A 72,089-nucleotide genomic window follows, 5' to 3' on the forward strand; every position below is an offset into this window, starting at 1 on the left:
CTTCTTCCTCATGTGCGCATTCAACTCACAGAGTTGAACCTGCCGTTTCACAGAGCAGTTTGGAAAGACTCTATTGGTGTAAACTGCAATTCGATATTTGGAGCTATTTGAGGCCTATGCAAGGAAAAGGAAATATCTTCTGATAAAAACTAGACTGAATCATTCTCAGAACCTTCTGTGTGATGAGAGCATTCAACTCACAGACTTGAACCTTCCTTCTGATAGAGCACTTTTGAGACCCACTTTCATTGCCATCTGAAGATGGATGTTTGGAGCGCTTTTTGGCCAATGCTGCAATACGAAATATCATCACATAAAAACTAGACAGAAGCATTCTCAGAAACCTCTTTGCGATGAGTGCCTTCCACTCACAGAGTTGAACGTTCCTTTTGATAGAACAGTTTTGAAACACTGTTTTGGTAGTATCTGGAAGTGTTGATTCGGAGCGCTTTGAGGCCTGTGTAGGAAAAGGAAATATCTTCACGTAAAAAGTAGACAGAAGCATTCTCAGAAACTTCTTTGTGAGGAGGGCATTCAACTCACAGAGTTGAACCTTCCTATTGATAGAGAAGTTTTGAAACACCCTTTTTGTAGAATTTGCAGGTGAATATTTGGAGCGATTGGAGACCTATGCTTGAAATGGAAACATCTTCACATGAAAACTGGACAGAAGAATTCTCAGAAACCTCTTCGTAATGAGTGCTTTCAACTCACAGAGTTGAAGCTTCCTTTCCAAAGAGCAGTTTTGAAACACTTTTCTGTAGAATCTGGAAGTGGATATTTGGAGCGCTTTGAGGCCTATGCTGGGAAGTGAAATATCTTCACCTAAACACTAGACTGAAGCATTCTCAGAAACTTCTTCACGATCTGTGTATTCAACTCACAGCTTTGAACCTTTCTTTTCGTAGAGCAGTTTTGAAACCCACTTTTTGTAGAATCTGCAACGGCATATTTGGAGCGCTTTGAGGCGTGTGCTTGAAAAGGAAATATTTTCACATAAACGCTAGACAGAAGCATTCTCAGAAACTTCTTTCTGATGTGTGCATTCGACTCACAGAGTTGAACCTGTCTTTTGATAGAGGAGTTTGGAAACTCCCTTTTTGTAAAATCTGCAAGTTGATATTTGGAGCTATTTGAGGCCTGTGCTGTAAAAGAAAATATTTTCACATAAACACTAGACACAAGCCTTCTAAGAAACTTCTGTGTGATGAGTGCATTCAGCTCACAGACTTGAACGCTGGTTTTGATAGAACAGTTTGGAAACACCCCTCTTGTAGGATCTGCAGGTGTTTATTTGGAGCGCATTGAGGCCTAGGTTGGAAAAGGAAATATCTTCACATAAACAGTAGACAGAAGCATTCTCGGAAACTTCCTTGTGATGAGTGCATTGTACTCACAGAGTTGAAAGTTCCTTTTGATAGAAGAGTTTTGAAACACTCTTTTTATAGACTCTACAAGTGGCTATTTGGAGCGCTTTGAAGCCCAGGCGGGAAAACGAAATATCTTCACATAAGAACTAGACAGTAGCGTTCTCAGAAACATTTTGCGATGTGCGCATTCAACTCACCGAGTGAAACCTGGCTTTTGGTAGAGCAGTTTTGAAACACTCTTTTTCTAGGATCTGCAAGTGGATATTTGGAGTGCTAAGAGGTCAACGCTGGAAAAGGAAATATCTTCACATGAGAACTAGACGGAAGCATTGTCAGAAACTTCCGTGTGCTTCATGCATTCAACTCACATAGTGGAATCTTCCTTTTGATAGCACAGTTTTGACACACTCCTTTCGTAGAATTTGCTCGTGGATGTTTGGAGCGATTTGAGGCCTATGCTGGAAAAGAAAATATCTTCCCATCAAAACTAGACAGAAGAATTCTCAGAAATCTTTTCCGATGCGTGCATTCAACTCACCGAGTGGAACCTGCGTTTTGATAGAGCAGTTTTGAAACACTCTTTTTGTAGAATCTGAAAGTGGATATTTGGAGTGCTAAAGGGCCAACACTGGAAAAGTAAATATCTTCACCTGAGAACTAGACGGAAGGATTCTCAGAAACTTCCGTGTGCTTTATGCGTTCAACTCATATAGTGGAATCTTCCTTTGGATAGCACAGGTTTGAAACACTCCTTTTGTAGAATTTGCTACTGGATGTTTGGAGCGATTTGAGGCCTGTGCTGGAAAAGGAAATACCTTCACCTAAAAAGTACACACAAGCATTCTCAGAAACTGTTTCACCATACGTGCCTTCAACTCACAGAGTTGAAACTGCCTTTCGATAGGGCAGTTTGGAAACACTCTCTTTGTAATATCTGCAAGGGGATATTTGGAGCGATTTGAGGCCTATGCAAGGAAAAGGAAATATCTTCGCCTAAAAACGAGACAGAAGCATTCTCAGAAGCTTCTGTGGATGAGTGCATTCAACTCACAGACTTGAACCTTCCTTTTGATAGTTCAGTTTTGAAACACTCTTTCAGTCCCATCTGAAGGTGGATATTTGGAGCACCTTTAGGCCAATGCTGGAAAATGAAATATCATCACATAAAAACTAAACAGAAGAATTCTCAGAAACCTCTTTGTGATGAGTGCATTCAACTCACAGACGTGAAAGTTCCTGTAGATGGAAGAGCTTTGAAACACTCTTTTGGTGGGATCTACAAGTGTTTATTCGGAGCACTTTGAGGCCTATGATGGAAAAGGAAATATCTTCACGTAGAAATTAGACAAAAGCATTCTCAGCAAGTTCCCTGTGTTTTGGGCATTCGACACACAGAGTTCAACCTGCCTTTTGATAGAGAAGTTTTGCAACACTCTTTTTGTACAATCGGCAAGTGGATATTCAGAGCGCTTTGAGGCCTATGTTGGAAAAGGAACTATCTTCACGTGGAAACTAGACAAAAGCATTCTCAGAAAGTTCCCTGTGTTTTGGGCATTCAACACACAGAGTTCAACCTGCCTTTTGATAGAGAAGTTTTGCAACACTCTTTTTGTGGAATCTGCAAGTGGATATTTGGAGAGCTTTAAGTCCTATGCTGCAAAAGGAAATCTCATTGCATACAAGATTGACAGAAGCATTCTCAGAAACTTCTTTGTGATGAGTGCCTTCAACTCACAGAGTTGAACGTTCCTTTTGATAGAACAGTTTTGAAACACTGTTTTTGTAGTATCTGGAAGTGTTGATTCGGAGCGCACTGAGGCCTGTGTTGGAAAAGGAAATATCTTCGCGTAAAACATAGATAGAAACATTCTCAGAAACTTCTCTGTAAGGAGTGCATTCAACTCACAGAGTTGAACCTTCCTATTGATAGAGAAGTTTTGAAACACCCTTTTTGTAGAATTTGCAGGTGAATATTTGGAGCGATTAGAGACCTATGCTTGAAATGGAAACATCTTTACATGAAAACTAGACGGAAGAACTCCCAGAAACCTCTTCGCAATGAGTGCTTTAAACTCACAGAGTTGAAGCTTCCTTTCCAAAGAGCAGTTTTGAAACACTTTTCTGTAGAATCTGGAAGTGGATATTTGGAGCGCTTTGAGGCCTATGCTGGGAAGTGAAATATCTTCACCTAAACACTAGATTGAAGCATTCTCAGGAACTTCTTCACGATCTGTGTATTCAACTCACAGCTTTGAACCTTTCTTTTCGTAGAGCAGTTTTGAAACACACTTTTTGTAGAGTCTACAACGGCATATTTGGAGCGCTTTGAGGCGTATGCTTGAAAAGGAAATATTTTCACATAAAGGCTAGACAGAAGCATTCTCAGAAACTTCTTTCTGATGTGTGCATTAAACACACAGAGTTGAACCTGCCTTTTGATGGAGGAGTTTGGAAACACCCTTTTTGTAAAATCTGCAAGTTGATATTTGGAGCTATTTGAGGCCTATGCTGTAAAAGAGAATATTTCCACATAAACACTAGACAGAAGACGTCTAAGAAACTTCTGTGTGGTGAGTGCATTCAGCTCACAGGCTTGAACGTTGGTTTTGATAGAACATTTTGGAAAGACCCCTTTTGTAGAATCTGCAGGTGTTTATTTGGAGCGCTTTGAGGCCTATGTTGGAAAAGGAAATTTCTTCACATAAAAACTAGACAGAAGCATTCTCAGAAACTTCCTTGTGATGAGTGCATTCTACTCACAGAGTTGAACGTTCCTTTCGATAGAACAGTTTTGAAACACTCTTTTTATAGACTCTGCAAGTGGCTATTTAGAGCGCTTTGAGTACTGTGCTGGAAAACGAAATATCTTCACATAAAAACTAAACCGAAGCACTCTCAGAAACTTTTTGCGAGGTGCGCATTCAACTCACCGAGTTGAACCTTCCTTTTGGTAGAGCAGTTTTGAAACACTCTTTCTAGGATCTGCAAGTGGTTATTTGGAGTGCTAAGAGGCCAACACTGGAAAAGGAAATAACTTCACATGAGAACTAGACGGAAGCACTGTCAGAAACTTCCGTGTGCTTTATGCCTTCAACTCAAATAGTGGAATCTTCCTTTTGATAGCACAGTTTTGAAACACTCCTTTTGTAGAATTTGCTAGTGGATGTTTGGAGCGATTTGAGGCCTATGCTGGAAAAGGAAATATCTTCTCATAAAAACTAGAGAGAAGCATTCTCAGAAACTTCTTTTTGATGAGTGCATTCAACTCACAGACTTGAACCTTCCTTTTGGAAGAGCAGTTTTGAAACACTCTTCTTGTAGAATCTGCAAGTGGATATTTAGAGCGCTTTGAAGCCTTTGCTGGGAAATGAAATATCTTCACCTAAAACTTAGACAGTAGCATTCTCAGAAGCTTCTTCACGATGCGTGCATTTGACTCACAGAGTTGAACCTGCCTTTTGATAGAGCAGTTTGGAAACACTCTTTTTGTAAAATCTGCAAGTGGATGTTAGGAGGGCTTCGGGGCCAATGTTGGAAAAGGAAATATCTTCACGTGAAAACTAGGCAGAAGCATTCTCAGAAAATTCTTTGCGATGAGTGCATTCAACTCACAGACTTGGACCTTCCTTTTCAAAGAGCAGTTTAGAAACAAAGTTTTTGTAGAATCTGCAAGTGGATATTTGGAGCGCTTTGAGACGATGCTGGGAAATGAAATATCTTCAACTAAAAACTAGACAGAAGCATTCTCAGAGACTTCTTCATGATGTGTTCATTCAACTCACAGAGTTGATCCTGCCGTTTGACAGAGCAGTTTGGAAATACTCTATTCGTATAATCTGCAAGTCGATATTTGGAGCGATTTCAGGCCTATGCAAGGAAATGGAAATATCTTCTGATAAAAACTAGACTGAAGTATTCTCAGAACCTTCTGTGTGATGAGAGCATTCAACTCACAGACTTGAACCTTCCTTCTGATAGAGCATTTTTGAGACCCTCTTTCAGTGCCATCTGAAGGCGGATATTTGGAGCGCTTTTTGGCCAATGTTGGAATAAGAAATATCATCCCATAAAAACTAGACAGAAGCATTCTCAGAAACCTCTTTGTGATGAGTGCCTTCAACTCACAGAGTTGAACGTTCCTTTTGATAGAACAGTTTTGAAAAACTGTTTTTTTAGAATCTGCAAGTGTTTTTTGGAGCGCTTTGAGGCCTATGTTGGAAAAGGAAATGTCTTCACATACAAAGTAGACAGAAGCAATCTCGGAATCTTCTTTGTGGTGAGTGCATTCAATTTACAGAGTTGAACCTTCCAATTGATAGAGAAGATTTGAAACAGCCTTTTTGTAGAATGTGCAAGTGAATATTTGGAGGTATTTGAGGCCTAGATTTTAAATGGAAGCATCTTCACATGAAAACTAGACAGGAGAATTCTCAGAAACGTCTTTGTGATGAGTGCATTCAACTCACAGACTTGAAGCTTCCTTTTGAAAGAGCAGTGTTGATACACGCTTTGCTAGAATGTGCAAGTGGATATATGGAGCGCTTTGAGGCCTATGCTGGAAAAGGATATCTCTTCACGTAAAAGCTGGAAAGAAGCATTCTCAGAAACTTCTTTGTGATGTGTGCCTTGAACTCACAAAGTTCAACCTTTCTTTTGGTAGAGAAGTTTTGAAACACTCTTTTAGTAGAATTTTCAAGTGGATGGATGGAGTGCTTGGAGGCCAATGCTGGAAAAGAAAATATGTTCACGTAGAAACTACATAAAAGCATTCTCAGAAGGTTCCCTGTGCTTTGGGCATTGAACTCACAGAGTTCAACCTACCTTTTGATAGAGCAGTTTTGAGACACTCTTCGTAGAATCTGCCAGTGGACATTAAGAGCGCTTTGAAGCCTTTGCTGCAAAAGGAAATATCATTGCGTAAAAGCTAGATGGAAGCATTCTGTGAACCTTCTGTGTGATGAGTGCATTGAACTCACAGAGTTGTACCTTCCTTTTGGTAGAAAAGTATTGCAACACTGTTTTTGTAGAATTCGCAAGTGGATATTTGGAGCTCTTTGAGGCTTATGCTGGAAAAGGAAATATCTTCATATAGAAGCTAGACAGAAACATTATCAGAAACTTCTATGTCTTGAGGGGATTGAACTGAGAGAGTTGAAGATTCCTTTTCCTGGAGCAGTCCTGCAACACTCTTTTTGTGGAAACTGCAGGTGGAAATTTGGTGCGATTGCGGCATCTAGTGGAAAAGGAAATACTTGCAGATGAAAACTAGACAGAACCATTATCAGAAACTTCTTTCTGATGAGTGCATTCAACTCACAGACTTGAACCTTCCTTTTGAAAGAGCAGTTTTGAAACACTCTTTTTGTAGAATCTGCAAGTGCATATTTGGAGCGCTTTGAGGCCTATGCTGGGAAATGAAATATCTTCACCTAAAAACTAGACAGAAGCATTCTCAGAAACTTCTTCACGATATGTGCATTCAACTCACAGAGTTGAAACTTTCTTTTCATAGAACACTTTTGAAACACACTTTTTGTAGAGTCTGCAACTGCATATCTGGAGCGCTTTGAGGCCTATGCTTGAAAAGGAAATATCTTCACATGAACACTAGACAGAAGCATTCTCAGAAACTTCTTTGTGATGTGAGCATTCAACTCACAGAGTTGAACCTTCCTTTTGATAGAACAGTTTGGAAACACCCTTTTTAGAAAATCTGCAAGTGGATATTTCGAGCTTTTGGAGGCCTATGCTGGAAAAGAAAATATCTTCACATAAACCCTAGACAGAACCATTCTCAGAAACTTCAGTTTGACGTGTGCATTTAACTCACAGTCTTCAACGTTCATTTTGATAGAACATTTTGGAAACACTCCTTTTGTGGAGTGTGCCAGGGCTTATTGTGAGCGCTTTGAGACCTATGTTAGAAAAGGAAATGTCTTCTTATAGAAACTAGACAGCAGCATTCTCAGAAACTTCCTCGTGATGAGTGAATTCTACTCACAGAGCTGAACATTCCTTTGGATAGAACAGTTTTGAAACACTGTTTTTGTATAGTCTGCAAGTGGATAATTGGAGCGCTTTGAGGCCTGTGCTGGAAAACGAAATATCTTCACATAAAAACCAGACAGAAGCATTCTCAGAAACTTTTTCTCATGTGCATATTCAACTCACCGTGTTGAACCTGCCTTTTGATAGAGCAGTTTTGAAACACTCTTTTTCTAGAATCTGCAAGTGTATATTGGAGTGCTAAGAGGCCAACAATGGGAAAGGAAATATCTTCCCATGAGAACTAGACGGAAGCATTCTCAGAAACTTCCGTGTGCTTTATGCGTTTAACTCACATAGTGCAATCTTCCTTTAGATAGCGCTTTTTTGAAACACTCTTTTTGTAGAATTTGCTAGTGGATGTTTGGGGCTATTTGAGGCGTGTGCTGCAAAAGGAAATATCTTCACATAAAAAGTAGACAGAAGCATTCTCAGAAACTTCTTTGTCACGACTTCATTCAACTCACAGACTTGAAACTTCCTTTTGAAAGAGGAGTTTTGAAACACTCTTTTTGTAGAATCTGCAAGTGGATATTTGGAGCGCTTTGAGGCCTATGCTGGGAAGTGATATATCTTCACCTAAAAACTGGACAGAAGCATTCTCAGAAACTTCTTTGTGAGGAGTGCATTCAACTCACAGAGTCGAACCTTCCTATTGATAGAGAAGTTTGGAAACACCCTTTTTGTAGAATTTGCAGGTGAATATTTGGAGCGATTTGAGAAATATGCTTGAAATGGAAACATCTTCACATGAAAACTAGACGGAAGAACTCTCAGAAACCTCTTCGTAATGAGTGCTTTCAACTCACAGAGTTGAAGCTTCTTTTCCAAAAAGCAGTTTTGAAACACTTTTCTTTAGAATCTGGAAGTGGATATTTGGAGCGCTTTGAGGCCTATTCTGGGAAGTGAAATATCTTCACCTAAACACTAGACTGAAGCTTTCTCAGAAACTTCTTCACGATATGTGTATTCACCTCACAGCTTTGAACCTTTCTTTTCATAGAGCAGTTTTGAAACACACTTTTTGTAGAATCTGCAACGGCATATTTGGAGCGCTTTGAGGCGTATGCTTGAAAAGGAAATATTTTCACATAAACGCTAGACAGAAGCATTCTCAGAAACTTCTTTCTGATGTGTGCATTCAACACACAGAGTTGAACCTGCCTTTTGATAGAGGAGTTTGGAAACACCCTTTTTGTAAAATCTGCAAGTTGATATTTGGAGCTATTTGAGGCCTATGCTGTAAAAGAAAATATTTTCACATAAACACTAGACAGAAGACGTCTAAGAAACTTCTGTGTGGTGAGTGCATTCAGCTCATAGGTTTGAACGTTGGTTTTGATAGAACATTTTGGAAAGACCCCTTTTGTAGAATCTGCAGATGTTTATTTGGAGGGCTTTGAGGCCTATGTTGGAAAAGGAAATTTCTTCACATAAAAACTAGACAGAAGCATTCTCAGAAACTTCCTTGTGATGAGAGCATTCTACTCACAGAGTTGAACGTTCCTTTTGATAGAACAGTTTTGAAACACTCTTTTTAGAGACTCTGTAAGTGGCTACTTGGAGCGCTTTGAGTCCTATGCTGGAAAACGAAATATCTTCACATAAAAACAACAGCGAAGCACTCTCAGAAACATTTTGCGAGGTGCGCATTCAACTCACCGAGTTGAAGCTTCCTTTTGGTAGAGCAGTTTTGAAAAACTCTTTTTCTAGGATCTGCAAGTGGATATTTGGAGTGCTAAGAGGCCAGCACTGGAAAAGGAAATAACTTCACATGAGAACTAGACGGAAGCATTGTCAGAAACTTCCGTGTGCTTTATGCCTTCAACTCAAATAGTGGAATCTTCCTTTTGATAGCACAGTTTTGAAACACTCCTTTTGTAGAATTTGCTAGTGGATGTTTGGAGCGATTTGAGGCCTATGCTGGAAAAGGAAATATCTTCACATAAAAACTAGAGAGAAGCGTTCTCAGAAACTTCTTTATGATGAGTGCATTGAACTCACAGCCTTGAACCTTCCTTTTGGAAGAGCAGTTTTGAAACACTCCTTTTGTAGAATCTGCAAGTGGATATTTAGAGCGCTTTGAAGCCTATGCTGGGAAATGAAATATCTTCACCTAAAACGTAGACCGTAGCATTCTCTGAAGCTTCTTCACGATGCGTGCATTCAACTCACAGAGTTGAATCTCATTTTGATAGAGCAGTTTGGAAACACTCTTTTTGTAAAATCTGCAAGTGGATATTACGAGGGCTTCGGGTCAATGTTGGAAAAGGAAATATCTTCACATGAAAACTAGACAGAAGCATTCTCAGAAACTTCTTGGTGATGAGTGCATTCAACTCACAGACTTGAACCTTCCTTTACAAAGAGCAGTTTAGAAACACAGTTTTTGTAGAATCTGAAAGTGGATATTTGGAGCGCTTTGAGGCGAGGCTGGGAAATGAAATATCTTCACCTAAAAACTAGACAGAAGCATTCTCAGAGACTTCTTCCTCATGTGCGCATTCAACTCACAGAGTTGAACCTGCCGTTTCACAGAGCAGTTTGGAAAGACTCTATTGGTGTAAACTGCAATTCGATATTTGGAGCGATTTGAGGCCTATGCAAGGAAAAGGAAATATCTTCTGATAAAAACTAGACTGAATCATTCTCAGAACCTTCTGTGTGATGAGAGCATTCAACTCACAGACTTGAACCTTCCTTCTGATAGAGCACTTTTGAGACCCACTTTCATTGCCATCTGAAGATGGATGTTTGGAGCGCTTTTTGGCCAATGCTGCAATACGAAATATCATCACATAAAAACTAGACAGAAGCATTCTCAGAAACCTCTTTGCGATGAGTGCCTTCCACTCACAGAGTTGAACGTTCCTTTTGATAGAACAGTTTTGAAACACTGTTTTGGTAGTATCTGGAAGTGTTGATTCGGAGCGCTTTGAGGCCTGTGTAGGAAAAGGAAATATCTTCACGTAAAAAGTAGACAGAAGCATTCTCAGAAACTTCTTTGTGAGGAGGGCATTCAACTCACAGAGTTGAACCTTCCTATTGATAGAGAAGTTTTGAAACACCCTTTTTGTAGAATTTGCAGGTGAATATTTGGAGCGATTGGAGACCTATGCTTGAAATGGAAACATCTTCACATGAAAACTGGACAGAAGAATTCTCAGAAACCTCTTCGTAATGAGTGCTTTCAACTCACAGAGTTGAAGCTTCCTTTCCAAAGAGCAGTTTTGAAACACTTTTCTGTAGAATCTGGAAGTGGATATTTGGAGCGCTTTGAGGCCTATGCTGGGAAGTGAAATATCTTCACCTAAACACTAGACTGAAGCATTCTCAGAAACTTCTTCACGATCTGTGTATTCAACTCACAGCTTTGAACCTTTCTTTTCGTAGAGCAGTTTTGAAACCCACTTTTTGTAGAATCTGCAACGGCATATTTGGAGCGCTTTGAGGCGTGTGCTTGAAAAGGAAATATTTTCACATAAAAGCTAGACAGAAGCATTCTCAGAAACTTCTTTCTGATGTGTGCATTCGACTCACAGAGTTGAACCTGTCTTTTGATAGAGGAGTTTGGAAACTCCCTTTTTGTAAAATCTGCAAGTTGATATTTGGAGCTATTTGAGGCCTGTGCTGTAAAAGAAAATATTTTCACATAAACACTAGACACAAGCCTTCTAAGAAACTTCTGTGTGATGAGTGCATTCAGCTCACAGACTTGAACGCTGGTTTTGATAGAACAGTTTGGAAACACCCCTCTTGTAGGATCGGCAGGTGTTTATTTGGAGCGCATTGAGGCCTAGGTTGGAAAAGGAAATATCTTCACATAAACAGTAGACAGAAGCATTCTCGGAAACTTCCTTGTGATGAGTGCATTGTACTCACAGAGTTGAAAGTTCCTTTTGATAGAAGAGTTTTGAAACACTCTTTTTATAGACTCTACAAGTGGCTATTTGGAGCGCTTTGAAGCCCAGGCGGGAAAACGAAATATCTTCACATAAGAACTAGACAGTAGCGTTCTCAGAAACATTTTGCGATGTGCGCATTCAACTCACCGAGTGAAACCTGGCTTTTGGTAGAGCAGTTTTGAAACACTCTTTTTCTAGGATCTGCAAGTGGATATTTGGAGTGCTAAGAGGTCAACGCTGGAAAAGGAAATATCTTCACATGAGAACTAGACGGAAGCATTGTCAGAAACTTCCGTGTGCTTCATGCATTCAACTCACATAGTGGAATCTTCCTTTTGATAGCACAGTTTTGACACACTCCTTTCGTAGAATTTGCTCGTGGATGTTTGGAGCGATTTGAGGCCTATGCTGGAAAAGAAAATATCTTCCCATCAAAACTAGACAGAAGAATTCTCAGAAATCTTTTCCGATGCGTGCATTCAACTCACCGAGTGGAACCTGCGTTTTGATAGAGCAGTTTTGAAACACTCTTTTTGTAGAATCTGAAAGTGGATATTTGGAGTGCTAAAGGGCCAACACTGGAAAAGTAAATATCTTCACCTGAGAACTAGACGGAAGGATTCTCAGAAACTTCCGTGTGCTTTATGCGTTCAACTCATATAGTGGAATCTTCCTTTGGATAGCACAGGTTTGAAACACTCCTTTTGTAGAATTTGCTACTGGATGTTTGGAGCGATTTGAGGCCTGTGCTGGAAAAGGAAATACCTTCACCTAAAAAGTACACACAAGCATTCTCAGAAACTGTTTCACCATACGTGCCTTCAACTCACAGAGTTGAAACTGCCTTTCGATAGGGCAGTTTGGAAACACTCTCTTTGTAATATCTGCAAGGGGATATTTGGAGCGATTTGAGGCCTATGCAAGGAAAAGGAAATATCTTCGCCTAAAAACGAGACAGAAGCATTCTCAGAAGCTTCTGTGGGTGAGTGCATTCAACTCACAGACTTGAACCTTCCTTTTGATAGTTCAGTTTTGAAACACTCTTTCAGTCCCATCTGAAGGTGGATATTTGGAGCACCTTTAGGCCAATGCTGGAAAATGAAATATCATCACATAAAAACTAAACAGAAGAATTCTCAGAAACCTCTTTGTGATGAGTGCATTCAACTCACAGACGTGAAAGTTCCTGTAGATGGAAGAGCTTTGAAACACTCTTTTGGTGGGATCTACAAGTGTTTATTCGGAGCACTTTGAGGCCTATGATGGAAAAGGAAATATCTTCACGTAGAAATTAGACAAAAGCATTCTCAGCAAGTTCCCTGTGTTTTGGGCATTCGACACACAGAGTTCAACCTGCCTTTTGATAGAGAAGTTTTGCAACACTCTTTTTGTACAATCGGCAAGTGGATATTCAGAGCGCTTTGAGGCCTATGTTGGAAAAGGAACTATCTTCACGTGGAAACTAGACAAAAGCATTCTCAGAAAGTTCCCTGTGTTTTGGGCATTCAACACACAGAGTTCAACCTGCCTTTTGATAGAGAAGTTTTGCAACACTCTTTTTGTGGAATCTGCAAGTGGATATTTGGAGAGCTTTAAGTCCTATGCTGCAAAAGGAAATCTCATTGCATACAAGATTGACAGAAGCATTCTCAGAAACTTCTTTGTGATGAGTGCCTTCAACTCACAGAGTTGAACGTTCCTTTTGATAGAACAGTTTTGAAACACTGTTTTTGTAGTATCTGGAAGTGTTGATTCGGAGCGCACTGAGGCCTGTGTTGGAAAAGGAAATATCTTCGCGTAAAACATAGATAGAAACATTCTCAGAAACTTCTCTGTAAGGAGTGCATTCAACTCACAGAGTTGAACCTTCCTATTGATAGAGAAGTTTTGAAACACCCTTTTTGTAGAATTTGCAGGTGAATATTTGGAGCGATTAGAGACCTATGCTTGAAATGGAAACATCTTTACATGAAAACTAGACGGAAGAACTCCCAGAAACCTCTTCGCAATGAGTGCTTTAAACTCACAGAGTTGAAGCTTCCTTTCCAAAGAGCAGTTTTGAAACACTTTTCTGTAGAATCTGGAAGTGGATATTTGGAGCGCTTTGAGGCCTATGCTGGGAAGTGAAATATCTTCACCTAAACACTAGATTGAAGCATTCTCAGGAACTTCTTCACGATCTGTGTATTCAACTCACAGCTTTGAACCTTTCTTTTCGTAGAGCAGTTTTGAAACACACTTTTTGTAGAGTCTACAACGGCATATTTGGAGCGCTTTGAGGCGTATGCTTGAAAAGGAAATATTTTCACATAAAGGCTAGACAGAAGCATTCTCAGAAACTTCTTTCTGATGTGTGCATTAAACACACAGAGTTGAACCTGCCTTTTGATGGAGGAGTTTGGAAACACCCTTTTTGTAAAATCTGCAAGTTGATATTTGGAGCTATTTGAGGCCTATGCTGTAAAAGAGAATATTTCCACATAAACACTAGACAGAAGACGTCTAAGAAACTTCTGTGTGGTGAGTGCATTCAGCTCACAGGCTTGAACGTTGATTTTGATAGAACATTTTGGAAAGACCCCTTTTGTAGAATCTGCAGGTGTTTATTTGGAGCGCTTTGAGGCCTATGTTGGAAAAGGAAATTTCTTCACATAAAAACTAGACAGAAGCATTCTCAGAAACTTCCTTGTGATGAGTGCATTCTACTCACAGAGTTGAACGTTCCTTTCGATAGAACAGTTTTGAAACACTCTTTTTATAGACTCTGCAAGTGGCTATTTAGAGCGCTTTGAGTACTGTGCTGGAAAACGAAATATCTTCACATAAAAACTAAACCGAAGCACTCTCAGAAACTTTTTGCGAGGTGCGCATTCAACTCACCGAGTTGAACCTTCCTTTTGGTAGAGCAGTTTTGAAACACTCTTTCTAGGATCTGCAAGTGGTTATTTGGAGTGCTAAGAGGCCAACACTGGAAAAGGAAATAACTTCACATGAGAACTAGACGGAAGCACTGTCAGAAACTTCCGTGTGCTTTATGCCTTCAACTCAAATAGTGGAATCTTCCTTTTGATAGCACAGTTTTGAAACACTCCTTTTGTAGAATTTGCTAGTGGATGTTTGGAGCGATTTGAGGCCTATGCTGGAAAAGGAAATATCTTCTCATAAAAACTAGAGAGAAGCATTCTCAGAAACTTCTTTTTGATGAGTGCATTCAACTCACAGACTTGAACCTTCCTTTTGGAAGAGCAGTTTTGAAACACTCTTCTTGTAGAATCTGCAAGTGGATATTTAGAGCGCTTTGAAGCCTTTGCTGGGAAATGAAATATCTTCACCTAAAACTTAGACAGTAGCATTCTCAGAAGCTTCTTCACGATGCGTGCATTTGACTCACAGAGTTGAACCTGCCTTTTGATAGAGCAGTTTGGAAACACTCTTTTTGTAAAATCTGCAAGTGGATGTTAGGAGGGCTTCAGGGCCAATGTTGGAAAAGGAAATATCTTCACGTGAAAACTAGGCAGAAGCATTCTCAGAAAATTCTTTGCGATGAGTGCATTCAACTCACAGACTTGGACCTTCCTTTTCAAAGAGCAGTTTAGAAACAAAGTTTTTGTAGAATCTGCAAGTGGATATTTGGAGCGCTTTGAGACGATGCTGGGAAATGAAATATCTTCAACTAAAAACTAGACAGAAGCATTCTCAGAGACTTCTTCATGATGTGTTCATTCAACTCACAGAGTTGATCCTGCCGTTTGACAGAGCAGTTTGGAAATACTCTATTCGTATAATCTGCAAGTCGATATTTGGAGCGATTTCAGGCCTATGCAAGGAAATGGAAATATCTTCTGATAAAAACTAGACTGAAGTATTCTCAGAACCTTCTGTGTGATGAGAGCATTCAACTCACAGACTTGAACCTTCCTTCTGATAGAGCATTTTTGAGACCCTCTTTCAGTGCCATCTGAAGGCGGATATTTGGAGCGCTTTTTGGCCAATGTTGGAATAAGAAATATCATCCCATAAAAACTAGACAGAAGCATTCTCAGAAACCTCTTTGTGATGAGTGCCTTCAACTCACAGAGTTGAACGTTCCTTTTGATAGAACAGTTTTGAAAAACTGTTTTTTTAGAATCTGCAAGTGTTTTTTGGAGCGCTTTGAGGCCTATGTTGGAAAAGGAAATGTCTTCACATACAAAGTAGACAGAAGCAATCTCGGAATCTTCTTTGTGGTGAGTGCATTCAATTTACAGAGTTGAACCTTCCAATTGATAGAGAAGATTTGAAACAGCCTTTTTGTAGAATGTGCAAGTGAATATTTGGAGGTATTTGAGGCCTAGATTTTAAATGGAAGCATCTTCACATGAAAACTAGACAGGAGAATTCTCAGAAACGTCTTTGTGATGAGTGCATTCAACTCACAGACTTGAAGCTTCCTTTTGAAAGAGCAGTGTTGATACACGCTTTGCTAGAATGTGCAAGTGGATATATGGAGCGCTTTGAGGCCTATGCTGGAAAAGGATATCTCTTCACGTAAAAGCTGGAAAGAAGCATTCTCAGAAACTTCTTTGTGATGTGTGCCTTGAACTCACAAAGTTCAACCTTTCTTTTGGTAGAGAAGTTTTGAAACACTCTTTTAGTAGAATTTTCAAGTGGATGGATGGAGTGCTTGGAGGCCAATGCTGGAAAAGAAAATATGTTCACGTAGAAACTACATAAAAGCATTCTCAGAAGGTTCCCTGTGCTTTGGGCATTGAACTCACAGAGTTCAACCTACCTTTTGATAGAGCAGTTTTGAGACACTCTTCGTAGAATCTGCCAGTGGACATTAAGAGCGCTTTGAAGCCTTTGCTGCAAAAGGAAATATCATTGCGTAAAAGCTAGATGGAAGCATTCTGTGAACCTTCTGTGTGATGAGTGCATTGAACTCACAGAGTTGTACCTTCCTTTTGGTAGAAAAGTATTGCAACACTGTTTTTGTAGAATTCGCAAGTGGATATTTGGAGCTCTTTGAGGCTTATGCTGGAAAAGGAAATATCTTCATATAGAAGCTAGACAGAAACATTATCAGAAACTTCTATGTCTTGAGGGGATTGAACTGAGAGAGTTGAAGATTCCTTTTCCTGGAGCAGTCCTGCAACACTCTTTTTGTGGAAACTGCAGGTGGAAATTTGGTGCGATTGCGGCATCTAGTGGAAAAGGAAATACTTGCAGATGAAAACTAGACAGAACCATTATCAGAAACTTCTTTCTGATGAGTGCATTCAACTCACAGACTTGAACCTTCCTTTTGAAAGAGCAGTTTTGAAACACTCTTTTTGTAGAATCTGCAAGTGCATATTTGGAGCGCTTTGAGGCCTATGCTGGGAAATGAAATATCTTCACCTAAAAACTAGACAGAAGCATTCTCAGAAACTTCTTCACGATATGTGCATTCAACTCACAGAGTTGAAACTTTCTTTTCATAGAACACTTTTGAAACACACTTTTTGTAGAGTCTGCAACTGCATATCTGGAGCGCTTTGAGGCCTATGCTTGAAAAGGAAATATCTTCACATGAACACTAGACAGAAGCATTCTCAGAAACTTCTTTGTGATGTGAGCATTCAACTCACAGAGTTGAACCTTCCTTTTGATAGAACAGTTTGGAAACACCCTTTTTAGAAAATCTGCAAGTGGATATTTCGAGCTTTTGGAGGCCTATGCTGGAAAAGAAAATATCTTCACATAAACCCTAGACAGAACCATTCTCAGAAACTTCAGTTTGACGTGTGCATTTAACTCACAGTCTTCAACGTTCATTTTGATAGAACATTTTGGAAACACTCCTTTTGTGGAGTGTGCCAGGGCTTATTGTGAGCGCTTTGAGACCTATGTTAGAAAAGGAAATGTCTTCTTATAGAAACTAGACAGCAGCATTCTCAGAAACTTCCTCGTGATGAGTGAATTCTACTCACAGAGCTGAACATTCCTTTGGATAGAACAGTTTTGAAACACTGTTTTTGTATAGTCTGCAAGTGGATAATTGGAGCGCTTTGAGGCCTGTGCTGGAAAACGAAATATCTTCACATAAAAACCAGACAGAAGCATTCTCAGAAACTTTTTCTCATGTGCATATTCAACTCACCGTGTTGAACCTGCCTTTTGATAGAGCAGTTTTGAAACACTCTTTTTCTAGAATCTGCAAGTGTATATTGGAGTGCTAAGAGGCCAACAATGGGAAAGGAAATATCTTCCCATGAGAACTAGACGGAAGCATTCTCAGAAACTTCCGTGTGCTTTATGCGTTTAACTCACATAGTGCAATCTTCCTTTAGATAGCGCTTTTTTGAAACACTCTTTTTGTAGAATTTGCTAGTGGATGTTTGGGGCTATTTGAGGCGTGTGCTGCAAAAGGAAATATCTTCACATAAAAAGTAGACAGAAGCATTCTCAGAAACTTCTTTGTCACGACTTCATTCAACTCACAGACTTGAAACTTCCTTTTGAAAGAGGAGTTTTGAAACACTCTTTTTGTAGAATCTGCAAGTGGATATTTGGAGCGCTTTGAGGCCTATGCTGGGAAATGATATATCTTCACCTAAAAACTGGACAGAAGCATTCTCAGAAACTTCTTTGTGAGGAGTGCATTCAACTCACAGAGTCGAACCTTCCTATTGATAGAGAAGTTTGGAAACACCCTTTTTGTAGAATTTGCAGGTGAATATTTGGAGCGATTTGAGAAATATGCTTGAAATGGAAACATCTTCACATGAAAACTAGACGGAAGAACTCTCAGAAACCTCTTCGTAATGAGTGCTTTCAACTCACAGAGTTGAAGCTTCTTTTCCAAAAAGCAGTTTTGAAACACTTTTCTTTAGAATCTGGAAGTGGATATTTGGAGCGCTTTGAGGCCTATTCTGGGAAGTGAAATATCTTCACCTAAACACTAGACTGAAGCTTTCTCAGAAACTTCTTCACGATATGTGTATTCACCTCACAGCTTTGAACCTTTCTTTTCATAGAGCAGTTTTGAAACACACTTTTTGTAGAATCTGCAACGGCATATTTGGAGCGCTTTGAGGCGTATGCTTGAAAAGGAAATATTTTCACATAAACGCTAGACAGAAGCATTCTCAGAAACTTCTTTCTGATGTGTGCATTCAACACACAGAGTTGAACCTGCCTTTTGATAGAGGAGTTTGGAAACACCCTTTTTGTAAAATCTGCAAGTTGATATTTGGAGCTATTTGAGGCCTATGCTGTAAAAGAAAATATTTTCACATAAACACTAGACAGAAGACGTCTAAGAAACTTCTGTGTGGTGAGTGCATTCAGCTCATAGGTTTGAACGTTGGTTTTGATAGAACATTTTGGAAAGACCCCTTTTGTAGAATCTGCAGATGTTTATTTGGAGGGCTTTGAGGCCTATGTTGGAAAAGGAAATTTCTTCACATAAAAACTAGACAGAAGCATTCTCAGAAACTTCCTTGTGATGAGAGCATTCTACTCACAGAGTTGAACGTTCCTTTTGATAGAACAGTTTTGAAACACTCTTTTTAGAGACTCTGTAAGTGGCTACTTGGAGCGCTTTGAGTCCTATGCTGGAAAACGAAATATCTTCACATAAAAACAACAGCGAAGCACTCTCAGAAACATTTTGCGAGGTGCGCATTCAACTCACCGAGTTGAAGCTTCCTTTTGGTAGAGCAGTTTTGAAAAACTCTTTTTCTAGGATCTGCAAGTGGATATTTGGAGTGCTAAGAGGCCAGCACTGGAAAAGGAAATAACTTCACATGAGAACTAGACGGAAGCATTGTCAGAAACTTCCGTGTGCTTTATGCCTTCAACTCAAATAGTGGAATCTTCCTTTTGATAGCACAGTTTTGAAACACTCCTTTTGTAGAATTTGCTAGTGGATGTTTGGAGCGATTTGAGGCCTATGCTGGAAAAGGAAATATCTTCACATAAAAACTAGAGAGAAGCGTTCTCAGAAACTTCTTTATGATGAGTGCATTGAACTCACAGCCTTGAACCTTCCTTTTGGAAGAGCAGTTTTGAAACACTCTTTTTGTAGAATCTGCAAGTGGATATTTAGAGCGCTTTGAAGCCTATGCTGGGAAATGAAATATCTTCACCTAAAACGTAGACCGTAGCATTCTCTGAAGCTTCTTCACGATGCGTGCATTCAACTCACAGAGTTGAATCTCATTTTGATAGAGCAGTTTGGAAACACTCTTTTTGTAAAATCTGCAAGTGGATATTACGAGGGCTTCGGGTCAATGTTGGAAAAGGAAATATCTTCACATGAAAACTAGACAGAAGCATTCTCAGAAACTTCTTGGTGATGAGTGCATTCAACTCACAGACTTGAACCTTCCTTTACAAAGAGCAGTTTAGAAACACAGTTTTTGTAGAATCTGAAAGTGGATATTTGGAGCGCTTTGAGGCGAGGCTGGGAAATGAAATATCTTCACCTAAAAACTAGACAGAAGCATTCTCAGAGACTTCTTCCTCATGTGCGCATTCAACTCACAGAGTTGAACCTGCCGTTTCACAGAGCAGTTTGGAAAGACTCTATTGGTGTAAACTGCAATTCGATATTTGGAGCTATTTGAGGCCTATGCAAGGAAAAGGAAATATCTTCTGATAAAAACTAGACTGAATCATTCTCAGAACCTTCTGTGTGATGAGAGCATTCAACTCACAGACTTGAACCTTCCTTCTGATAGAGCACTTTTGAGACCCACTTTCATTGCCATCTGAAGATGGATGTTTGGAGCGCTTTTTGGCCAATGCTGCAATACGAAATATCATCACATAAAAACTAGACAGAAGCATTCTCAGAAACCTCTTTGCGATGAGTGCCTTCCACTCACAGAGTTGAACGTTCCTTTTGATAGAACAGTTTTGAAACACTGTTTTGGTAGTATCTGGAAGTGTTGATTCGGAGCGCTTTGAGGCCTGTGTAGGAAAAGGAAATATCTTCACGTAAAAAGTAGACAGAAGCATTCTCAGAAACTTCTTTGTGAGGAGGGCATTCAACTCACAGAGTTGAACCTTCCTATTGATAGAGAAGTTTTGAAACACCCTTTTTGTAGAATTTGCAGGTGAATATTTGGAGCGATTGGAGACCTATGCTTGAAATGGAAACATCTTCACATGAAAACTGGACAGAAGAATTCTCAGAAACCTCTTCGTAATGAGTGCTTTCAACTCACAGAGTTGAAGCTTCCTTTCCAAAGAGCAGTTTTGAAACACTTTTCTGTAGAATCTGGAAGTGGATATTTGGAGCGCTTTGAGGCCTATGCTGGGAAGTGAAATATCTTCACCTAAACACTAGACTGAAGCATTCTCAGAAACTTCTTCACGATCTGTGTATTCAACTCACAGCTTTGAACCTTTCTTTTCGTAGAGCAGTTTTGAAACCCACTTTTTGTAGAATCTGCAACGGCATATTTGGAGCGCTTTGAGGCGTGTGCTTGAAAAGGAAATATTTTCACATAAAAGCTAGACAGAAGCATTCTCAGAAACTTCTTTCTGATGTGTGCATTCGACTCACAGAGTTGAACCTGTCTTTTGATAGAGGAGTTTGGAAACTCCCTTTTTGTAAAATCTGCAAGTTGATATTTGGAGCTATTTGAGGCCTGTGCTGTAAAAGAAAATATTTTCACATAAACACTAGACACAAGCCTTCTAAGAAACTTCTGTGTGATGAGTGCATTCAGCTCACAGACTTGAACGCTGGTTTTGATAGAACAGTTTGGAAACACCCCTCTTGTAGGATCTGCAGGTGTTTATTTGGAGCGCATTGAGGCCTAGGTTGGAAAAGGAAATATCTTCACATAAACAGTAGACAGAAGCATTCTCGGAAACTTCCTTGTGATGAGTGCATTGTACTCACAGAGTTGAAAGTTCCTTTTGATAGAAGAGTTTTGAAACACTCTTTTTATAGACTCTACAAGTGGCTATTTGGAGCGCTTTGAAGCCCAGGCGGGAAAACGAAATATCTTCACATAAGAACTAGACAGTAGCGTTCTCAGAAACATTTTGCGATGTGCGCATTCAACTCACCGAGTGAAACCTGGCTTTTGGTAGAGCAGTTTTGAAACACTCTTTTTCTAGGATCTGCAAGTGGATATTTGGAGTGCTAAGAGGTCAACGCTGGAAAAGGAAATATCTTCACATGAGAACTAGACGGAAGCATTGTCAGAAACTTCCGTGTGCTTCATGCATTCAACTCACATAGTGGAATCTTCCTTTTGATAGCACAGTTTTGACACACTCCTTTCGTAGAATTTGCTCGTGGATGTTTGGAGCGATTTGAGGCCTATGCTGGAAAAGAAAATATCTTCCCATCAAAACTAGACAGAAGAATTCTCAGAAATCTTTTCCGATGCGTGCATTCAACTCACCGAGTGGAACCTGCGTTTTGATAGAGCAGTTTTGAAACACTCTTTTTGTAGAATCTGAAAGTGGATATTTGGAGTGCTAAAGGGCCAACACTGGAAAAGTAAATATCTTCACCTGAGAACTAGACGGAAGGATTCTCAGAAACTTCCGTGTGCTTTATGCGTTCAACTCATATAGTGGAATCTTCCTTTGGATAGCACAGGTTTGAAACACTCCTTTTGTAGAATTTGCTACTGGATGTTTGGAGCGATTTGAGGCCTGTGCTGGAAAAGGAAATACCTTCACCTAAAAAGTACACACAAGCATTCTCAGAAACTGTTTCACCATACGTGCCTTCAACTCACAGAGTTGAAACTGCCTTTCGATAGGGCAGTTTGGAAACACTCTCTTTGTAATATCTGCAAGGGGATATTTGGAGCGATTTGAGGCCTATGCAAGGAAAAGGAAATATCTTCGCCTAAAAACGAGACAGAAGCATTCTCAGAAGCTTCTGTGGATGAGTGCATTCAACTCACAGACTTGAACCTTCCTTTTGATAGTTCAGTTTTGAAACACTCTTTCAGTCCCATCTGAAGGTGGATATTTGGAGCACCTTTAGGCCAATGCTGGAAAATGAAATATCATCACATAAAAACTAAACAGAAGAATTCTCAGAAACCTCTTTGTGATGAGTGCATTCAACTCACAGACGTGAAAGTTCCTGTAGATGGAAGAGCTTTGAAACACTCTTTTGGTGGGATCTACAAGTGTTTATTCGGAGCACTTTGAGGCCTATGATGGAAAAGGAAATATCTTCACGTAGAAATTAGACAAAAGCATTCTCAGCAAGTTCCCTGTGTTTTGGGCATTCGACACACAGAGTTCAACCTGCCTTTTGATAGAGAAGTTTTGCAACACTCTTTTTGTACAATCGGCAAGTGGATATTCAGAGCGCTTTGAGGCCTATGTTGGAAAAGGAACTATCTTCACGTGGAAACTAGACAAAAGCATTCTCAGAAAGTTCCCTGTGTTTTGGGCATTCAACACACAGAGTTCAACCTGCCTTTTGATAGAGAAGTTTTGCAACACTCTTTTTGTGGAATCTGCAAGTGGATATTTGGAGAGCTTTAAGTCCTATGCTGCAAAAGGAAATCTCATTGCATACAAGATTGACAGAAGCATTCTCAGAAACTTCTTTGTGATGAGTGCCTTCAACTCACAGAGTTGAACGTTCCTTTTGATAGAACAGTTTTGAAACACTGTTTTTGTAGTATCTGGAAGTGTTGATTCGGAGCGCACTGAGGCCTGTGTTGGAAAAGGAAATATCTTCGCGTAAAACATAGATAGAAACATTCTCAGAAACTTCTCTGTAAGGAGTGCATTCAACTCACAGAGTTGAACCTTCCTATTGATAGAGAAGTTTTGAAACACCCTTTTTGTAGAATTTGCAGGTGAATATTTGGAGCGATTAGAGACCTATGCTTGAAATGGAAACATCTTTACATGAAAACTAGACGGAAGAACTCCCAGAAACCTCTTCGCAATGAGTGCTTTAAACTCACAGAGTTGAAGCTTCCTTTCCAAAGAGCAGTTTTGAAACACTTTTCTGTAGAATCTGGAAGTGGATATTTGGAGCGCTTTGAGGCCTATGCTGGGAAGTGAAATATCTTCACCTAAACACTAGATTGAAGCATTCTCAGGAACTTCTTCACGATCTGTGTATTCAACTCACAGCTTTGAACCTTTCTTTTCGTAGAGCAGTTTTGAAACACACTTTTTGTAGAGTCTACAACGGCATATTTGGAGCGCTTTGAGGCGTATGCTTGAAAAGGAAATATTTTCACATAAAGGCTAGACAGAAGCATTCTCAGAAACTTCTTTCTGATGTGTGCATTAAACACACAGAGTTGAACCTGCCTTTTGATGGAGGAGTTTGGAAACACCCTTTTTGTAAAATCTGCAAGTTGATATTTGGAGCTATTTGAGGCCTATGCTGTAAAAGAGAATATTTCCACATAAACACTAGACAGAAGACGTCTAAGAAACTTCTGTGTGGTGAGTGCATTCAGCTCACAGGCTTGAACGTTGGTTTTGATAGAACATTTTGGAAAGACCCCTTTTGTAGAATCTGCAGGTGTTTATTTGGAGCGCTTTGAGGCCTATGTTGGAAAAGGAAATTTCTTCACATAAAAACTAGACAGAAGCATTCTCAGAAACTTCCTTGTGATGAGTGCATTCTACTCACAGAGTTGAACGTTCCTTTCGATAGAACAGTTTTGAAACACTCTTTTTATAGACTCTGCAAGTGGCTATTTAGAGCGCTTTGAGTACTGTGCTGGAAAACGAAATATCTTCACATAAAAACTAAACCGAAGCACTCTCAGAAACTTTTTGCGAGGTGCGCATTCAACTCACCGAGTTGAACCTTCCTTTTGGTAGAGCAGTTTTGAAACACTCTTTCTAGGATCTGCAAGTGGTTATTTGGAGTGCTAAGAGGCCAACACTGGAAAAGGAAATAACTTCACATGAGAACTAGACGGAAGCACTGTCAGAAACTTCCGTGTGCTTTATGCCTTCAACTCAAATAGTGGAATCTTCCTTTTGATAGCACAGTTTTGAAACACTCCTTTTGTAGAATTTGCTAGTGGATGTTTGGAGCGATTTGAGGCCTATGCTGGAAAAGGAAATATCTTCTCATAAAAACTAGAGAGAAGCATTCTCAGAAACTTCTTTTTGATGAGTGCATTCAACTCACAGACTTGAACCTTCCTTTTGGAAGAGCAGTTTTGAAACACTCTTCTTGTAGAATCTGCAAGTGGATATTTAGAGCGCTTTGAAGCCTTTGCTGGGAAATGAAATATCTTCACCTAAAACTTAGACAGTAGCATTCTCAGAAGCTTCTTCACGATGCGTGCATTTGACTCACAGAGTTGAACCTGCCTTTTGATAGAGCAGTTTGGAAACACTCTTTTTGTAAAATCTGCAAGTGGATGTTAGGAGGGCTTCGGGGCCAATGTTGGAAAAGGAAATATCTTCACGTGAAAACTAGGCAGAAGCATTCTCAGAAAATTCTTTGCGATGAGTGCATTCAACTCACAGACTTGGACCTTCCTTTTCAAAGAGCAGTTTAGAAACAAAGTTTTTGTAGAATCTGCAAGTGGATATTTGGAGCGCTTTGAGACGATGCTGGGAAATGAAATATCTTCAACTAAAAACTAGACAGAAGCATTCTCAGAGACTTCTTCATGATGTGTTCATTCAACTCACAGAGTTGATCCTGCCGTTTGACAGAGCAGTTTGGAAATACTCTATTCGTATAATCTGCAAGTCGATATTTGGAGCGATTTCAGGCCTATGCAAGGAAATGGAAATATCTTCTGATAAAAACTAGACTGAAGTATTCTCAGAACCTTCTGTGTGATGAGAGCATTCAACTCACAGACTTGAACCTTCCTTCTGATAGAGCATTTTTGAGACCCTCTTTCAGTGCCATCTGAAGGCGGATATTTGGAGCGCTTTTTGGCCAATGTTGGAATAAGAAATATCATCCCATAAAAACTAGACAGAAGCATTCTCAGAAACCTCTTTGTGATGAGTGCCTTCAACTCACAGAGTTGAACGTTCCTTTTGATAGAACAGTTTTGAAAAACTGTTTTTTTAGAATCTGCAAGTGTTTTTTGGAGCGCTTTGAGGCCTATGTTGGAAAAGGAAATGTCTTCACATACAAAGTAGACAGAAGCAATCTCGGAATCTTCTTTGTGGTGAGTGCATTCAATTTACAGAGTTGAACCTTCCAATTGATAGAGAAGATTTGAAACAGCCTTTTTGTAGAATGTGCAAGTGAATATTTGGAGGTATTTGAGGCCTAGATTTTAAATGGAAGCATCTTCACATGAAAACTAGACAGGAGAATTCTCAGAAACGTCTTTGTGATGAGTGCATTCAACTCACAGACTTGAAGCTTCCTTTTGAAAGAGCAGTGTTGATACACGCTTTGCTAGAATGTGCAAGTGGATATATGGAGCGCTTTGAGGCCTATGCTGGAAAAGGATATCTCTTCACGTAAAAGCTGGAAAGAAGCATTCTCAGAAACTTCTTTGTGATGTGTGCCTTGAACTCACAAAGTTCAACCTTTCTTTTGGTAGAGAAGTTTTGAAACACTCTTTTAGTAGAATTTTCAAGTGGATGGATGGAGTGCTTGGAGGCCAATGCTGGAAAAGAAAATATGTTCACGTAGAAACTACATAAAAGCATTCTCAGAAGGTTCCCTGTGCTTTGGGCATTGAACTCACAGAGTTCAACCTACCTTTTGATAGAGCAGTTTTGAGACACTCTTCGTAGAATCTGCCAGTGGACATTAAGAGCGCTTTGAAGCCTTTGCTGCAAAAGGAAATATCATTGCGTAAAAGCTAGATGGAAGCATTCTGTGAACCTTCTGTGTGATGAGTGCATTGAACTCACAGAGTTGTACCTTCCTTTTGGTAGAAAAGTATTGCAACACTGTTTTTGTAGAATTCGCAAGTGGATATTTGGAGCTCTTTGAGGCTTATGCTGGAAAAGGAAATATCTTCATATAGAAGCTAGACAGAAACATTATCAGAAACTTCTATGTCTTGAGGGGATTGAACTGAGAGAGTTGAAGATTCCTTTTCCTGGAGCAGTCCTGCAACACTCTTTTTGTGGAAACTGCAGGTGGAAATTTGGTGCGATTGCGGCATCTAGTGGAAAAGGAAATACTTGCAGATGAAAACTAGACAGAACCATTATCAGAAACTTCTTTCTGATGAGTGCATTCAACTCACAGACTTGAACCTTCCTTTTGAAAGAGCAGTTTTGAAACACTCTTTTTGTAGAATCTGCAAGTGCATATTTGGAGCGCTTTGAGGCCTATGCTGGGAAATGAAATATCTTCACCTAAAAACTAGACAGAAGCATTCTCAGAAACTTCTTCACGATATGTGCATTCAACTCACAGAGTTGAAACTTTCTTTTCATAGAACACTTTTGAAACACACTTTTTGTAGAGTCTGCAACTGCATATCTGGAGCGCTTTGAGGCCTATGCTTGAAAAGGAAATATCTTCACATGAACACTAGACAGAAGCATTCTCAGAAACTTCTTTGTGATGTGAGCATTCAACTCACAGAGTTGAACCTTCCTTTTGATAGAACAGTTTGGAAACACCCTTTTTAGAAAATCTGCAAGTGGATATTTCGAGCTTTTGGAGGCCTATGCTGGAAAAGAAAATATCTTCACATAAACCCTAGACAGAACCATTCTCAGAAACTTCAGTTTGACGTGTGCATTTAACTCACAGTCTTCAACGTTCATTTTGATAGAACATTTTGGAAACACTCCTTTTGTGGAGTGTGCCAGGGCTTATTGTGAGCGCTTTGAGACCTATGTTAGAAAAGGAAATGTCTTCTTATAGAAACTAGACAGCAGCATTCTCAGAAACTTCCTCGTGATGAGTGAATTCTACTCACAGAGCTGAACATTCCTTTGGATAGAACAGTTTTGAAACACTGTTTTTGTATAGTCTGCAAGTGGATAATTGGAGCGCTTTGAGGCCTGTGCTGGAAAACGAAATATCTTCACATAAAAACCAGACAGAAGCATTCTCAGAAACTTTTTCTCATGTGCATATTCAACTCACCGTGTTGAACCTGCCTTTTGATAGAGCAGTTTTGAAACACTCTTTTTCTAGAATCTGCAAGTGTATATTGGAGTGCTAAGAGGCCAACAATGGGAAAGGAAATATCTTCCCATGAGAACTAGACGGAAGCATTCTCAGAAACTTCCGTGTGCTTTATGCGTTTAACTCACATAGTGCAATCTTCCTTTAGATAGCGCTTTTTTGAAACACTCTTTTTGTAGAATTTGCTAGTGGATGTTTGGGGCTATTTGAGGCGTGTGCTGCAAAAGGAAATATCTTCACATAAAAAGTAGACAGAAGCATTCTCAGAAACTTCTTTGTCACGACTTCATTCAACTCACAGACTTGAAACTTCCTTTTGAAAGAGGAGTTTTGAAACACTCTTTTTGTAGAATCTGCAAGTGGATATTTGGAGCGCTTTGAGGCCTATGCTGGGAAATGATATATCTTCACCTAAAAACTGGACAGAAGCATTCTCAGAAACTTCTTTGTGAGGAGTGCATTCAACTCACAGAGTCGAACCTTCCTATTGATAGAGAAGTTTGGAAACACCCTTTTTGTAGAATTTGCAGGTGAATATTTGGAGCGATTTGAGAAATATGCTTGAAATGGAAACATCTTCACATGAAAACTAGACGGAAGAACTCTCAGAAACCTCTTCGTAATGAGTGCTTTCAACTCACAGAGTTGAAGCTTCTTTTCCAAAAAGCAGTTTTGAAACACTTTTCTTTAGAATCTGGAAGTGGATATTTGGAGCGCTTTGAGGCCTATTCTGGGAAGTGAAATATCTTCACCTAAACACTAGACTGAAGCTTTCTCAGAAACTTCTTCACGATATGTGTATTCACCTCACAGCTTTGAACCTTTCTTTTCATAGAGCAGTTTTGAAACACACTTTTTGTAGAATCTGCAACGGCATATTTGGAGCGCTTTGAGGCGTATGCTTGAAAAGGAAATATTTTCACATAAACGCTAGACAGAAGCATTCTCAGAAACTTCTTTCTGATGTGTGCATTCAACACACAGAGTTGAACCTGCCTTTTGATAGAGGAGTTTGGAAACACCCTTTTTGTAAAATCTGCAAGTTGATATTTGGAGCTATTTGAGGCCTATGCTGTAAAAGAAAATATTTTCACATAAACACTAGACAGAAGACGTCTAAGAAACTTCTGTGTGGTGAGTGCATTCAGCTCATAGGTTTGAACGTTGGTTTTGATAGAACATTTTGGAAAGACCCCTTTTGTAGAATCTGCAGATGTTTATTTGGAGGGCTTTGAGGCCTATGTTGGAAAAGGAAATTTCTTCACATAAAAACTAGACAGAAGCATTCTCAGAAACTTCCTTGTGATGAGAGCATTCTACTCACAGAGTTGAACGTTCCTTTTGATAGAACAGTTTTGAAACACTCTTTTTAGAGACTCTGTAAGTGGCTACTTGGAGCGCTTTGAGTCCTATGCTGGAAAACGAAATATCTTCACATAAAAACAACAGCGAAGCACTCTCAGAAACATTTTGCGAGGTGCGCATTCAACTCACCGAGTTGAAGCTTCCTTTTGGTAGAGCAGTTTTGAAAAACTCTTTTTCTAGGATCTGCAAGTGGATATTTGGAGTGCTAAGAGGCCAGCACTGGAAAAGGAAATAACTTCACATGAGAACTAGACGGAAGCATTGTCAGAAACTTCCGTGTGCTTTATGCCTTCAACTCAAATAGTGGAATCTTCCTTTTGATAGCACAGTTTTGAAACACTCCTTTTGTAGAATTTGCTAGTGGATGTTTGGAGCGATTTGAGGCCTATGCTGGAAAAGGAAATATCTTCACATAAAAACTAGAGAGAAGCGTTCTCAGAAACTTCTTTATGATGAGTGCATTGAACTCACAGCCTTGAACCTTCCTTTTGGAAGAGCAGTTTTGAAACACTCCTTTTGTAGAATCTGCAAGTGGATATTTAGAGCGCTTTGAAGCCTATGCTGGGAAATGAAATATCTTCACCTAAAACGTAGACCGTAGCATTTTCTGAAGCTTCTTCACGATGCGTGCATTCAACTCACAGAGTTGAATCTCATTTTGATAGAGCAGTTTGGAAACACTCTTTTTGTAAAATCTGCAAGTGGATATTACGAGGGCTTCGGGTCAATGTTGGAAAAGGAAATATCTTCACATGAAAACTAGACAGAAGCATTCTCAGAAACTTCTTGGTGATGAGTGCATTCAACTCACAGACTTGAACCTTCCTTTACAAAGAGCAGTTTAGAAACACAGTTTTTGTAGAATCTGAAAGTGGATATTTGGAGCGCTTTGAGGCGAGGCTGGGAAATGAAATATCTTCACCTAAAAACTAGACAGAAGCATTCTCAGAGACTTCTTCCTCATGTGCGCATTCAACTCACAGAGTTGAACCTGCCGTTTCACAGAGCAGTTTGGAAAGACTCTATTGGTGTAAACTGCAATTCGATATTTGGAGCTATTTGAGGCCTATGCAAGGAAAAGGAAATATCTTCTGATAAAAACTAGACTGAATCATTCTCAGAACCTTCTGTGTGATGAGAGCATTCAACTCACAGACTTGAACCTTCCTTCTGATAGAGCACTTTTGAGACCCACTTTCATTGCCATCTGAAGATGGATGTTTGGAGCGCTTTTTGGCCAATGCTGCAATACGAAATATCATCACATAAAAACTAGACAGAAGCATTCTCAGAAACCTCTTTGCGATGAGTGCCTTCCACTCACAGAGTTGAACGTTCCTTTTGATAGAACAGTTTTGAAACACTGTTTTGGTAGTATCTGGAAGTGTTGATTCGGAGCGCTTTGAGGCCTGTGTAGGAAAAGGAAATATCTTCACGTAAAAAGTAGACAGAAGCATTCTCAGAAACTTCTTTGTGAGGAGGGCATTCAACTCACAGAGTTGAACCTTCCTATTGATAGAGAAGTTTTGAAACACCCTTTTTGTAGAATTTGCAGGTGAATATTTGGAGCGATTGGAGACCTATGCTTGAAATGGAAACATCTTCACATGAAAACTGGACAGAAGAATTCTCAGAAACCTCTTCGTAATGAGTGCTTTCAACTCACAGAGTTGAAGCTTCCTTTCCAAAGAGCAGTTTTGAAACACTTTTCTGTAGAATCTGGAAGTGGATATTTGGAGCGCTTTGAGGCCTATGCTGGGAAGTGAAATATCTTCACCTAAACACTAGACTGAAGCATTCTCAGAAACTTCTTCACGATCTGTGTATTCAACTCACAGCTTTGAACCTTTCTTTTCGTAGAGCAGTTTTGAAACCCACTTTTTGTAGAATCTGCAACGGCATATTTGGAGCGCTTTGAGGCGTGTGCTTGAAAAGGAAATATTTTCACATAAAAGCTAGACAGAAGCATTCTCAGAAACTTCTTTCTGATGTGTGCATTCGACTCACAGAGTTGAACCTGTCTTTTGATAGAGGAGTTTGGAAACTCCCTTTTTGTAAAATCTGCAAGTTGATATTTGGAGCTATTTGAGGCCTGTGCTGTAAAAGAAAATATTTTCACATAAACACTAGACACAAGCCTTCTAAGAAACTTCTGTGTGATGAGTGCATTCAGCTCACAGACTTGAACGCTGGTTTTGATAGAACAGTTTGGAAACACCCCTCTTGTAGGATCTGCAGGTGTTTATTTGGAGCGCATTGAGGCCTAGGTTGGAAAAGGAAATATCTTCACATAAACAGTAGACAGAAGCATTCTCGGAAACTTCCTTGTGATGAGTGCATTGTACTCACAGAGTTGAAAGTTCCTTTTGATAGAAGAGTTTTGAAACACTCTTTTTATAGACTCTACAAGTGGCTATTTGGAGCGCTTTGAAGCCCAGGCGGGAAAACGAAATATCTTCACATAAGAACTAGACAGTAGCGTTCTCAGAAACATTTTGCGATGTGCGCATTCAACTCACCGAGTGAAACCTGGCTTTTGGTAGAGCAGTTTTGAAACACTCTTTTTCTAGGATCTGCAAGTGGATATTTGGAGTGCTAAGAGGTCAACGCTGGAAAAGGAAATATCTTCACATGAGAACTAGACGGAAGCATTGTCAGAAACTTCCGTGTGCTTCATGCATTCAACTCACATAGTGGAATCTTCCTTTTGATAGCACAGTTTTGACACACTCCTTTCGTAGAATTTGCTCGTGGATGTTTGGAGCGATTTGAGGCCTATGCTGGAAAAGAAAATATCTTCCCATCAAAACTAGACAGAAGAATTCTCAGAAATCTTTTCCGATGCGTGCATTCAACTCACCGAGTGGAACCTGCGTTTTGATAGAGCAGTTTTGAAACACTCTTTTTGTAGAATCTGAAAGTGGATATTTGGAGTGCTAAAGGGCCAACACTGGAAAAGTAAATATCTTCACCTGAGAACTAGACGGAAGGATTCTCAGAAACTTCCGTGTGCTTTATGCGTTCAACTCATATAGTGGAATCTTCCTTTGGATAGCACAGGTTTGAAACACTCCTTTTGTAGAATTTGCTACTGGATGTTTGGAGCGATTTGAGGCCTGTGCTGGAAAAGGAAATACCTTCACCTAAAAAGTACACACAAGCATTCTCAGAAACTGTTTCACCATACGTGCCTTCAACTCACAGAGTTGAAACTGCCTTTCGATAGGGCAGTTTGGAAACACTCTCTTTGTAATATCTGCAAGGGGATATTTGGAGCGATTTGAGGCCTATGCAAGGAAAAGGAAATATCTTCGCCTAAAAACGAGACAGAAGCATTCTCAGAAGCTTCTGTGGATGAGTGCATTCAACTCACAGACTTGAACCTTCCTTTTGATAGTTCAGTTTTGAAACACTCTTTCAGTCCCATCTGAAGGTGGATATTTGGAGCACCTTTAGGCCAATGCTGGAAAATGAAATATCATCACATAAAAACTAAACAGAAGAATTCTCAGAAACCTCTTTGTGATGAGTGCATTCAACTCACAGACGTGAAAGTTCCTGTAGATGGAAGAGCTTTGAAACACTCTTTTGGTGGGATCTACAAGTGTTTATTCGGAGCACTTTGAGGCCTATGATGGAAAAGGAAATATCTTCACGTAGAAATTAGACAAAAGCATTCTCAGCAAGTTCCCTGTGTTTTGGGCATTCGACACACAGAGTTCAACCTGCCTTTTGATAGAGAAGTTTTGCAACACTCTTTTTGTACAATCGGCAAGTGGATATTCAGAGCGCTTTGAGGCCTATGTTGGAAAAGGAACTATCTTCACGTGGAAACTAGACAAAAGCATTCTCAGAAAGTTCCCTGTGTTTTGGGCATTCAACACACAGAGTTCAACCTGCCTTTTGATAGAGAAGTTTTGCAACACTCTTTTTGTGGAATCTGCAAGTGGATATTTGGAGAGCTTTAAGTCCTATGCTGCAAAAGGAAATCTCATTGCATACAAGATTGACAGAAGCATTCTCAGAAACTTCTTTGTGATGAGTGCCTTCAACTCACAGAGTTGAACGTTCCTTTTGATAGAACAGTTTTGAAACACTGTTTTTGTAGTATCTGGAAGTGTTGATTCGGAGCGCACTGAGGCCTGTGTTGGAAAAGGAAATATCTTCGCGTAAAACATAGATAGAAACATTCTCAGAAACTTCTCTGTAAGGAGTGCATTCAACTCACAGAGTTGAACCTTCCTATTGATAGAGAAGTTTTGAAACACCCTTTTTGTAGAATTTGCAGGTGAATATTTGGAGCGATTAGAGACCTATGCTTGAAATGGAAACATCTTTACATGAAAACTAGACGGAAGAACTCCCAGAAACCTCTTCGCAATGAGTGCTTTAAACTCACAGAGTTGAAGCTTCCTTTCCAAAGAGCAGTTTTGAAACACTTTTCTGTAGAATCTGGAAGTGGATATTTGGAGCGCTTTGAGGCCTATGCTGGGAAGTGAAATATCTTCACCTAAACACTAGATTGAAGCATTCTCAGGAACTTCTTCACGATCTGTGTATTCAACTCACAGCTTTGAACCTTTCTTTTCGTAGAGCAGTTTTGAAACACACTTTTTGTAGAGTCTACAACGGCATATTTGGAGCGCTTTGAGGCGTATGCTTGAAAAGGAAATATTTTCACATAAAGGCTAGACAGAAGCATTCTCAGAAACTTCTTTCTGATGTGTGCATTAAACACACAGAGTTGAACCTGCCTTTTGATGGAGGAGTTTGGAAACACCCTTTTTGTAAAATCTGCAAGTTGATATTTGGAGCTATTTGAGGCCTATGCTGTAAAAGAGAATATTTCCACATAAACACTAGACAGAAGACGTCTAAGAAACTTCTGTGTGGTGAGTGCATTCAGCTCACAGGCTTGAACGTTGGTTTTGATAGAACATTTTGGAAAGACCCCTTTTGTAGAATCTGCAGGTGTTTATTTGGAGCGCTTTGAGGCCTATGTTGGAAAAGGAAATTTCTTCACATAAAAACTAGACAGAAGCATTCTCAGAAACTTCCTTGTGATGAGTGCATTCTACTCACAGAGTTGAACGTTCCTTTCGATAGAACAGTTTTGAAACACTCTTTTTATAGACTCTGCAAGTGGCTATTTAGAGCGCTTTGAGTACTGTGCTGGAAAACGAAATATCTTCACATAAAAACTAAACCGAAGCACTCTCAGAAACTTTTTGCGAGGTGCGCATTCAACTCACCGAGTTGAACCTTCCTTTTGGTAGAGCAGTTTTGAAACACTCTTTCTAGGATCTGCAAGTGGTTATTTGGAGTGCTAAGAGGCCAACACTGGAAAAGGAAATAACTTCACATGAGAACTAGACGGAAGCACTGTCAGAAACTTCCGTGTGCTTTATGCCTTCAACTCAAATAGTGGAATCTTCCTTTTGATAGCACAGTTTTGAAACACTCCTTTTGTAGAATTTGCTAGTGGATGTTTGGAGCGATTTGAGGCCTATGCTGGAAAAGGAAATATCTTCTCATAAAAACTAGAGAGAAGCATTCTCAGAAACTTCTTTTTGATGAGTGCATTCAACTCACAGACTTGAACCTTCCTTTTGGAAGAGCAGTTTTGAAACACTCTTCTTGTAGAATCTGCAAGTGGATATTTAGAGCGCTTTGAAGCCTTTGCTGGGAAATGAAATATCTTCACCTAAAACTTAGACAGTAGCATTCTCAGAAGCTTCTTCACGATGCGTGCATTTGACTCACAGAGTTGAACCTGCCTTTTGATAGAGCAGTTTGGAAACACTCTTTTTGTAAAATCTGCAAGTGGATGTTAGGAGGGCTTCGGGGCCAATGTTGGAAAAGGAAATATCTTCACGTGAAAACTAGGCAGAAGCATTCTCAGAAAATTCTTTGCGATGAGTGCATTCAACTCACAGACTTGGACCTTCCTTTTCAAAGAGCAGTTTAGAAACAAAGTTTTTGTAGAATCTGCAAGTGGATATTTGGAGCGCTTTGAGACGATGCTGGGAAATGAAATATCTTCAACTAAAAACTAGACAGAAGCATTCTCAGAGACTTCTTCATGATGTGTTCATTCAACTCACAGAGTTGATCCTGCCGTTTGACAGAGCAGTTTGGAAATACTCTATTCGTATAATCTGCAAGTCGATATTTGGAGCGATTTCAGGCCTATGCAAGGAAATGGAAATATCTTCTGATAAAAACTAGACTGAAGTATTCTCAGAACCTTCTGTGTGATGAGAGCATTCAACTCACAGACTTGAACCTTCCTTCTGATAGAGCATTTTTGAGACCCTCTTTCAGTGCCATCTGAAGGCGGATATTTGGAGCGCTTTTTGGCCAATGTTGGAATAAGAAATATCATCCCATAAAAACTAGACAGAAGCATTCTCAGAAACCTCTTTGTGATGAGTGCCTTCAACTCACAGAGTTGAACGTTCCTTTTGATAGAACAGTTTTGAAAAACTGTTTTTTTAGAATCTGCAAGTGTTTTTTGGAGCGCTTTGAGGCCTATGTTGGAAAAGGAAATGTCTTCACATACAAAGTAGACAGAAGCAATCTCGGAATCTTCTTTGTGGTGAGTGCATTCAATTTACAGAGTTGAACCTTCCAATTGATAGAGAAGATTTGAAACAGCCTTTTTGTAGAATGTGCAAGTGAATATTTGGAGGTATTTGAGGCCTAGATTTTAAATGGAAGCATCTTCACATGAAAACTAGACAGGAGAATTCTCAGAAACGTCTTTGTGATGAGTGCATTCAACTCACAGACTTGAAGCTTCCTTTTGAAAGAGCAGTGTTGATACACGCTTTGCTAGAATGTGCAAGTGGATATATGGAGCGCTTTGAGGCCTATGCTGGAAAAGGATATCTCTTCACGTAAAAGCTGGAAAGAAGCATTCTCAGAAACTTCTTTGTGATGTGTGCCTTGAACTCACAAAGTTCAACCTTTCTTTTGGTAGAGAAGTTTTGAAACACTCTTTTAGTAGAATTTTCAAGTGGATGGATGGAGTGCTTGGAGGCCAATGCTGGAAAAGAAAATATGTTCACGTAGAAACTACATAAAAGCATTCTCAGAAGGTTCCCTGTGCTTTGGGCATTGAACTCACAGAGTTCAACCTACCTTTTGATAGAGCAGTTTTGAGACACTCTTCGTAGAATCTGCCAGTGGACATTAAGAGCGCTTTGAAGCCTTTGCTGCAAAAGGAAATATCATTGCGTAAAAGCTAGATGGAAGCATTCTGTGAACCTTCTGTGTGATGAGTGCATTGAACTCACAGAGTTGTACCTTCCTTTTGGTAGAAAAGTATTGCAACACTGTTTTTGTAGAATTCGCAAGTGGATATTTGGAGCTCTTTGAGGCTTATGCTGGAAAAGGAAATATCTTCATATAGAAGCTAGACAGAAACATTATCAGAAACTTCTATGTCTTGAGGGGATTGAACTGAGAGAGTTGAAGATTCCTTTTCCTGGAGCAGTCCTGCAACACTCTTTTTGTGGAAACTGCAGGTGGAAATTTGGTGCGATTGCGGCATCTAGTGGAAAAGGAAATACTTGCAGATGAAAACTAGACAGAACCATTATCAGAAACTTCTTTCTGATGAGTGCATTCAACTCACAGACTTGAACCTTCCTTTTGAAAGAGCAGTTTTGAAACACTCTTTTTGTAGAATCTGCAAGTGCATATTTGGAGCGCTTTGAGGCCTATGCTGGGAAATGAAATATCTTCACCTAAAAACTAGACAGAAGCATTCTCAGAAACTTCTTCACGATATGTGCATTCAACTCACAGAGTTGAAACTTTCTTTTCATAGAACACTTTTGAAACACACTTTTTGTAGAGTCTGCAACTGCATATCTGGAGCGCTTTGAGGCCTATGCTTGAAAAGGAAATATCTTCACATGAACACTAGACAGAAGCATTCTCAGAAACTTCTTTGTGATGTGAGCATTCAACTCACAGAGTTGAACCTTCCTTTTGATAGAACAGTTTGGAAACACCCTTTTTAGAAAATCTGCAAGTGGATATTTCGAGCTTTTGGAGGCCTATGCTGGAAAAGAAAATATCTTCACATAAACCCTAGACAGAACCATTCTCAGAAACTTCAGTTTGACGTGTGCATTTAACTCACAGTCTTCAACGTTCATTTTGATAGAACATTTTGGAAACACTCCTTTTGTGGAGTGTGCCAGGGCTTATTGTGAGCGCTTTGAGACCTATGTTAGAAAAGGAAATGTCTTCTTATAGAAACTAGACAGCAGCATTCTCAGAAACTTCCTCGTGATGAGTGAATTCTACTCACAGAGCTGAACATTCCTTTGGATAGAACAGTTTTGAAACACTGTTTTTGTATAGTCTGCAAGTGGATAATTGGAGCGCTTTGAGGCCTGTGCTGGAAAACGAAATATCTTCACATAAAAACCAGACAGAAGCATTCTCAGAAACTTTTTCTCATGTGCATATTCAACTCACCGTGTTGAACCTGCCTTTTGATAGAGCAGTTTTGAAACACTCTTTTTCTAGAATCTGCAAGTGTATATTGGAGTGCTAAGAGGCCAACAATGGGAAAGGAAATATCTTCCCATGAGAACTAGACGGAAGCATTCTCAGAAACTTCCGTGTGCTTTATGCGTTTAACTCACATAGTGCAATCTTCCTTTAGATAGCGCTTTTTTGAAACACTCTTTTTGTAGAATTTGCTAGTGGATGTTTGGGGCTATTTGAGGCGTGTGCTGCAAAAGGAAATATCTTCACATAAAAAGTAGACAGAAGCATTCTCAGAAACTTCTTTGTCACGACTTCATTCAACTCACAGACTTGAAACTTCCTTTTGAAAGAGGAGTTTTGAAACACTCTTTTTGTAGAATCTGCAAGTGGATATTTGGAGCGCTTTGAGGCCTATGCTGGGAAGTGATATATCTTCACCTAAAAACTGGACAGAAGCATTCTCAGAAACTTCTTTGTGAGGAGTGCATTCAACTCACAGAGTCGAACCTTCCTATTGATAGAGAAGTTTGGAAACACCCTTTTTGTAGAATTTGCAGGTGAATATTTGGAGCGATTTGAGAAATATGCTTGAAATGGAAACATCTTCACATGAAAACTAGACGGAAGAACTCTCAGAAACCTCTTCGTAATGAGTGCTTTCAACTCACAGAGTTGAAGCTTCTTTTCCAAAAAGCAGTTTTGAAACACTTTTCTTTAGAATCTGGAAGTGGATATTTGGAGCGCTTTGAGGCCTATTCTGGGAAGTGAAATATCTTCACCTAAACACTAGACTGAAGCTTTCTCAGAAACTTCTTCACGATATGTGTATTCACCTCACAGCTTTGAACCTTTCTTTTCATAGAGCAGTTTTGAAACACACTTTTTGTAGAATCTGCAACGGCATATTTGGAGCGCTTTGAGGCGTATGCTTGAAAAGGAAATATTTTCACATAAACGCTAGACAGAAGCATTCTCAGAAACTTCTTTCTGATGTGTGCATTCAACACACAGAGTTGAACCTGCCTTTTGATAGAGGAGTTTGGAAACACCCTTTTTGTAAAATCTGCAAGTTGATATTTGGAGCTATTTGAGGCCTATGCTGTAAAAGAAAATATTTTCACATAAACACTAGACAGAAGACGTCTAAGAAACTTCTGTGTGGTGAGTGCATTCAGCTCATAGGTTTGAACGTTGGTTTTGATAGAACATTTTGGAAAGACCCCTTTTGTAGAATCTGCAGATGTTTATTTGGAGGGCTTTGAGGCCTATGTTGGAAAAGGAAATTTCTTCACATAAAAACTAGACAGAAGCATTCTCAGAAACTTCCTTGTGATGAGAGCATTCTACTCACAGAGTTGAACGTTCCTTTTGATAGAACAGTTTTGAAACACTCTTTTTAGAGACTCTGTAAGTGGCTACTTGGAGCGCTTTGAGTCCTATGCTGGAAAACGAAATATCTTCACATAAAAACAACAGCGAAGCACTCTCAGAAACATTTTGCGAGGTGCGCATTCAACTCACCGAGTTGAAGCTTCCTTTTGGTAGAGCAGTTTTGAAAAACTCTTTTTCTAGGATCTGCAAGTGGATATTTGGAGTGCTAAGAGGCCAGCACTGGAAAAGGAAATAACTTCACATGAGAACTAGACGGAAGCATTGTCAGAAACTTCCGTGTGCTTTATGCCTTCAACTCAAATAGTGGAATCTTCCTTTTGATAGCACAGTTTTGAAACACTCCTTTTGTAGAATTTGCTAGTGGATGTTTGGAGCGATTTGAGGCCTATGCTGGAAAAGGAAATATCTTCACATAAAAACTAGAGAGAAGCGTTCTCAGAAACTTCTTTATGATGAGTGCATTGAACTCACAGCCTTGAACCTTCCTTTTGGAAGAGCAGTTTTGAAACACTCCTTTTGTAGAATCTGCAAGTGGATATTTAGAGCGCTTTGAAGCCTATGCTGGGAAATGAAATATCTTCACCTAAAACGTAGACCGTAGCATTCTCTGAAGCTTCTTCACGATGCGTGCATTCAACTCACAGAGTTGAATCTCATTTTGATAGAGCAGTTTGGAAACACTCTTTTTGTAAAATCTGCAAGTGGATATTACGAGGGCTTCGGGTCAATGTTGGAAAAGGAAATATCTTCACATGAAAACTAGACAGAAGCATTCTCAGAAACTTCTTGGTGATGAGTGCATTCAACTCACAGACTTGAACCTTCCTTTACAAAGAGCAGTTTAGAAACACAGTTTTTGTAGAATCTGAAAGTGGATATTTGGAGCGCTTTGAGGCGAGGCTGGGAAATGAAATATCTTCACCTAAAAACTAGACAGAAGCATTCTCAGAGACTTCTTCCTCATGTGCGCATTCAACTCACAGAGTTGAACCTGCCGTTTCACAGAGCAGTTTGGAAAGACTCTATTGGTGTAAACTGCAATTCGATATTTGGAGCGATTTGAGGCCTATGCAAGGAAAAGGAAATATCTTCTGATAAAAACTAGACTGAATCATTCTCAGAACCTTCTGTGTGATGAGAGCATTCAACTCACAGACTTGAACCTTCCTTCTGATAGAGCACTTTTGAGACCCACTTTCATTGCCATCTGAAGATGGATGTTTGGAGCGCTTTTTGGCCAATGCTGCAATACGAAATATCATCACATAAAAACTAGACAGAAGCATTCTCAGAAACCTCTTTGCGATGAGTGCCTTCCACTCACAGAGTTGAACGTTCCTTTTGATAGAACAGTTTTGAAACACTGTTTTGGTAGTATCTGGAAGTGTTGATTCGGAGCGCTTTGAGGCCTGTGTAGGAAAAGGAAATATCTTCACGTAAAAAGTAGACAGAAGCATTCTCAGAAACTTCTTTGTGAGGAGGGCATTCAACTCACAGAGTTGAACCTTCCTATTGATAGAGAAGTTTTGAAACACCCTTTTTGTAGAATTTGCAGGTGAATATTTGGAGCGATTGGAGACCTATGCTTGAAATGGAAACATCTTCACATGAAAACTGGACAGAAGAATTCTCAGAAACCTCTTCGTAATGAGTGCTTTCAACTCACAGAGTTGAAGCTTCCTTTCCAAAGAGCAGTTTTGAAACACTTTTCTGTAGAATCTGGAAGTGGATATTTGGAGCGCTTTGAGGCCTATGCTGGGAAGTGAAATATCTTCACCTAAACACTAGACTGAAGCATTCTCAGAAACTTCTTCACGATCTGTGTATTCAACTCACAGCTTTGAACCTTTCTTTTCGTAGAGCAGTTTTGAAACCCACTTTTTGTAGAATCTGCAACGGCATATTTGGAGCGCTTTGAGGCGTGTGCTTGAAAAGGAAATATTTTCACATAAAAGCTAGACAGAAGCATTCTCAGAAACTTCTTTCTGATGTGTGCATTCGACTCACAGAGTTGAACCTGTCTTTTGATAGAGGAGTTTGGAAACTCCCTTTTTGTAAAATCTGCAAGTTGATATTTGGAGCTATTTGAGGCCTGTGCTGTAAAAGAAAATATTTTCACATAAACACTAGACACAAGCCTTCTAAGAAACTTCTGTGTGATGAGTGCATTCAGCTCACAGACTTGAACGCTGGTTTTGATAGAACAGTTTGGAAACACCCCTCTTGTAGGATCTGCAGGTGTTTATTTGGAGCGCATTGAGGCCTAGGTTGGAAAAGGAAATATCTTCACATAAACAGTAGACAGAAGCATTCTCGGAAACTTCCTTGTGATGAGTGCATTGTACTCACAGAGTTGAAAGTTCCTTTTGATAGAAGAGTTTTGAAACACTCTTTTTATAGACTCTACAAGTGGCTATTTGGAGCGCTTTGAAGCCCAGGCGGGAAAACGAAATATCTTCACATAAGAACTAGACAGTAGCGTTCTCAGAAACATTTTGCGATGTGCGCATTCAACTCACCGAGTGAAACCTGGCTTTTGGTAGAGCAGTTTTGAAACACTCTTTTTCTAGGATCTGCAAGTGGATATTTGGAGTGCTAAGAGGTCAACGCTGGAAAAGGAAATATCTTCACATGAGAACTAGACGGAAGCATTGTCAGAAACTTCCGTGTGCTTCATGCATTCAACTCACATAGTGGAATCTTCCTTTTGATAGCACAGTTTTGACACACTCCTTTCGTAGAATTTGCTCGTGGATGTTTGGAGCGATTTGAGGCCTATGCTGGAAAAGAAAATATCTTCCCATCAAAACTAGACAGAAGAATTCTCAGAAATCTTTTCCGATGCGTGCATTCAACTCACCGAGTGGAACCTGCGTTTTGATAGAGCAGTTTTGAAACACTCTTTTTGTAGAATCTGAAAGTGGATATTTGGAGTGCTAAAGGGCCAACACTGGAAAAGTAAATATCTTCACCTGAGAACTAGACGGAAGGATTCTCAGAAACTTCCGTGTGCTTTATGCGTTCAACTCATATAGTGGAATCTTCCTTTGGATAGCACAGGTTTGAAACACTCCTTTTGTAGAATTTGCTACTGGATGTTTGGAGCGATTTGAGGCCTGTGCTGGAAAAGGAAATACCTTCACCTAAAAAGTACACACAAGCATTCTCAGAAACTGTTTCACCATACGTGCCTTCAACTCACAGAGTTGAAACTGCCTTTCGATAGGGCAGTTTGGAAACACTCTCTTTGTAATATCTGCAAGGGGATATTTGGAGCGATTTGAGGCCTATGCAAGGAAAAGGAAATATCTTCGCCTAAAAACGAGACAGAAGCATTCTCAGAAGCTTCTGTGGGTGAGTGCATTCAACTCACAGACTTGAACCTTCCTTTTGATAGTTCAGTTTTGAAACACTCTTTCAGTCCCATCTGAAGGTGGATATTTGGAGCACCTTTAGGCCAATGCTGGAAAATGAAATATCATCACATAAAAACTAAACAGAAGAATTCTCAGAAACCTCTTTGTGATGAGTGCATTCAACTCACAGACGTGAAAGTTCCTGTAGATGGAAGAGCTTTGAAACACTCTTTTGGTGGGATCTACAAGTGTTTATTCGGAGCACTTTGAGGCCTATGATGGAAAAGGAAATATCTTCACGTAGAAATTAGACAAAAGCATTCTCAGCAAGTTCCCTGTGTTTTGGGCATTCGACACACAGAGTTCAACCTGCCTTTTGATAGAGAAGTTTTGCAACACTCTTTTTGTACAATCGGCAAGTGGATATTCAGAGCGCTTTGAGGCCTATGTTGGAAAAGGAACTATCTTCACGTGGAAACTAGACAAAAGCATTCTCAGAAAGTTCCCTGTGTTTTGGGCATTCAACACACAGAGTTCAACCTGCCTTTTGATAGAGAAGTTTTGCAACACTCTTTTTGTGGAATCTGCAAGTGGATATTTGGAGAGCTTTAAGTCCTATGCTGCAAAAGGAAATCTCATTGCATACAAGATTGACAGAAGCATTCTCAGAAACTTCTTTGTGATGAGTGCCTTCAACTCACAGAGTTGAACGTTCCTTTTGATAGAACAGTTTTGAAACACTGTTTTTGTAGTATCTGGAAGTGTTGATTCGGAGCGCACTGAGGCCTGTGTTGGAAAAGGAAATATCTTCGCGTAAAACATAGATAGAAACATTCTCAGAAACTTCTCTGTAAGGAGTGCATTCAACTCACAGAGTTGAACCTTCCTATTGATAGAGAAGTTTTGAAACACCCTTTTTGTAGAATTTGCAGGTGAATATTTGGAGCGATTAGAGACCTATGCTTGAAATGGAAACATCTTTACATGAAAACTAGACGGAAGAACTCCCAGAAACCTCTTCGCAATGAGTGCTTTAAACTCACAGAGTTGAAGCTTCCTTTCCAAAGAGCAGTTTTGAAACACTTTTCTGTAGAATCTGGAAGTGGATATTTGGAGCGCTTTGAGGCCTATGCTGGGAAGTGAAATATCTTCACCTAAACACTAGATTGAAGCATTCTCAGGAACTTCTTCACGATCTGTGTATTCAACTCACAGCTTTGAACCTTTCTTTTCGTAGAGCAGTTTTGAAACACACTTTTTGTAGAGTCTACAACGGCATATTTGGAGCGCTTTGAGGCGTATGCTTGAAAAGGAAATATTTTCACATAAAGGCTAGACAGAAGCATTCTCAGAAACTTCTTTCTGATGTGTGCATTAAACACACAGAGTTGAACCTGCCTTTTGATGGAGGAGTTTGGAAACACCCTTTTTGTAAAATCTGCAAGTTGATATTTGGAGCTATTTGAGGCCTATGCTGTAAAAGAGAATATTTCCACATAAACACTAGACAGAAGACGTCTAAGAAACTTCTGTGTGGTGAGTGCATTCAGCTCACAGGCTTGAACGTTGGTTTTGATAGAACATTTTGGAAAGACCCCTTTTGTAGAATCTGCAGGTGTTTATTTGGAGCGCTTTGAGGCCTATGTTGGAAAAGGAAATTTCTTCACATAAAAACTAGACAGAAGCATTCTCAGAAACTTCCTTGTGATGAGTGCATTCTACTCACAGAGTTGAACGTTCCTTTCGATAGAACAGTTTTGAAACACTCTTTTTATAGACTCTGCAAGTGGCTATTTAGAGCGCTTTGAGTACTGTGCTGGAAAACGAAATATCTTCACATAAAAACTAAACCGAAGCACTCTCAGAAACTTTTTGCGAGGTGCGCATTCAACTCACCGAGTTGAACCTTCCTTTTGGTAGAGCAGTTTTGAAACACTCTTTCTAGGATCTGCAAGTGGTTATTTGGAGTGCTAAGAGGCCAACACTGGAAAAGGAAATAACTTCACATGAGAACTAGACGGAAGCACTGTCAGAAACTTCCGTGTGCTTTATGCCTTCAACTCAAATAGTGGAATCTTCCTTTTGATAGCACAGTTTTGAAACACTCCTTTTGTAGAATTTGCTAGTGGATGTTTGGAGCGATTTGAGGCCTATGCTGGAAAAGGAAATATCTTCTCATAAAAACTAGAGAGAAGCATTCTCAGAAACTTCTTTTTGATGAGTGCATTCAACTCACAGACTTGAACCTTCCTTTTGGAAGAGCAGTTTTGAAACACTCTTCTTGTAGAATCTGCAAGTGGATATTTAGAGCGCTTTGAAGCCTTTGCTGGGAAATGAAATATCTTCACCTAAAACTTAGACAGTAGCATTCTCAGAAGCTTCTTCACGATGCGTGCATTTGACTCACAGAGTTGAACCTGCCTTTTGATAGAGCAGTTTGGAAACACTCTTTTTGTAAAATCTGCAAGTGGATGTTAGGAGGGCTTCAGGGCCAATGTTGGAAAAGGAAATATCTTCACGTGAAAACTAGGCAGAAGCATTCTCAGAAAATTCTTTGCGATGAGTGCATTCAACTCACAGACTTGGACCTTCCTTTTCAAAGAGCAGTTTAGAAACAAAGTTTTTGTAGAATCTGCAAGTGGATATTTGGAGCGCTTTGAGACGATGCTGGGAAATGAAATATCTTCAACTAAAAACTAGACAGAAGCATTCTCAGAGACTTCTTCATGATGTGTTCATTCAACTCACAGAGTTGATCCTGCCGTTTGACAGAGCAGTTTGGAAATACTCTATTCGTATAATCTGCAAGTCGATATTTGGAGCGATTTCAGGCCTATGCAAGGAAATGGAAATATCTTCTGATAAAAACTAGACTGAAGTATTCTCAGAACCTTCTGTGTGATGAGAGCATTCAACTCACAGACTTGAACCTTCCTTCTGATAGAGCATTTTTGAGACCCTCTTTCAGTGCCATCTGAAGGCGGATATTTGGAGCGCTTTTTGGCCAATGTTGGAATAAGAAATATCATCCCATAAAAACTAGACAGAAGCATTCTCAGAAACCTCTTTGTGATGAGTGCCTTCAACTCACAGAGTTGAACGTTCCTTTTGATAGAACAGTTTTGAAAAACTGTTTTTTTAGAATCTGCAAGTGTTTTTTGGAGCGCTTTGAGGCCTATGTTGGAAAAGGAAATGTCTTCACATACAAAGTAGACAGAAGCAATCTCGGAATCTTCTTTGTGGTGAGTGCATTCAATTTACAGAGTTGAACCTTCCAATTGATAGAGAAGATTTGAAACAGCCTTTTTGTAGAATGTGCAAGTGAATATTTGGAGGTATTTGAGGCCTAGATTTTAAATGGAAGCATCTTCACATGAAAACTAGACAGGAGAATTCTCAGAAACGTCTTTGTGATGAGTGCATTCAACTCACAGACTTGAAGCTTCCTTTTGAAAGAGCAGTGTTGATACACGCTTTGCTAGAATGTGCAAGTGGATATATGGAGCGCTTTGAGGCCTATGCTGGAAAAGGATATCTCTTCACGTAAAAGCTGGAAAGAAGCATTCTCAGAAACTTCTTTGTGATGTGTGCCTTGAACTCACAAAGTTCAACCTTTCTTTTGGTAGAGAAGTTTTGAAACACTCTTTTAGTAGAATTTTCAAGTGGATGGATGGAGTGCTTGGAGGCCAATGCTGGAAAAGAAAATATGTTCACGTAGAAACTACATAAAAGCATTCTCAGAAGGTTCCCTGTGCTTTGGGCATTGAACTCACAGAGTTCAACCTACCTTTTGATAGAGCAGTTTTGAGACACTCTTCGTAGAATCTGCCAGTGGACATTAAGAGCGCTTTGAAGCCTTTGCTGCAAAAGGAAATATCATTGCGTAAAAGCTAGATGGAAGCATTCTGTGAACCTTCTGTGTGATGAGTGCATTGAACTCACAGAGTTGTACCTTCCTTTTGGTAGAAAAGTATTGCAACACTGTTTTTGTAGAATTCGCAAGTGGATATTTGGAGCTCTTTGAGGCTTATGCTGGAAAAGGAAATATCTTCATATAGAAGCTAGACAGAAACATTATCAGAAACTTCTATGTCTTGAGGGGATTGAACTGAGAGAGTTGAAGATTCCTTTTCCTGGAGCAGTCCTGCAACACTCTTTTTGTGGAAACTGCAGGTGGAAATTTGGTGCGATTGCGGCATCTAGTGGAAAAGGAAATACTTGCAGATGAAAACTAGACAGAACCATTATCAGAAACTTCTTTCTGATGAGTGCATTCAACTCACAGACTTGAACCTTCCTTTTGAAAGAGCAGTTTTGAAACACTCTTTTTGTAGAATCTGCAAGTGCATATTTGGAGCGCTTTGAGGCCTATGCTGGGAAATGAAATATCTTCACCTAAAAACTAGACAGAAGCATTCTCAGAAACTTCTTCACGATATGTGCATTCAACTCACAGAGTTGAAACTTTCTTTTCATAGAACACTTTTGAAACACACTTTTTGTAGAGTCTGCAACTGCATATCTGGAGCGCTTTGAGGCCTATGCTTGAAAAGGAAATATCTTCACATGAACACTAGACAGAAGCATTCTCAGAAACTTCTTTGTGATGTGAGCATTCAACTCACAGAGTTGAACCTTCCTTTTGATAGAACAGTTTGGAAACACCCTTTTTAGAAAATCTGCAAGTGGATATTTCGAGCTTTTGGAGGCCTATGCTGGAAAAGAAAATATCTTCACATAAACCCTAGACAGAACCATTCTCAGAAACTTCAGTTTGACGTGTGCATTTAACTCACAGTCTTCAACGTTCATTTTGATAGAACATTTTGGAAACACTCCTTTTGTGGAGTGTGCCAGGGCTTATTGTGAGCGCTTTGAGACCTATGTTAGAAAAGGAAATGTCTTCTTATAGAAACTAGACAGCAGCATTCTCAGAAACTTCCTCGTGATGAGTGAATTCTACTCACAGAGCTGAACATTCCTTTGGATAGAACAGTTTTGAAACACTGTTTTTGTATAGTCTGCAAGTGGATAATTGGAGCGCTTTGAGGCCTGTGCTGGAAAACGAAATATCTTCACATAAAAACCAGACAGAAGCATTCTCAGAAACTTTTTCTCATGTGCATATTCAACTCACCGTGTTGAACCTGCCTTTTGATAGAGCAGTTTTGAAACACTCTTTTTCTAGAATCTGCAAGTGTATATTGGAGTGCTAAGAGGCCAACAATGGGAAAGGAAATATCTTCCCATGAGAACTAGACGGAAGCATTCTCAGAAACTTCCGTGTGCTTTATGCGTTTAACTCACATAGTGCAATCTTCCTTTAGATAGCGCTTTTTTGAAACACTCTTTTTGTAGAATTTGCTAGTGGATGTTTGGGGCTATTTGAGGCGTGTGCTGCAAAAGGAAATATCTTCACATAAAAAGTAGACAGAAGCATTCTCAGAAACTTCTTTGTCACGACTTCATTCAACTCACAGACTTGAAACTTCCTTTTGAAAGAGGAGTTTTGAAACACTCTTTTTGTAGAATCTGCAAGTGGATATTTGGAGCGCTTTGAGGCCTATGCTGGGAAGTGATATATCTTCACCTAAAAACTGGACAGAAGCATTCTCAGAAACTTCTTTGTGAGGAGTGCATTCAACTCACAGAGTCGAACCTTCCTATTGATAGAGAAGTTTGGAAACACCCTTTTTGTAGAATTTGCAGGTGAATATTTGGAGCGATTTGAGAAATATGCTTGAAATGGAAACATCTTCACATGAAAACTAGACGGAAGAACTCTCAGAAACCTCTTCGTAATGAGTGCTTTCAACTCACAGAGTTGAAGCTTCTTTTCCAAAAAGCAGTTTTGAAACACTTTTCTTTAGAATCTGGAAGTGGATATTTGGAGCGCTTTGAGGCCTATTCTGGGAAGTGAAATATCTTCACCTAAACACTAGACTGAAGCTTTCTCAGAAACTTCTTCACGATATGTGTATTCACCTCACAGCTTTGAACCTTTCTTTTCATAGAGCAGTTTTGAAACACACTTTTTGTAGAATCTGCAACGGCATATTTGGAGCGCTTTGAGGCGTATGCTTGAAAAGGAAATATTTTCACATAAACGCTAGACAGAAGCATTCTCAGAAACTTCTTTCTGATGTGTGCATTCAACACACAGAGTTGAACCTGCCTTTTGATAGAGGAGTTTGGAAACACCCTTTTTGTAAAATCTGCAAGTTGATATTTGGAGCTATTTGAGGCCTATGCTGTAAAAGAAAATATTTTCACATAAACACTAGACAGAAGACGTCTAAGAAACTTCTGTGTGGTGAGTGCATTCAGCTCATAGGTTTGAACGTTGGTTTTGATAGAACATTTTGGAAAGACCCCTTTTGTAGAATCTGCAGATGTTTATTTGGAGGGCTTTGAGGCCTATGTTGGAAAAGGAAATTTCTTCACATAAAAACTAGACAGAAGCATTCTCAGAAACTTCCTTGTGATGAGAGCATTCTACTCACAGAGTTGAACGTTCCTTTTGATAGAACAGTTTTGAAACACTCTTTTTAGAGACTCTGTAAGTGGCTACTTGGAGCGCTTTGAGTCCTATGCTGGAAAACGAAATATCTTCACATAAAAACAACAGCGAAGCACTCTCAGAAACATTTTGCGAGGTGCGCATTCAACTCACCGAGTTGAAGCTTCCTTTTGGTAGAGCAGTTTTGAAAAACTCTTTTTCTAGGATCTGCAAGTGGATATTTGGAGTGCTAAGAGGCCAGCACTGGAAAAGGAAATAACTTCACATGAGAACTAGACGGAAGCATTGTCAGAAACTTCCGTGTGCTTTATGCCTTCAACTCAAATAGTGGAATCTTCCTTTTGATAGCACAGTTTTGAAACACTCCTTTTGTAGAATTTGCTAGTGGATGTTTGGAGCGATTTGAGGCCTATGCTGGAAAAGGAAATATCTTCACATAAAAACTAGAGAGAAGCGTTCTCAGAAACTTCTTTATGATGAGTGCATTGAACTCACAGCCTTGAACCTTCCTTTTGGAAGAGCAGTTTTGAAACACTCCTTTTGTAGAATCTGCAAGTGGATATTTAGAGCGCTTTGAAGCCTATGCTGGGAAATGAAATATCTTCACCTAAAACGTAGACCGTAGCATTCTCTGAAGCTTCTTCACGATGCGTGCATTCAACTCACAGAGTTGAATCTCATTTTGATAGAGCAGTTTGGAAACACTCTTTTTGTAAAATCTGCAAGTGGATATTACGAGGGCTTCGGGTCAATGTTGGAAAAGGAAATATCTTCACATGAAAACTAGACAGAAGCATTCTCAGAAACTTCTTGGTGATGAGTGCATTCAACTCACAGACTTGAACCTTCCTTTACAAAGAGCAGTTTAGAAACACAGTTTTTGTAGAATCTGAAAGTGGATATTTGGAGCGCTTTGAGGCGAGGCTGGGAAATGAAATATCTTCACCTAAAAACTAGACAGAAGCATTCTCAGAGACTTCTTCCTCATGTGCGCATTCAACTCACAGAGTTGAACCTGCCGTTTCACAGAGCAGTTTGGAAAGACTCTATTGGTGTAAACTGCAATTCGATATTTGGAGCTATTTGAGGCCTATGCAAGGAAAAGGAAATATCTTCTGATAAAAACTAGACTGAATCATTCTCAGAACCTTCTGTGTGATGAGAGCATTCAACTCACAGACTTGAACCTTCCTTCTGATAGAGCACTTTTGAGACCCACTTTCATTGCCATCTGAAGATGGATGTTTGGAGCGCTTTTTGGCCAATGCTGCAATACGAAATATCATCACATAAAAACTAGACAGAAGCATTCTCAGAAACCTCTTTGCGATGAGTGCCTTCCACTCACAGAGTTGAACGTTCCTTTTGATAGAACAGTTTTGAAACACTGTTTTGGTAGTATCTGGAAGTGTTGATTCGGAGCGCTTTGAGGCCTGTGTAGGAAAAGGAAATATCTTCACGTAAAAAGTAGACAGAAGCATTCTCAGAAACTTCTTTGTGAGGAGGGCATTCAACTCACAGAGTTGAACCTTCCTATTGATAGAGAAGTTTTGAAACACCCTTTTTGTAGAATTTGCAGGTGAATATTTGGAGCGATTGGAGACCTATGCTTGAAATGGAAACATCTTCACATGAAAACTGGACAGAAGAATTCTCAGAAACCTCTTCGTAATGAGTGCTTTCAACTCACAGAGTTGAAGCTTCCTTTCCAAAGAGCAGTTTTGAAACACTTTTCTGTAGAATCTGGAAGTGGATATTTGGAGCGCTTTGAGGCCTATGCTGGGAAGTGAAATATCTTCACCTAAACACTAGACTGAAGCATTCTCAGAAACTTCTTCACGATCTGTGTATTCAACTCACAGCTTTGAACCTTTCTTTTCGTAGAGCAGTTTTGAAACCCACTTTTTGTAGAATCTGCAACGGCATATTTGGAGCGCTTTGAGGCGTGTGCTTGAAAAGGAAATATTTTCACATAAAAGCTAGACAGAAGCATTCTCAGAAACTTCTTTCTGATGTGTGCATTCGACTCACAGAGTTGAACCTGTCTTTTGATAGAGGAGTTTGGAAACTCCCTTTTTGTAAAATCTGCAAGTTGATATTTGGAGCTATTTGAGGCCTGTGCTGTAAAAGAAAATATTTTCACATAAACACTAGACACAAGCCTTCTAAGAAACTTCTGTGTGATGAGTGCATTCAGCTCACAGACTTGAACGCTGGTTTTGATAGAACAGTTTGGAAACACCCCTCTTGTAGGATCTGCAGGTGTTTATTTGGAGCGCATTGAGGCCTAGGTTGGAAAAGGAAATATCTTCACATAAACAGTAGACAGAAGCATTCTCGGAAACTTCCTTGTGATGAGTGCATTGTACTCACAGAGTTGAAAGTTCCTTTTGATAGAAGAGTTTTGAAACACTCTTTTTATAGACTCTACAAGTGGCTATTTGGAGCGCTTTGAAGCCCAGGCGGGAAAACGAAATATCTTCACATAAGAACTAGACAGTAGCGTTCTCAGAAACATTTTGCGATGTGCGCATTCAACTCACCGAGTGAAACCTGGCTTTTGGTAGAGCAGTTTTGAAACACTCTTTTTCTAGGATCTGCAAGTGGATATTTGGAGTGCTAAGAGGTCAACGCTGGAAAAGGAAATATCTTCACATGAGAACTAGACGGAAGCATTGTCAGAAACTTCCGTGTGCTTCATGCATTCAACTCACATAGTGGAATCTTCCTTTTGATAGCACAGTTTTGACACACTCCTTTCGTAGAATTTGCTCGTGGATGTTTGGAGCGATTTGAGGCCTATGCTGGAAAAGAAAATATCTTCCCATCAAAACTAGACAGAAGAATTCTCAGAAATCTTTTCCGATGCGTGCATTCAACTCACCGAGTGGAACCTGCGTTTTGATAGAGCAGTTTTGAAACACTCTTTTTGTAGAATCTGAAAGTGGATATTTGGAGTGCTAAAGGGCCAACACTGGAAAAGTAAATATCTTCACCTGAGAACTAGACGGAAGGATTCTCAGAAACTTCCGTGTGCTTTATGCGTTCAACTCATATAGTGGAATCTTCCTTTGGATAGCACAGGTTTGAAACACTCCTTTTGTAGAATTTGCTACTGGATGTTTGGAGCGATTTGAGGCCTGTGCTGGAAAAGGAAATACCTTCACCTAAAAAGTACACACAAGCATTCTCAGAAACTGTTTCACCATACGTGCCTTCAACTCACAGAGTTGAAACTGCCTTTCGATAGGGCAGTTTGGAAACACTCTCTTTGTAATATCTGCAAGGGGATATTTGGAGCGATTTGAGGCCTATGCAAGGAAAAGGAAATATCTTCGCCTAAAAACGAGACAGAAGCATTCTCAGAAGCTTCTGTGGGTGAGTGCATTCAACTCACAGACTTGAACCTTCCTTTTGATAGTTCAGTTTTGAAACACTCTTTCAGTCCCATCTGAAGGTGGATATTTGGAGCACCTTTAGGCCAATGCTGGAAAATGAAATATCATCACATAAAAACTAAACAGAAGAATTCTCAGAAACCTCTTTGTGATGAGTGCATTCAACTCACAGACGTGAAAGTTCCTGTAGATGGAAGAGCTTTGAAACACTCTTTTGGTGGGATCTACAAGTGTTTATTCGGAGCACTTTGAGGCCTATGATGGAAAAGGAAATATCTTCACGTAGAAATTAGACAAAAGCATTCTCAGCAAGTTCCCTGTGTTTTGGGCATTCGACACACAGAGTTCAACCTGCCTTTTGATAGAGAAGTTTTGCAACACTCTTTTTGTACAATCGGCAAGTGGATATTCAGAGCGCTTTGAGGCCTATGTTGGAAAAGGAACTATCTTCACGTGGAAACTAGACAAAAGCATTCTCAGAAAGTTCCCTGTGTTTTGGGCATTCAACACACAGAGTTCAACCTGCCTTTTGATAGAGAAGTTTTGCAACACTCTTTTTGTGGAATCTGCAAGTGGATATTTGGAGAGCTTTAAGTCCTATGCTGCAAAAGGAAATCTCATTGCATACAAGATTGACAGAAGCATTCTCAGAAACTTCTTTGTGATGAGTGCCTTCAACTCACAGAGTTGAACGTTCCTTTTGATAGAACAGTTTTGAAACACTGTTTTTGTAGTATCTGGAAGTGTTGATTCGGAGCGCACTGAGGCCTGTGTTGGAAAAGGAAATATCTTCGCGTAAAACATAGATAGAAACATTCTCAGAAACTTCTCTGTAAGGAGTGCATTCAACTCACAGAGTTGAACCTTCCTATTGATAGAGAAGTTTTGAAACACCCTTTTTGTAGAATTTGCAGGTGAATATTTGGAGCGATTAGAGACCTATGCTTGAAATGGAAACATCTTTACATGAAAACTAGACGGAAGAACTCCCAGAAACCTCTTCGCAATGAGTGCTTTAAACTCACAGAGTTGAAGCTTCCTTTCCAAAGAGCAGTTTTGAAACACTTTTCTGTAGAATCTGGAAGTGGATATTTGGAGCGCTTTGAGGCCTATGCTGGGAAGTGAAATATCTTCACCTAAACACTAGATTGAAGCATTCTCAGGAACTTCTTCACGATCTGTGTATTCAACTCACAGCTTTGAACCTTTCTTTTCGTAGAGCAGTTTTGAAACACACTTTTTGTAGAGTCTACAACGGCATATTTGGAGCGCTTTGAGGCGTATGCTTGAAAAGGAAATATTTTCACATAAAGGCTAGACAGAAGCATTCTCAGAAACTTCTTTCTGATGTGTGCATTAAACACACAGAGTTGAACCTGCCTTTTGATGGAGGAGTTTGGAAACACCCTTTTTGTAAAATCTGCAAGTTGATATTTGGAGCTATTTGAGGCCTATGCTGTAAAAGAGAATATTTCCACATAAACACTAGACAGAAGACGTCTAAGAAACTTCTGTGTGGTGAGTGCATTCAGCTCACAGGCTTGAACGTTGGTTTTGATAGAACATTTTGGAAAGACCCCTTTTGTAGAATCTGCAGGTGTTTATTTGGAGCGCTTTGAGGCCTATGTTGGAAAAGGAAATTTCTTCACATAAAAACTAGACAGAAGCATTCTCAGAAACTTCCTTGTGATGAGTGCATTCTACTCACAGAGTTGAACGTTCCTTTCGATAGAACAGTTTTGAAACACTCTTTTTATAGACTCTGCAAGTGGCTATTTAGAGCGCTTTGAGTACTGTGCTGGAAAACGAAATATCTTCACATAAAAACTAAACCGAAGCACTCTCAGAAACTTTTTGCGAGGTGCGCATTCAACTCACCGAGTTGAACCTTCCTTTTGGTAGAGCAGTTTTGAAACACTCTTTCTAGGATCTGCAAGTGGTTATTTGGAGTGCTAAGAGGCCAACACTGGAAAAGGAAATAACTTCACATGAGAACTAGACGGAAGCACTGTCAGAAACTTCCGTGTGCTTTATGCCTTCAACTCAAATAGTGGAATCTTCCTTTTGATAGCACAGTTTTGAAACACTCCTTTTGTAGAATTTGCTAGTGGATGTTTGGAGCGATTTGAGGCCTATGCTGGAAAAGGAAATATCTTCTCATAAAAACTAGAGAGAAGCATTCTCAGAAACTTCTTTTTGATGAGTGCATTCAACTCACAGACTTGAACCTTCCTTTTGGAAGAGCAGTTTTGAAACACTCTTCTTGTAGAATCTGCAAGTGGATATTTAGAGCGCTTTGAAGCCTTTGCTGGGAAATGAAATATCTTCACCTAAAACTTAGACAGTAGCATTCTCAGAAGCTTCTTCACGATGCGTGCATTTGACTCACAGAGTTGAACCTGCCTTTTGATAGAGCAGTTTGGAAACACTCTTTTTGTAAAATCTGCAAGTGGATGTTAGGAGGGCTTCGGGGCCAATGTTGGAAAAGGAAATATCTTCACGTGAAAACTAGGCAGAAGCATTCTCAGAAAATTCTTTGCGATGAGTGCATTCAACTCACAGACTTGGACCTTCCTTTTCAAAGAGCAGTTTAGAAACAAAGTTTTTGTAGAATCTGCAAGTGGATATTTGGAGCGCTTTGAGACGATGCTGGGAAATGAAATATCTTCAACTAAAAACTAGACAGAAGCATTCTCAGAGACTTCTTCATGATGTGTTCATTCAACTCACAGAGTTGATCCTGCCGTTTGACAGAGCAGTTTGGAAATACTCTATTCGTATAATCTGCAAGTCGATATTTGGAGCGATTTCAGGCCTATGCAAGGAAATGGAAATATCTTCTGATAAAAACTAGACTGAAGTATTCTCAGAACCTTCTGTGTGATGAGAGCATTCAACTCACAGACTTGAACCTTCCTTCTGATAGAGCATTTTTGAGACCCTCTTTCAGTGCCATCTGAAGGCGGATATTTGGAGCGCTTTTTGGCCAATGTTGGAATAAGAAATATCATCCCATAAAAACTAGACAGAAGCATTCTCAGAAACCTCTTTGTGATGAGTGCCTTCAACTCACAGAGTTGAACGTTCCTTTTGATAGAACAGTTTTGAAAAACTGTTTTTTTAGAATCTGCAAGTGTTTTTTGGAGCGCTTTGAGGCCTATGTTGGAAAAGGAAATGTCTTCACATACAAAGTAGACAGAAGCAATCTCGGAATCTTCTTTGTGGTGAGTGCATTCAATTTACAGAGTTGAACCTTCCAATTGATAGAGAAGATTTGAAACAGCCTTTTTGTAGAATGTGCAAGTGAATATTTGGAGGTATTTGAGGCCTAGATTTTAAATGGAAGCATCTTCACATGAAAACTAGACAGGAGAATTCTCAGAAACGTCTTTGTGATGAGTGCATTCAACTCACAGACTTGAAGCTTCCTTTTGAAAGAGCAGTGTTGATACACGCTTTGCTAGAATGTGCAAGTGGATATATGGAGGGCTTTGAGGCCTATGCTGGAAAAGGATATCTCTTCACGTAAAAGCTGGAAAGAAGCATTCTCAGAAACTTCTTTGTGATGTGTGCCTTGAACTCACAAAGTTCAACCTTTCTTTTGGTAGAGAAGTTTTGAAACACTCTTTTAGTAGAATTTTCAAGTGGATGGATGGAGTGCTTGGAGGCCAATGCTGGAAAAGAAAATATGTTCACGTAGAAACTACATAAAAGCATTCTCAGAAGGTTCCCTGTGCTTTGGGCATTGAACTCACAGAGTTCAACCTACCTTTTGATAGAGCAGTTTTGAGACACTCTTCGTAGAATCTGCCAGTGGACATTAAGAGCGCTTTGAAGCCTTTGCTGCAAAAGGAAATATCATTGCGTAAAAGCTAGATGGAAGCATTCTGTGAACCTTCTGTGTGATGAGTGCATTGAACTCACAGAGTTGTACCTTCCTTTTGGTAGAAAAGTATTGCAACACTGTTTTTGTAGAATTCGCAAGTGGATATTTGGAGCTCTTTGAGGCTTATGCTGGAAAAGGAAATATCTTCATATAGAAGCTAGACAGAAACATTATCAGAAACTTCTATGTCTTGAGGGGATTGAACTGAGAGAGTTGAAGATTCCTTTTCCTGGAGCAGTCCTGCAACACTCTTTTTGTGGAAACTGCAGGTGGAAATTTGGTGCGATTGCGGCATCTAGTGGAAAAGGAAATACTTGCAGATGAAAACTAGACAGAACCATTATCAGAAACTTCTTTCTGATGAGTGCATTCAACTCACAGACTTGAACCTTCCTTTTGAAAGAGCAGTTTTGAAACACTCTTTTTGTAGAATCTGCAAGTGCATATTTGGAGCGCTTTGAGGCCTATGCTGGGAAATGAAATATCTTCACCTAAAAACTAGACAGAAGCATTCTCAGAAACTTCTTCACGATATGTGCATTCAACTCACAGAGTTGAAACTTTCTTTTCATAGAACACTTTTGAAACACACTTTTTGTAGAGTCTGCAACTGCATATCTGGAGCGCTTTGAGGCCTATGCTTGAAAAGGAAATATCTTCACATGAACACTAGACAGAAGCATTCTCAGAAACTTCTTTGTGATGTGAGCATTCAACTCACAGAGTTGAACCTTCCTTTTGATAGAACAGTTTGGAAACACCCTTTTTAGAAAATCTGCAAGTGGATATTTCGAGCTTTTGGAGGCCTATGCTGGAAAAGAAAATATCTTCACATAAACCCTAGACAGAACCATCCTCAGAAACTTCAGTTTGACGTGTGCATTTAACTCACAGTCTTCAACGTTCATTTTGATAGAACATTTTGGAAACACTCCTTTTGTGGAGTGTGCCAGGGCTTATTGTGAGCGCTTTGAGACCTATGTTAGAAAAGGAAATGTCTTCTTATAGAAACTAGACAGCAGCATTCTCAGAAACTTCCTCGTGATGAGTGAATTCTACTCACAGAGCTGAACATTCCTTTGGATAGAACAGTTTTGAAACACTGTTTTTGTATAGTCTGCAAGTGGATAATTGGAGCGCTTTGAGGCCTGTGCTGGAAAACGAAATATCTTCACATAAAAACCAGACAGAAGCATTCTCAGAAACTTTTTCTCATGTGCATATTCAACTCACCGTGTTGAACCTGCCTTTTGATAGAGCAGTTTTGAAACACTCTTTTTCTAGAATCTGCAAGTGTATATTGGAGTGCTAAGAGGCCAACAATGGGAAAGGAAATATCTTCCCATGAGAACTAGACGGAAGCATTCTCAGAAACTTCCGTGTGCTTTATGCGTTTAACTCACATAGTGCAATCTTCCTTTAGATAGCGCTTTTTTGAAACACTCTTTTTGTAGAATTTGCTAGTGGATGTTTGGGGCTATTTGAGGCGTGTGCTGCAAAAGGAAATATCTTCACATAAAAAGTAGACAGAAGCATTCTCAGAAACTTCTTTGTCACGACTTCATTCAACTCACAGACTTGAAACTTCCTTTTGAAAGAGGAGTTTTGAAACACTCTTTTTGTAGAATCTGCAAGTGGATATTTGGAGCGCTTTGAGGCCTATGCTGGGAAATGATATATCTTCACCTAAAAACTGGACAGAAGCATTCTCAGAAACTTCTTTGTGAGGAGTGCATTCAACTCACAGAGTCGAACCTTCCTATTGATAGAGAAGTTTGGAAACACCCTTTTTGTAGAATTTGCAGGTGAATATTTGGAGCGATTTGAGAAATATGCTTGAAATGGAAACATCTTCACATGAAAACTAGACGGAAGAACTCTCAGAAACCTCTTCGTAATGAGTGCTTTCAACTCACAGAGTTGAAGCTTCTTTTCCAAAAAGCAGTTTTGAAACACTTTTCTTTAGAATCTGGAAGTGGATATTTGGAGCGCTTTGAGGCCTATTCTGGGAAGTGAAATATCTTCACCTAAACACTAGACTGAAGCTTTCTCAGAAACTTCTTCACGATATGTGTATTCACCTCACAGCTTTGAACCTTTCTTTTCATAGAGCAGTTTTGAAACACACTTTTTGTAGAATCTGCAACGGCATATTTGGAGCGCTTTGAGGCGTATGCTTGAAAAGGAAATATTTTCACATAAACGCTAGACAGAAGCATTCTCAGAAACTTCTTTCTGATGTGTGCATTCAACACACAGAGTTGAACCTGCCTTTTGATAGAGGAGTTTGGAAACACCCTTTTTGTAAAATCTGCAAGTTGATATTTGGAGCTATTTGAGGCCTATGCTGTAAAAGAAAATATTTTCACATAAACACTAGACAGAAGACGTCTAAGAAACTTCTGTGTGGTGAGTGCATTCAGCTCATAGGTTTGAACGTTGGTTTTGATAGAACATTTTGGAAAGACCCCTTTTGTAGAATCTGCAGATGTTTATTTGGAGGGCTTTGAGGCCTATGTTGGAAAAGGAAATTTCTTCACATAAAAACTAGACAGAAGCATTCTCAGAAACTTCCTTGTGATGAGAGCATTCTACTCACAGAGTTGAACGTTCCTTTTGATAGAACAGTTTTGAAACACTCTTTTTAGAGACTCTGTAAGTGGCTACTTGGAGCGCTTTGAGTCCTATGCTGGAAAACGAAATATCTTCACATAAAAACAACAGCGAAGCACTCTCAGAAACATTTTGCGAGGTGCGCATTCAACTCACCGAGTTGAAGCTTCCTTTTGGTAGAGCAGTTTTGAAAAACTCTTTTTCTAGGATCTGCAAGTGGATATTTGGAGTGCTAAGAGGCCAGCACTGGAAAAGGAAATAACTTCACATGAGAACTAGACGGAAGCATTGTCAGAAACTTCCGTGTGCTTTATGCCTTCAACTCAAATAGTGGAATCTTCCTTTTGATAGCACAGTTTTGAAACACTCCTTTTGTAGAATTTGCTAGTGGATGTTTGGAGCGATTTGAGGCCTATGCTGGAAAAGGAAATATCTTCACATAAAAACTAGAGAGAAGCGTTCTCAGAAACTTCTTTATGATGAGTGCATTGAACTCACAGCCTTGAACCTTCCTTTTGGAAGAGCAGTTTTGAAACACTCCTTTTGTAGAATCTGCAAGTGGATATTTAGAGCGCTTTGAAGCCTATGCTGGGAAATGAAATATCTTCACCTAAAACGTAGACCGTAGCATTCTCTGAAGCTTCTTCACGATGCGTGCATTCAACTCACAGAGTTGAATCTCATTTTGATAGAGCAGTTTGGAAACACTCTTTTTGTAAAATCTGCAAGTGGATATTACGAGGGCTTCGGGTCAATGTTGGAAAAGGAAATATCTTCACATGAAAACTAGACAGAAGCATTCTCAGAAACTTCTTGGTGATGAGTGCATTCAACTCACAGACTTGAACCTTCCTTTACAAAGAGCAGTTTAGAAACACAGTTTTTGTAGAATCTGAAAGTGGATATTTGGAGCGCTTTGAGGCGAGGCTGGGAAATGAAATATCTTCACCTAAAAACTAGACAGAAGCATTCTCAGAGACTTCTTCCTCATGTGCGCATTCAACTCACAGAGTTGAACCTGCCGTTTCACAGAGCAGTTTGGAAAGACTCTATTGGTGTAAACTGCAATTCGATATTTGGAGCTATTTGAGGCCTATGCAAGGAAAAGGAAATATCTTCTGATAAAAACTAGACTGAATCATTCTCAGAACCTTCTGTGTGATGAGAGCATTCAACTCACAGACTTGAACCTTCCTTCTGATAGAGCACTTTTGAGACCCACTTTCATTGCCATCTGAAGATGGATGTTTGGAGCGCTTTTTGGCCAATGCTGCAATACGAAATATCATCACATAAAAACTAGACAGAAGCATTCTCAGAAACCTCTTTGCGATGAGTGCCTTCCACTCACAGAGTTGAACGTTCCTTTTGATAGAACAGTTTTGAAACACTGTTTTGGTAGTATCTGGAAGTGTTGATTCGGAGCGCTTTGAGGCCTGTGTAGGAAAAGGAAATATCTTCACGTAAAAAGTAGACAGAAGCATTCTCAGAAACTTCTTTGTGAGGAGGGCATTCAACTCACAGAGTTGAACCTTCCTATTGATAGAGAAGTTTTGAAACACCCTTTTTGTAGAATTTGCAGGTGAATATTTGGAGCGATTGGAGACCTATGCTTGAAATGGAAACATCTTCACATGAAAACTGGACAGAAGAATTCTCAGAAACCTCTTCGTAATGAGTGCTTTCAACTCACAGAGTTGAAGCTTCCTTTCCAAAGAGCAGTTTTGAAACACTTTTCTGTAGAATCTGGAAGTGGATATTTGGAGCGCTTTGAGGCCTATGCTGGGAAGTGAAATATCTTCACCTAAACACTAGACTGAAGCATTCTCAGAAACTTCTTCACGATCTGTGTATTCAACTCACAGCTTTGAACCTTTCTTTTCGTAGAGCAGTTTTGAAACCCACTTTTTGTAGAATCTGCAACGGCATATTTGGAGCGCTTTGAGGCGTGTGCTTGAAAAGGAAATATTTTCACATAAAAGCTAGACAGAAGCATTCTCAGAAACTTCTTTCTGATGTGTGCATTCGACTCACAGAGTTGAACCTGTCTTTTGATAGAGGAGTTTGGAAACTCCCTTTTTGTAAAATCTGCAAGTTGATATTTGGAGCTATTTGAGGCCTGTGCTGTAAAAGAAAATATTTTCACATAAACACTAGACACAAGCCTTCTAAGAAACTTCTGTGTGATGAGTGCATTCAGCTCACAGACTTGAACGCTGGTTTTGATAGAACAGTTTGGAAACACCCCTCTTGTAGGATCTGCAGGTGTTTATTTGGAGCGCATTGAGGCCTAGGTTGGAAAAGGAAATATCTTCACATAAACAGTAGACAGAAGCATTCTCGGAAACTTCCTTGTGATGAGTGCATTGTACTCACAGAGTTGAAAGTTCCTTTTGATAGAAGAGTTTTGAAACACTCTTTTTATAGACTCTACAAGTGGCTATTTGGAGCGCTTTGAAGCCCAGGCGGGAAAACGAAATATCTTCACATAAGAACTAGACAGTAGCGTTCTCAGAAACATTTTGCGATGTGCGCATTCAACTCACCGAGTGAAACCTGGCTTTTGGTAGAGCAGTTTTGAAACACTCTTTTTCTAGGATCTGCAAGTGGATATTTGGAGTGCTAAGAGGTCAACGCTGGAAAAGGAAATATCTTCACATGAGAACTAGACGGAAGCATTGTCAGAAACTTCCGTGTGCTTCATGCATTCAACTCACATAGTGGAATCTTCCTTTTGATAGCACAGTTTTGACACACTCCTTTCGTAGAATTTGCTCGTGGATGTTTGGAGCGATTTGAGGCCTATGCTGGAAAAGAAAATATCTTCCCATCAAAACTAGACAGAAGAATTCTCAGAAATCTTTTCCGATGCGTGCATTCAACTCACCGAGTGGAACCTGCGTTTTGATAGAGCAGTTTTGAAACACTCTTTTTGTAGAATCTGAAAGTGGATATTTGGAGTGCTAAAGGGCCAACACTGGAAAAGTAAATATCTTCACCTGAGAACTAGACGGAAGGATTCTCAGAAACTTCCGTGTGCTTTATGCGTTCAACTCATATAGTGGAATCTTCCTTTGGATAGCACAGGTTTGAAACACTCCTTTTGTAGAATTTGCTACTGGATGTTTGGAGCGATTTGAGGCCTGTGCTGGAAAAGGAAATACCTTCACCTAAAAAGTACACACAAGCATTCTCAGAAACTGTTTCACCATACGTGCCTTCAACTCACAGAGTTGAAACTGCCTTTCGATAGGGCAGTTTGGAAACACTCTCTTTGTAATATCTGCAAGGGGATATTTGGAGCGATTTGAGGCCTATGCAAGGAAAAGGAAATATCTTCGCCTAAAAACGAGACAGAAGCATTCTCAGAAGCTTCTGTGGGTGAGTGCATTCAACTCACAGACTTGAACCTTCCTTTTGATAGTTCAGTTTTGAAACACTCTTTCAGTCCCATCTGAAGGTGGATATTTGGAGCACCTTTAGGCCAATGCTGGAAAATGAAATATCATCACATAAAAACTAAACAGAAGAATTCTCAGAAACCTCTTTGTGATGAGTGCATTCAACTCACAGACGTGAAAGTTCCTGTAGATGGAAGAGCTTTGAAACACTCTTTTGGTGGGATCTACAAGTGTTTATTCGGAGCACTTTGAGGCCTATGATGGAAAAGGAAATATCTTCACGTAGAAATTAGACAAAAGCATTCTCAGCAAGTTCCCTGTGTTTTGGGCATTCGACACACAGAGTTCAACCTGCCTTTTGATAGAGAAGTTTTGCAACACTCTTTTTGTACAATCGGCAAGTGGATATTCAGAGCGCTTTGAGGCCTATGTTGGAAAAGGAACTATCTTCACGTGGAAACTAGACAAAAGCATTCTCAGAAAGTTCCCTGTGTTTTGGGCATTCAACACACAGAGTTCAACCTGCCTTTTGATAGAGAAGTTTTGCAACACTCTTTTTGTGGAATCTGCAAGTGGATATTTGGAGAGCTTTAAGTCCTATGCTGCAAAAGGAAATCTCATTGCATACAAGATTGACAGAAGCATTCTCAGAAACTTCTTTGTGATGAGTGCCTTCAACTCACAGAGTTGAACGTTCCTTTTGATAGAACAGTTTTGAAACACTGTTTTTGTAGTATCTGGAAGTGTTGATTCGGAGCGCACTGAGGCCTGTGTTGGAAAAGGAAATATCTTCGCGTAAAACATAGATAGAAACATTCTCAGAAACTTCTCTGTAAGGAGTGCATTCAACTCACAGAGTTGAACCTTCCTATTGATAGAGAAGTTTTGAAACACCCTTTTTGTAGAATTTGCAGGTGAATATTTGGAGCGATTAGAGACCTATGCTTGAAATGGAAACATCTTTACATGAAAACTAGACGGAAGAACTCCCAGAAACCTCTTCGCAATGAGTGCTTTAAACTCACAGAGTTGAAGCTTCCTTTCCAAAGAGCAGTTTTGAAACACTTTTCTGTAGAATCTGGAAGTGGATATTTGGAGCGCTTTGAGGCCTATGCTGGGAAGTGAAATATCTTCACCTAAACACTAGATTGAAGCATTCTCAGGAACTTCTTCACGATCTGTGTATTCAACTCACAGCTTTGAACCTTTCTTTTCGTAGAGCAGTTTTGAAACACACTTTTTGTAGAGTCTACAACGGCATATTTGGAGCGCTTTGAGGCGTATGCTTGAAAAGGAAATATTTTCACATAAAGGCTAGACAGAAGCATTCTCAGAAACTTCTTTCTGATGTGTGCATTAAACACACAGAGTTGAACCTGCCTTTTGATGGAGGAGTTTGGAAACACCCTTTTTGTAAAATCTGCAAGTTGATATTTGGAGCTATTTGAGGCCTATGCTGTAAAAGAGAATATTTCCACATAAACACTAGACAGAAGACGTCTAAGAAACTTCTGTGTGGTGAGTGCATTCAGCTCACAGGCTTGAACGTTGGTTTTGATAGAACATTTTGGAAAGACCCCTTTTGTAGAATCTGCAGGTGTTTATTTGGAGCGCTTTGAGGCCTATGTTGGAAAAGGAAATTTCTTCACATAAAAACTAGACAGAAGCATTCTCAGAAACTTCCTTGTGATGAGTGCATTCTACTCACAGAGTTGAACGTTCCTTTCGATAGAACAGTTTTGAAACACTCTTTTTATAGACTCTGCAAGTGGCTATTTAGAGCGCTTTGAGTACTGTGCTGGAAAACGAAATATCTTCACATAAAAACTAAACCGAAGCACTCTCAGAAACTTTTTGCGAGGTGCGCATTCAACTCACCGAGTTGAACCTTCCTTTTGGTAGAGCAGTTTTGAAACACTCTTTCTAGGATCTGCAAGTGGTTATTTGGAGTGCTAAGAGGCCAACACTGGAAAAGGAAATAACTTCACATGAGAACTAGACGGAAGCACTGTCAGAAACTTCCGTGTGCTTTATGCCTTCAACTCAAATAGTGGAATCTTCCTTTTGATAGCACAGTTTTGAAACACTCCTTTTGTAGAATTTGCTAGTGGATGTTTGGAGCGATTTGAGGCCTATGCTGGAAAAGGAAATATCTTCTCATAAAAACTAGAGAGAAGCATTCTCAGAAACTTCTTTTTGATGAGTGCATTCAACTCACAGACTTGAACCTTCCTTTTGGAAGAGCAGTTTTGAAACACTCTTCTTGTAGAATCTGCAAGTGGATATTTAGAGCGCTTTGAAGCCTTTGCTGGGAAATGAAATATCTTCACCTAAAACTTAGACAGTAGCATTCTCAGAAGCTTCTTCACGATGCGTGCATTTGACTCACAGAGTTGAACCTGCCTTTTGATAGAGCAGTTTGGAAACACTCTTTTTGTAAAATCTGCAAGTGGATGTTAGGAGGGCTTCGGGGCCAATGTTGGAAAAGGAAATATCTTCACGTGAAAACTAGGCAGAAGCATTCTCAGAAAATTCTTTGCGATGAGTGCATTCAACTCACAGACTTGGACCTTCCTTTTCAAAGAGCAGTTTAGAAACAAAGTTTTTGTAGAATCTGCAAGTGGATATTTGGAGCGCTTTGAGACGATGCTGGGAAATGAAATATCTTCAACTAAAAACTAGACAGAAGCATTCTCAGAGACTTCTTCATGATGTGTTCATTCAACTCACAGAGTTGATCCTGCCGTTTGACAGAGCAGTTTGGAAATACTCTATTCGTATAATCTGCAAGTCGATATTTGGAGCGATTTCAGGCCTATGCAAGGAAATGGAAATATCTTCTGATAAAAACTAGACTGAAGTATTCTCAGAACCTTCTGTGTGATGAGAGCATTCAACTCACAGACTTGAACCTTCCTTCTGATAGAGCATTTTTGAGACCCTCTTTCAGTGCCATCTGAAGGCGGATATTTGGAGCGCTTTTTGGCCAATGTTGGAATAAGAAATATCATCCCATAAAAACTAGACAGAAGCATTCTCAGAAACCTCTTTGTGATGAGTGCCTTCAACTCACAGAGTTGAACGTTCCTTTTGATAGAACAGTTTTGAAAAACTGTTTTTTTAGAATCTGCAAGTGTTTTTTGGAGCGCTTTGAGGCCTATGTTGGAAAAGGAAATGTCTTCACATACAAAGTAGACAGAAGCAATCTCGGAATCTTCTTTGTGGTGAGTGCATTCAATTTACAGAGTTGAACCTTCCAATTGATAGAGAAGATTTGAAACAGCCTTTTTGTAGAATGTGCAAGTGAATATTTGGAGGTATTTGAGGCCTAGATTTTAAATGGAAGCATCTTCACATGAAAACTAGACAGGAGAATTCTCAGAAACGTCTTTGTGATGAGTGCATTCAACTCACAGACTTGAAGCTTCCTTTTGAAAGAGCAGTGTTGATACACGCTTTGCTAGAATGTGCAAGTGGATATATGGAGGGCTTTGAGGCCTATGCTGGAAAAGGATATCTCTTCACGTAAAAGCTGGAAAGAAGCATTCTCAGAAACTTCTTTGTGATGTGTGCCTTGAACTCACAAAGTTCAACCTTTCTTTTGGTAGAGAAGTTTTGAAACACTCTTTTAGTAGAATTTTCAAGTGGATGGATGGAGTGCTTGGAGGCCAATGCTGGAAAAGAAAATATGTTCACGTAGAAACTACATAAAAGCATTCTCAGAAGGTTCCCTGTGCTTTGGGCATTGAACTCACAGAGTTCAACCTACCTTTTGATAGAGCAGTTTTGAGACACTCTTCGTAGAATCTGCCAGTGGACATTAAGAGCGCTTTGAAGCCTTTGCTGCAAAAGGAAATATCATTGCGTAAAAGCTAGATGGAAGCATTCTGTGAACCTTCTGTGTGATGAGTGCATTGAACTCACAGAGTTGTACCTTCCTTTTGGTAGAAAAGTATTGCAACACTGTTTTTGTAGAATTCGCAAGTGGATATTTGGAGCTCTTTGAGGCTTATGCTGGAAAAGGAAATATCTTCATATAGAAGCTAGACAGAAACATTATCAGAAACTTCTATGTCTTGAGGGGATTGAACTGAGAGAGTTGAAGATTCCTTTTCCTGGAGCAGTCCTGCAACACTCTTTTTGTGGAAACTGCAGGTGGAAATTTGGTGCGATTGCGGCATCTAGTGGAAAAGGAAATACTTGCAGATGAAAACTAGACAGAACCATTATCAGAAACTTCTTTCTGATGAGTGCATTCAACTCACAGACTTGAACCTTCCTTTTGAAAGAGCAGTTTTGAAACACTCTTTTTGTAGAATCTGCAAGTGCATATTTGGAGCGCTTTGAGGCCTATGCTGGGAAATGAAATATCTTCACCTAAAAACTAGACAGAAGCATTCTCAGAAACTTCTTCACGATATGTGCATTCAACTCACAGAGTTGAAACTTTCTTTTCATAGAACACTTTTGAAACACACTTTTTGTAGAGTCTGCAACTGCATATCTGGAGCGCTTTGAGGCCTATGCTTGAAAAGGAAATATCTTCACATGAACACTAGACAGAAGCATTCTCAGAAACTTCTTTGTGATGTGAGCATTCAACTCACAGAGTTGAACCTTCCTTTTGATAGAACAGTTTGGAAACACCCTTTTTAGAAAATCTGCAAGTGGATATTTCGAGCTTTTGGAGGCCTATGCTGGAAAAGAAAATATCTTCACATAAACCCTAGACAGAACCATCCTCAGAAACTTCAGTTTGACGTGTGCATTTAACTCACAGTCTTCAACGTTCATTTTGATAGAACATTTTGGAAACACTCCTTTTGTGGAGTGTGCCAGGGCTTATTGTGAGCGCTTTGAGACCTATGTTAGAAAAGGAAATGTCTTCTTATAGAAACTAGACAGCAGCATTCTCAGAAACTTCCTCGTGATGAGTGAATTCTACTCACAGAGCTGAACATTCCTTTGGATAGAACAGTTTTGAAACACTGTTTTTGTATAGTCTGCAAGTGGATAATTGGAGCGCTTTGAGGCCTGTGCTGGAAAACGAAATATCTTCACATAAAAACCAGACAGAAGCATTCTCAGAAACTTTTTCTCATGTGCATATTCAACTCACCGTGTTGAACCTGCCTTTTGATAGAGCAGTTTTGAAACACTCTTTTTCTAGAATCTGCAAGTGTATATTGGAGTGCTAAGAGGCCAACAATGGGAAAGGAAATATCTTCCCATGAGAACTAGACGGAAGCATTCTCAGAAACTTCCGTGTGCTTTATGCGTTTAACTCACATAGTGCAATCTTCCTTTAGATAGCGCTTTTTTGAAACACTCTTTTTGTAGAATTTGCTAGTGGATGTTTGGGGCTATTTGAGGCGTGTGCTGCAAAAGGAAATATCTTCACATAAAAAGTAGACAGAAGCATTCTCAGAAACTTCTTTGTCACGACTTCATTCAACTCACAGACTTGAAACTTCCTTTTGAAAGAGGAGTTTTGAAACACTCTTTTTGTAGAATCTGCAAGTGGATATTTGGAGCGCTTTGAGGCCTATGCTGGGAAATGATATATCTTCACCTAAAAACTGGACAGAAGCATTCTCAGAAACTTCTTTGTGAGGAGTGCATTCAACTCACAGAGTCGAACCTTCCTATTGATAGAGAAGTTTGGAAACACCCTTTTTGTAGAATTTGCAGGTGAATATTTGGAGCGATTTGAGAAATATGCTTGAAATGGAAACATCTTCACATGAAAACTAGACGGAAGAACTCTCAGAAACCTCTTCGTAATGAGTGCTTTCAACTCACAGAGTTGAAGCTTCTTTTCCAAAAAGCAGTTTTGAAACACTTTTCTTTAGAATCTGGAAGTGGATATTTGGAGCGCTTTGAGGCCTATTCTGGGAAGTGAAATATCTTCACCTAAACACTAGACTGAAGCTTTCTCAGAAACTTCTTCACGATATGTGTATTCACCTCACAGCTTTGAACCTTTCTTTTCATAGAGCAGTTTTGAAACACACTTTTTGTAGAATCTGCAACGGCATATTTGGAGCGCTTTGAGGCGTATGCTTGAAAAGGAAATATTTTCACATAAACGCTAGACAGAAGCATTCTCAGAAACTTCTTTCTGATGTGTGCATTCAACACACAGAGTTGAACCTGCCTTTTGATAGAGGAGTTTGGAAACACCCTTTTTGTAAAATCTGCAAGTTGATATTTGGAGCTATTTGAGGCCTATGCTGTAAAAGAAAATATTTTCACATAAACACTAGACAGAAGACGTCTAAGAAACTTCTGTGTGGTGAGTGCATTCAGCTCATAGGTTTGAACGTTGGTTTTGATAGAACATTTTGGAAAGACCCCTTTTGTAGAATCTGCAGATGTTTATTTGGAGGGCTTTGAGGCCTATGTTGGAAAAGGAAATTTCTTCACATAAAAACTAGACAGAAGCATTCTCAGAAACTTCCTTGTGATGAGAGCATTCTACTCACAGAGTTGAACGTTCCTTTTGATAGAACAGTTTTGAAACACTCTTTTTAGAGACTCTGTAAGTGGCTACTTGGAGCGCTTTGAGTCCTATGCTGGAAAACGAAATATCTTCACATAAAAACAACAGCGAAGCACTCTCAGAAACATTTTGCGAGGTGCGCATTCAACTCACCGAGTTGAAGCTTCCTTTTGGTAGAGCAGTTTTGAAAAACTCTTTTTCTAGGATCTGCAAGTGGATATTTGGAGTGCTAAGAGGCCAGCACTGGAAAAGGAAATAACTTCACATGAGAACTAGACGGAAGCATTGTCAGAAACTTCCGTGTGCTTTATGCCTTCAACTCAAATAGTGGAATCTTCCTTTTGATAGCACAGTTTTGAAACACTCCTTTTGTAGAATTTGCTAGTGGATGTTTGGAGCGATTTGAGGCCTATGCTGGAAAAGGAAATATCTTCACATAAAAACTAGAGAGAAGCGTTCTCAGAAACTTCTTTATGATGAGTGCATTGAACTCACAGCCTTGAACCTTCCTTTTGGAAGAGCAGTTTTGAAACACTCCTTTTGTAGAATCTGCAAGTGGATATTTAGAGCGCTTTGAAGCCTATGCTGGGAAATGAAATATCTTCACCTAAAACGTAGACCGTAGCATTTTCTGAAGCTTCTTCACGATGCGTGCATTCAACTCACAGAGTTGAATCTCATTTTGATAGAGCAGTTTGGAAACACTCTTTTTGTAAAATCTGCAAGTGGATATTACGAGGGCTTCGGGTCAATGTTGGAAAAGGAAATATCTTCACATGAAAACTAGACAGAAGCATTCTCAGAAACTTCTTGGTGATGAGTGCATTCAACTCACAGACTTGAACCTTCCTTTACAAAGAGCAGTTTAGAAACACAGTTTTTGTAGAATCTGAAAGTGGATATTTGGAGCGCTTTGAGGCGAGGCTGGGAAATGAAATATCTTCACCTAAAAACTAGACAGAAGCATTCTCAGAGACTTCTTCCTCATGTGCGCATTCAACTCACAGAGTTGAACCTGCCGTTTCACAGAGCAGTTTGGAAAGACTCTATTGGTGTAAACTGCAATTCGATATTTGGAGCTATTTGAGGCCTATGCAAGGAAAAGGAAATATCTTCTGATAAAAACTAGACTGAATCATTCTCAGAACCTTCTGTGTGATGAGAGCATTCAACTCACAGACTTGAACCTTCCTTCTGATAGAGCACTTTTGAGACCCACTTTCATTGCCATCTGAAGATGGATGTTTGGAGCGCTTTTTGGCCAATGCTGCAATACGAAATATCATCACATAAAAACTAGACAGAAGCATTCTCAGAAACCTCTTTGCGATGAGTGCCTTCCACTCACAGAGTTGAACGTTCCTTTTGATAGAACAGTTTTGAAACACTGTTTTGGTAGTATCTGGAAGTGTTGATTCGGAGCGCTTTGAGGCCTGTGTAGGAAAAGGAAATATCTTCACGTAAAAAGTAGACAGAAGCATTCTCAGAAACTTCTTTGTGAGGAGGGCATTCAACTCACAGAGTTGAACCTTCCTATTGATAGAGAAGTTTTGAAACACCCTTTTTGTAGAATTTGCAGGTGAATATTTGGAGCGATTGGAGACCTATGCTTGAAATGGAAACATCTTCACATGAAAACTGGACAGAAGAATTCTCAGAAACCTCTTCGTAATGAGTGCTTTCAACTCACAGAGTTGAAGCTTCCTTTCCAAAGAGCAGTTTTGAAACACTTTTCTGTAGAATCTGGAAGTGGATATTTGGAGCGCTTTGAGGCCTATGCTGGGAAGTGAAATATCTTCACCTAAACACTAGACTGAAGCATTCTCAGAAACTTCTTCACGATCTGTGTATTCAACTCACAGCTTTGAACCTTTCTTTTCGTAGAGCAGTTTTGAAACCCACTTTTTGTAGAATCTGCAACGGCATATTTGGAGCGCTTTGAGGCGTGTGCTTGAAAAGGAAATATTTTCACATAAAAGCTAGACAGAAGCATTCTCAGAAACTTCTTTCTGATGTGTGCATTCGACTCACAGAGTTGAACCTGTCTTTTGATAGAGGAGTTTGGAAACTCCCTTTTTGTAAAATCTGCAAGTTGATATTTGGAGCTATTTGAGGCCTGTGCTGTAAAAGAAAATATTTTCACATAAACACTAGACACAAGCCTTCTAAGAAACTTCTGTGTGATGAGTGCATTCAGCTCACAGACTTGAACGCTGGTTTTGATAGAACAGTTTGGAAACACCCCTCTTGTAGGATCTGCAGGTGTTTATTTGGAGCGCATTGAGGCCTAGGTTGGAAAAGGAAATATCTTCACATAAACAGTAGACAGAAGCATTCTCGGAAACTTCCTTGTGATGAGTGCATTGTACTCACAGAGTTGAAAGTTCCTTTTGATAGAAGAGTTTTGAAACACTCTTTTTATAGACTCTACAAGTGGCTATTTGGAGCGCTTTGAAGCCCAGGCGGGAAAACGAAATATCTTCACATAAGAACTAGACAGTAGCGTTCTCAGAAACATTTTGCGATGTGCGCATTCAACTCACCGAGTGAAACCTGGCTTTTGGTAGAGCAGTTTTGAAACACTCTTTTTCTAGGATCTGCAAGTGGATATTTGGAGTGCTAAGAGGTCAACGCTGGAAAAGGAAATATCTTCACATGAGAACTAGACGGAAGCATTGTCAGAAACTTCCGTGTGCTTCATGCATTCAACTCACATAGTGGAATCTTCCTTTTGATAGCACAGTTTTGACACACTCCTTTCGTAGAATTTGCTCGTGGATGTTTGGAGCGATTTGAGGCCTATGCTGGAAAAGAAAATATCTTCCCATCAAAACTAGACAGAAGAATTCTCAGAAATCTTTTCCGATGCGTGCATTCAACTCACCGAGTGGAACCTGCGTTTTGATAGAGCAGTTTTGAAACACTCTTTTTGTAGAATCTGAAAGTGGATATTTGGAGTGCTAAAGGGCCAACACTGGAAAAGTAAATATCTTCACCTGAGAACTAGACGGAAGGATTCTCAGAAACTTCCGTGTGCTTTATGCGTTCAACTCATATAGTGGAATCTTCCTTTGGATAGCACAGGTTTGAAACACTCCTTTTGTAGAATTTGCTACTGGATGTTTGGAGCGATTTGAGGCCTGTGCTGGAAAAGGAAATACCTTCACCTAAAAAGTACACACAAGCATTCTCAGAAACTGTTTCACCATACGTGCCTTCAACTCACAGAGTTGAAACTGCCTTTCGATAGGGCAGTTTGGAAACACTCTCTTTGTAATATCTGCAAGGGGATATTTGGAGCGATTTGAGGCCTATGCAAGGAAAAGGAAATATCTTCGCCTAAAAACGAGACAGAAGCATTCTCAGAAGCTTCTGTGGGTGAGTGCATTCAACTCACAGACTTGAACCTTCCTTTTGATAGTTCAGTTTTGAAACACTCTTTCAGTCCCATCTGAAGGTGGATATTTGGAGCACCTTTAGGCCAATGCTGGAAAATGAAATATCATCACATAAAAACTAAACAGAAGAATTCTCAGAAACCTCTTTGTGATGAGTGCATTCAACTCACAGACGTGAAAGTTCCTGTAGATGGAAGAGCTTTGAAACACTCTTTTGGTGGGATCTACAAGTGTTTATTCGGAGCACTTTGAGGCCTATGATGGAAAAGGAAATATCTTCACGTAGAAATTAGACAAAAGCATTCTCAGCAAGTTCCCTGTGTTTTGGGCATTCGACACACAGAGTTCAACCTGCCTTTTGATAGAG

The sequence above is a fragment of the Pongo abelii genome, chromosome Y (assembly GCF_028885655.2).
Source record: "Pongo abelii isolate AG06213 chromosome Y, NHGRI_mPonAbe1-v2.0_pri, whole genome shotgun sequence".
NCBI lineage: Eukaryota > Metazoa > Chordata > Mammalia > Primates > Hominidae > Pongo > Pongo abelii.